This window comes from Triticum aestivum, chromosome 3A, assembly GCF_018294505.1.
Source record: "Triticum aestivum cultivar Chinese Spring chromosome 3A, IWGSC CS RefSeq v2.1, whole genome shotgun sequence".
In the NCBI taxonomy this organism is placed as follows: Eukaryota; Viridiplantae; Streptophyta; class Magnoliopsida; order Poales; family Poaceae; genus Triticum; species Triticum aestivum.
The window spans coordinates 60,593,987-60,666,075 of NC_057800.1; the positions used below are offsets into that span (position 1 = coordinate 60,593,987).

The window sequence follows — 72,089 nt, forward strand, 5'->3', positions numbered from 1 at the left end:
TAGCTCTCTAAACAATTAGGTAAATGACCGAAAACAACAAATGATGTCAGAACATGTTGGAAATTGATGACGTCACTTTGAATGCTGCATACTAAACACAAAAGAAGTCCGGAGTTAAAATAAGTTTAAAAAACATTGAAGTGCCCGTGTAACAGATGAGTTCTCGTCCGAAACCCTGATACTCCGAAAGAGTTTGTCTAGTTTGTACACGAAGTGCGTCCAGTTTTTGTCGTGACTCTCTACTTTTTCGCACATGCTATGCGGGTGAAATGATGATACCATGCCAAGTTTCAACATTTTCAGAATTCATTTTGTAGTGATTTTCAATTTCACGGTCATTTAGCTCTCTAAACAATTAGGTAAATAACCAAAAAACAACAAATGATGTCAGAACATGTTGAAAATTGATGACGTCGCTTTGAATGTTGCATACTGAACACAAAAGAAGTCCGGAGTTCAAATAAGTTATGAAAATAAAAAAGAGGTGCAATGCTGGTTAATTTGCTTCAAGCCTTTCGAAATAGTATAGATTGCAGTACACATAGCTCAGTGCAATCTATGCTATTCCGAAAGGCTTGAAGCTAATCAACATGCAGGTGAGCATTGCGCCTCTTCGTCATTGTCTCTGCACTCACGGCTTATAAACCGCTCATACTGCCTCTCTTTTGGCGAGGTGGGACTAAAAATCAGCTTACTAAGAAACTTTAGTACCGGTTCATGCCATGAACCGGTACTAAAGGTCTTCGTGGGGCCCCAGCCTAACCACAGCGCACTGGCCTCATTAGTACCGGCTCGTGGCATGAACCGGTACTAAAGGTTGCCCACGAACCGGTACTAATGATGCCCGCCCGCCTAGCCGTTGGAACCGGCACTAATGGTCACATTAGTGCCAGCTCAAATTCAAACCGGCACTAATGTGCTTCACATTTGAACCTTTTTCTACTAGTGATAGACCATACTAGCTTTCTTTTTTCTTGAACAATCATTTTACCTTTCTCAGCCATATCAACAGCTTAATGTCTGCATCAAACGTGAAGAAATGGACCTCAGTATAGGTTGCTGCAAGTAATAGTAATTATGGTCATATAAGTTGCACTAAGATTGAACCTTCCAAATGCCAAGTCAGATTCAATCCAGACAGCTGTCACATGACTTTGCAAAATTGCTTGACATGGAAGGTAATAGACAATGCTCAGTTTCAACAAACTTTTGACAATTGGTTTTAAAGAGATTGTGGAATAATAAATTCTCGAGAAATACAACTAAGTGGAACACCCTATATGATGCACTAACACAAGAAAGCTAGGCACACAAGGAAACAAGCTAGCAAACAGTAGCATAAATTTAAACTAACGTGTCAGTGTTTCGTAATAGGCAGTGTCGTCGAGCAACGATGAGTTTGTTCGAAGGGGTGTGCGAGCAATAGCTCGAGATGGTAAGGCATGAGGCAGGGAGATTAACCAAACTCCGGCCTATCCAGAGGAGGTTAGACCCTACTCCTACCTTTGGTTGTATTGCTCGAGTGCTCACCGGTGGTCGAGGGGATCGCCGGAGATATATCGTTATGATGTTACAAGCCCTCGGCCTAGCGGCGTCCAAGAGGACGAAGATGGGATATGTGAAAACCCTTGATCTAGATGGCCTAGAATGTGTCCTCGTCCCTAAGACGGCCCCTAGCTCGCCTTATATACATGGTCGAGCTAGGGTTACATCGCTCAAGTCGGTTCACCAGTGGGTTCATACTCCGCGTCCTGCCGGACCGCGTCGTGTGTTGCGTGCTATCTCTTTCCGTATCTTCCAAGCCAACCCTCTGCCGTGCAGCTGGGCCTGAGTGTCGTCTCGATGTTCTGCTAAGAATCCTCCAATCATGTGCTTAGTCGGTGCGTCCTTCCATGGAACCCTTGTCATAAGGAGTGAGATAACCAACGTGATGAAGAAGAAGGATTTATCGTCATGTTCACGTTCTTGTGAAAGAACTCCAATCCCCGTTGGAGAAGACCAACAAAACCCCTCAATGACAACATATATGTTACACCTGTTCCCCAAGGGCTTTGGCAACGAATACCTGAGCTCCCTCCACTAGTCGTAGTTCTTAGGCCGAATTTGAAAACCTCAAAAACTTTCCCGAATCACATATCTACAAACTGGAAGTTCACGGGAAACGCCAAACGGCCTAGGATTTCCACAAACCCAAGAGTAATAAGTAGCATGGAAAACTTGGGAAGATTCAAGATTGTCTTGGTGGAATCACAAATCTAGTGTGCCTCTTTATTTTTCTCTCAGAAAATCAAACTTTTGTCGGCTATAGAGGAAGGAACAAAATCTTGAAGGCGACAACAACGGTGGATATCTCAGATCTGGTCGACATATCCCACTTGGGCAAGAAGGGAGTTATTCCAGTATATATACATGTTTACAAGAATATACCATTACTCAGCTTTTCAGGCAAACACAGAGTTTTCGGGGTAGTCCAGAACTCAGGGATCAATCCGGGAAATACTCTAGGTTATCCAATGTCGTTCTAGACAACCCTGATGCCTAGCCTGAATCATGGCTGTAGAGTGTCTGGGCCAAAAATTCTAGTAACAAGCACATGCTAGTGAACAATTATTTTGGCTTTGGCACGGGTGCTTGGGTTGTTAATAGGATTTATTTTAAGCATGCATCCTCGCTCATTCCTCGTGCGACCCATCTTAATGTGCAGTGGCCATATTAACTCAATGATGGACATATAGAAGTATAAATCAAATTGACACCATCGCATTTATCCATTTTATTGTGGGTGATCTCCAAGCACCGTTGATTCCCTTTGAATGGAGCTAAACCTATTCATATTCTCAACTAAAACATTAGCCCATCATCTATCATTATCCCCAAAACCCACTTAGGGGCTAATATGTTCTTTCAACAGCAAAACAACCACACACAACTACACAAGCATAAGAAAGGAGAGAAGTTCGGTGTTGATTGGTGGCTCCTTGTTAGTCTTCACCAATCTTGTCCATTGGAGGGTCAAACATAGTTGGATTCTTCCACAACCAGAGCACTTTGTTTTGGTTAGTTGGTCTAGGGATTAGTTGATTCGAGATTCGGATTAGAGAGTGGTTTGGACACATCTGTTTGTTTGTTTTTTGCGGGCAAATTTTCGATTTATTCATTTTCAATCATGGCAGTACAAGGAATACCAGAAATAATAAAAATTACATCTAGATCCATAGACCACCTAGCGACGACTACAAGCAGAGACGGGCACAACTTATTGTAGTAGACAGTCAGGAAGTCGTCGTGCTAAGGATCGGTAGGACCAGCGCACCAGAACAGCAACCGTCGCAGATGAAGAATAACGTAGATCAGAAGGATCCAACTTGAAGACACGCGAACATAGACGAACAACGACGAGATCCGAGCTAATCCAGCAAAGATAGATCCGCCGGAGACACACCTCCACACGTCCACCAAAGGTGTTAGACGCACCGCCGGAACGGGTGCTAGGCAGAAAGACCTTTATTCCATCTTCAGGGAGCCAGATAACTCAAAGGTGCATTATACATTAGAGAGGTCAAATATGGTCAGATTGTAATGAAATTTGGATAGAATGTTGAAGGGCTCTCGATACTACAATCTACATGTTCCAAGTATTCTAGGCTAGCATTTTAGGGATAGTCATCTCAAAACTGAATAGGGCAAAACAGTGGTTCGTTTATTTAGCAGAGTTTACCTACTTCTTTGCTCATGTTAAGAGTTGTTGTTGACGGTGGTGTTATGACTTATGACCGACCCTCTAGAGGTTATAGTGAAGACTATTGTATTAGTTTTGTTAAAAGTGAAAGTTTGAGTTGACCGGGTGGTCTATGCTTTTTACTCCTCGCCTTCAGGTGGTTTTCAAAGCAAAATTGTTTTTTCTCTCTCTTGCGCATCTTATTTTTGCTGCTTAGATACTTATGGTTGAAGCTATTGCGAAAGTTAAGGATTGTGTTGCGGACGGAGTACACCTTAAGGCCTCCTTTAGTTTGTAGGAATGTCATAGGATTTCTATAGGATAGGATTTATATAGGAAAATTTCTTTTGAGGTATTTTGGTTTGTAGGAATGGATTCCTATTCCTATATAGGATACGAATCAATTCTTCACATTTTAGAGGAAAAAAAATTAGCTAAGACTCAATGGAAAAATTCCTATTCTACGCATTAAATGACATCTTTTTCTCTATAGAAATTGAGATGTATGTCATCTCATTTCCTATGATTTTCCTATTCCTAGAACATTTCTATCCTATGAACCAAAGGAGGCCTAAGGATTGTATTGAGCATATTTGCCGTCTAAGTAGATCGACTCTAAGTAATTTTTGAGCGACTTTCATTCAGTTTCATGAGATTTTTTCTTGCAAACTAAAGGCAAGATGTACACATAATTCAGACAGTCTAAAGCAAGCACAATAACTCCATTTCGGCGCTCAACGCATGGATGTGTACTACAAATTCAAATTTGGAGTACGTTCTACACGAGCTCCGGTTGCTTCGTTGACAAACATTAAATAAAAGATCCTCGGTTTTTATTCCAGATAATTCAAATTTGCAGCCCACATTACTGCACGACCCCACCAATCATGTCAGTGGCGGCGGCGAGAGGTTGTTTGGCTGAGGGCATTCCAGATAATTCAAACTTGATTGATCTTTGTCGATGCCTTGTGGAGTCAGGAAGACATGTTGTCTTCAATTTGATTGAAAGATTACTTCATTTGCTCATTACCCTTCCAGTTTCTACGGCGAGTGCTGAGCGTGCATTTTCCAGTATGAAGATCATTAAAACAAGGTTGCGCAATACAATGGAGGATGACTTTCTTGCCAATAACTTGTTAGTTAACATAGAGGGTGAACTTCTGGAGAAGTACAGCTATGAAGATATCATTGAAGATTTCAAATGCGCGAAGGAACGGAATGCTGATTTGTAGTATGTAACTCCACACAACTTTGCCTGATGGTCAAATGGTATGGCTTATTTTGGTTTGGAGTAGTATATATGGTCAAATGTTATGGCTTATTTTGGTCTCGGTAGTATATATGTATATATATGCATCTGCTCATCTTGTATTCAATGTGAACAGAAGGTGTACTGACTATATCTATTGAAAGTATATATGCTTTAGAATTTGAAGAATATTGTGCTCTCTGGCCCGCCCAACTTTTTTTTTCAAGCTCCGCCACTGTATGGGAGGCCCGGGTTTCGGAGCCGGAGGCGGCGGCACTGGGACCAGTAAGAGCTTCCTGCCGCCGGTGATCTGCAGCTGACTCCGACGAGCTGCGAGGCCATCAAGACGCGCCGCCGGCGGCTCGCGCGTTCCTAAGCAATACAAAACGCAAAGCAAAACAAATTAGCACCTAACCAACGTAGTCTTACGTAGTGCCGTTATCGATGCATAAACCAACGTACCATGTATGGCGCGGGCCTCCAGAGGATACGGCGAGGAGACGAGGAGGACGAAGACGAGGACGGTGGCGAGCAGAATGGACGGCGCCAGCCGACGGGCAAGGACCTCCATTAGGTGGCGGCACCTGAATCTCGCTGATAGATTCCTACAAGATAGGACGGCAGTAGGATCTACACGTTTGGCTCCCGGTGGTTTGGAGGACGTTCAGCACCTGCTCCTATTTATAGGGAGGAAGGCTGACCTAGTTTGAGTTGCTTGATCTAGACTTCTAGAGGTTGACGATGCTTCGTTAATTAGCATGGCCGAGGTTTCTCCAAGTTGTTTTTGAGATGGCCGAGGTTAACGCCGCGGAATCAAGCAAAGCAGGCATGCATGCACGTGCAGCCCGGTCTCAAGATCTGCGCTAGCTTGCTCGGGCTTCGGACATTGCTGTACAGGTGGCAACTGAATTTATGTGGCTAGATTCCAGTGGTTCCCACCTCACCGTACAGTTGCCACTTGGATCGAGCGTACGCGATCTATTTTTAATTCCCCTTGACAAGGTCAACCAGCCAATTCGTATAATTTCTCTAGCAATTTCAGTTCTACTATTCCGTAGTAAAACTTGGGTGTTTACCTCTTTGTCATGGGACAAACCAATATATGGTTCGATGGTTAGGATGACAGTGGTATCCTCAGCCTATCATGGTTCAAGTCATATACTTGATAGTAATGCATAGTATCTCGTAGGTGCTCATAGAATATGATGTACGTGCATGCGTGCATGCGTTTATAGAGGTGAATGTATGATCGTTTTTCTGAGCGTCTGTGATTGTTCCGTGTTAAAAAAAAGTTTCTTTGTCCTGTGAGGACATAGACTAGAGCACTATTTGAGCTGCACTGCTACATCTGCCTGGCAATACCAGTTTGACTATATGCTACCATTTTTTAAAACAGGGTAAAAGTTCCGAAGGACCCAGAATGCATTATATATTAAACAAAGAGATAGTCAACTCACATCAGCACTCGACTGGAAAGTAAAACTACAACATGGTCCAAAATTTTATAAGAAAAACCCTAGATGTAGAACTTAGATTGCAATTGGATCCCCCTCACACAACTGGGCTCCAGCTCCAATCTAACATCGCCATTCCTAGGGACGACATGCCACTTGGGGCAACGAGGTCTTCGCTTCTTCACTGTCAACTCTTGCCAGAAATGGTTGTAGAAGACGCGGAACTACAACTCACACGCCTCCTTTTTGACCTACATCTCAGGAGGAAGAAACGGAACTTGCACCGAACTTGGTGGCGACCACCCGATGCCATCGCTTGAAGCCGCTGCTATTTGTCTAGAAGAATCAACAGTGTTGTGGGGAAGATTGAAGCGCTTCCGAACAACAAACACCGCCAATGATAAGCACCATGATCGACCAAGGCCAGATCTCACACATCCCCACTCCACCACCCCACTCCTCCCACCTCGATGTTGCTTGAAGAGAGCCGGGAGGGGAAAGACACGTCTTCCAGAGATTCACCGTCCTCCACCACGGGAAAAAGATATGCAAGAGACCTCGCGACTGTTGGACATAACTTGGGTGCGCCAGGGGCAACCACGACAACATACACCACTAAGCTAGACCACAACGGCCTAAACTTGACACATTGTACATAGCGATGGACCGACCTCCCCTCCCCTCCCCTCCCCACTCTAGCCAACGGAACCGCCGGAGAAGGGCAGGGGTGTCGGGCTAGGGCTGGTAACTCTTACAGAGACAAGGAGAGAGAAAAATGTGTGAAAATCAGTTTTTGTGTAAAAGAGGTGTTAGGCAAGGAGATCCCATTTCACCCCTGCTTTTTGTGTTAGTTGCTGACATTTTGCAATCTATTATGAATGAGGCCATGCACACCAGCCTAATTAAAAAAAACCTTTGGAAGCTCACCCTTGCCCTAACTTTCCAGCGGTATAGTATGCAGATGACATTGTGCTTAACATGCCTGCCTGTGCCTCCCAACTAGAGCAACAAAAACAAGCTTCTCCTTCATTTTCACTGTTTTCACTAGCCCGAGAGTGAACTTTGAAAAATCTACTATGGTCCCAATTAATACCAACACTGATAAAATGAACATTTTGGCTGCAATTTTGGGTTGCACCATTGGAAGTTTTCCATTCACCTCCTGGTCTTCCACTCAGTCTTACCAAGCCAAAATTAGAAGACTTTGTGCCCATTATTAGAAGAATTGACAAAAGGCTTGATGGCTGCTCAACATTTTTATCTTATGGAGAAAAGCTCACTTTGATTAAATCAGTCTTCACTAGTCTTCCCACTTTCTTCATCTGCACTCTGAATCTACTTACTGGCATTGTAGAGCAAATCAACAAATACCTGAGACACTGCTTCTAGAGAAAATATGGCATTAGGACAGAGGTACAACTATTATCCCTTAGAACAAAGTCTGCATTCTCAAGGAGGTTCTACACATTCACACCCACAATAAATGCCTCCTTATGAAACATATCCACAAATTCTTGCATCATATGCAGATTTACCTTGGGTGAAACTTATCTGGGAGTCATACTATCTAGATGGTGTTATCACAAATAGACATGTGGGATCTTTATGGTGGAAGAGCATTCTTAAACTGCTCCCTCAATTCAAGCTTTTAACAAAAGGAGGAATTGGGCAGGGAAACACCATTGCATTTTAGCAAGACAAGTGGGTGCATGGCACAATTAAAGTCGGATTCGCAGAACTTTTCTCCTTTTACTCTAAGGAGAACATGACTATTCAAGAGTTCTTCCAACCAGCAGATCATGTGGAGAACTTCCATACCCCACTCTCAACCCAGGCACACCTTCAATTCCTAGAACTCCAGATCATTACCTAGGAAGTCCAGCCCTCAAATCATTCTGATAGATGGGTGTGTCCTCGACGCTCGAATTTCTCATCAATCAAGATGTATAAAGAACTGACAAAAGGAGACATTGCTCCCGCATCTCTTAAGAAGATCTGGAAAAATGTTGCTATGATCAGACACAAAATTTTCTTTTTGGTGATGATGCATGATACACTAGTAGAAAAAGGGTCAAACATGAAGCACATTAGTGCCGATTTGAATTTGAGCCAGCACTAATATGTACATTAGTACCGGTTCCAACGGCTAGCCGGGCCGCTCTCATTAGTACCGGTTCGTGGCGAACCTTTAGCACCGGTTCGTGCCACGAACCGGTACTAAAGTGAGTGGTGGCAGGATGTTGTCAGTCCGGGGCCCCTCCAGCACCTTTAGTACCGGGTCGTATCATGAACCGGTACTAAAGGTCGTCCTACATAGACCCTTCGTCCACCCAAGCTCGCTCTGTTCTTCCCCTTTCCCCTCTCCTCTCTGTTCTTTTCCCTCTTCCTCTCAAGCTCATCACACATTTTGCCCAAGATTTGAAGGCCCCCATCCATTCAAATGATCACAAAGGTTAGCAACTCTTTCCTTTCATCTCTCATTGCTAGATTAGCTCGTGCAATGCTTTATATAGTGATTGATTTTTGAGTTTAGTAATTTGGGAGGAATTATATATATGTGCTAGTATTTGATTTATATGCAATTTGAGGTCAAAAATAACACTTAGTTTTGCATATGTAGGTGTGGTTTACTTAGTACCTTCTAAATCTCCGTCGTAACCACCGTCGATCGCTCGCAACGTCCCGTCGCCGGCACCACCTTGTGATGAGCCTCTTGTTCATGAAGTTTTATATAAAAATGATGTTTGTGTGATTTGGATATATAGTTACTCGTATAATTATCTTACCCATACGTTGTTTGTTATGCATAGTGCCATGGTTTTGATATCCGTCCCCGTCGGCCCTCATCCGGGTTATGATTCGGATGTGGTATATTCTCTTTTAAAACTATTCATTGCATTTCGTGTTTATGAAAAATTATGCCCATCAAGTTGACATAGATATTTGTATGTAGGAGGTAGTTGAACCCGAAATTCCAACCAATCCTATTATCGAGAGGTTAAATTTAGTTGAAAGAGAAAATGAGGATTTGAAGGAAAAATTGAAAAGAATTGAGGGGGAGAAGATGGAATTGGAGTTGCATGTTGCCGATGTCGTCGATGATCACAAGATTAAGATGGATAAAATGCGCTTGAAGATTAGAAAGATTAGAAAATACGTCATTCATAGTGAGGCTTGGTATCATTATGCTGTTGGATCAATTGTTACCTTAGTTGTGATCTTGATCGCATTTGTTGTTGCATTTAAATTCTTTAGCTAGAGAGTTATTTGTTTGTTGCATTGAAGTGTTGTATGCTCTTTACGTATGAACTTTATGTATTGTATTAATTTGATGTTTTCGGTGCTGTGTATTGAAGATGAGTCGGCAATGGATGTACGATGACCGATGCTCTCCCGAGTTCATTAATGGCGTGCGTACTTTTCTGCTTGCGGCTGAGGCAAACAAGCGAGCGGATGGTTTTATGCATTGTCCATGTGCTGACTGTAAGAATGGTCGCAATTACTCTACGTCAAGAACCATTCATGTCCACCTGTTTGAGTCCGGTTTCATGCCCCACTATAATGTTTGGACCAAGCATGGAGAAAGAGGGGTTATGATGGAAGACAATGAAGAAGAAGAGGACGACGACAGCTATCCTGGCCATGGGTTCCCTGAATACGATGATACAACAATGAGGGAAGAAGCTGAGCCGGTAATGCGGGAAGAAGCTGAGCCGGCAATGCGGGAAGAAGCTGAAGAAGAGGCATCGGATGAGCCCGTTGATGATCTAGGTCGGGCCATTGCCGATGCAAAGAGAAACTGCGCAAGTGATTTGGAGAAGAAGAAGTTGCAGCGCATGTTAGAGGATCACAAAAAATTGTTGTACCCGAATTGCGAAAGTGACAAGAAAAAGCTGGGCACCACACTGGAATTGCTGCAATGGAAGGCAGAGAATGGTGTATCTGACAAGGGATTTGAAAAGTTGCTGGTAATGATAAAGGATATGCTTCCAAAGGACAACAAATTGCCCGAGAGTACGTACCAAGCAAAGAAGGCTATCTGCCCTCTAGGGTTAGAGGTGCAGAAGATACATGCATGCCCTAATGATTGCATCCTCTACCGCCGTGAGTACGAGGATTTGAACGCTTGCCCGGTATGCGGTGCATTGCGCTATAAGATCAGCCGCGATGACCCTGGTGATGTCGAGGGCGAGTGCCCCAGGAAGAAGATTCCTGCCAAGGTGATGTGGTATGCTCCTATAATACCACGGTTGAAACGTTTTTTCCAAAACAAAGAGCATGCCAAGGCGATGCGATGACACAGAGAAGGCCGTAAGAAAGACGGAAAGTTGAGAGTACCTGCTGATGGGTTGCAGTGGAGAAAAATCGAAAGAAAGTATGGGAAGGAGTTTGCAGATGACGCAAGGAATGTATGGTTTGGTCTAAGCGCAGATGGCATTAATCCTTTTGGGGAGGAGAGCAGCAACCATAGCACCTGGCCTGTGACTCTATGTTTGTATAACCTTCCTCCTTGGTTGTGCATGAAGCGAAAGTTCATTATGATGCCAGTGCTCATCCAAGGCCCTAAGCAACCTGGCAACGACATTGATGTGTACCTAAGGCCATTAGTTGAAGAACTCTTACAACTGTGGAATGGAACAGGTGTACGTGCGCGGGATGAGCACATGGGGGAAAAATTTGACCTAAAGGCGTTGCTGTTCGTGACCATCAATGATTGGCCTGCTGTCAGTAACCTTTCAGGACAGACAAACAAGGGATACCGCGCATGCACGCACTGTTTGGACGATACCGACAGTATATATTTGGCTAATTGTAAGAAGAATGTGCACCTGGGAAGACCCGCAGTACGGAAGACCCGCAGTACGGAATGACAACAGTGGATCTCAACAATCTTGCGTATGCAGACGAACCATTCGTCCTAGCCAATGATGTGGCACAGGTTTTCTGTATGAAGGACATGTCTACCAAGCCAAGAAAAAGAAAAGATAAGGAAGGGAATGCATCGTACGATGAGCCAAAGCGGCACATAGTTCTTTCTGGGAAGAGAAACATCATGGGAGTGGATGACAAGACAGACATGTCAGAAGATTATGAAAAGTTTGATGAAATTGCTCCATTCACAGTGAATATTGACCCGAGCATCCCGTTAAATGATGAAGATTTTCCATGGTTACGGCGCAAAGGGACACATGCGAAGAAAAAGTTTCACACCCAAAGATCTGGGATGTGATCGGCTTCACTATAATCACTTTCTTCTGTGTTTCACACCCAGGAGGGAATCTCTGTAATAGTTAGGGTAGTTATGTGTTTTGGCATTTGAAATGCGAAGAAATTTTATGTGCAAACAAATTCTTTCATGCCTTTACTGATTTTTTAAGCTAAATGACCCTGAAATTGAAAAGCATTTCAAATGAACTCAGAAAAGGTTGAAAGTTGGCATGGTATCATAATTTCACCCACATAGCATGTCAAAAAAGTAGAGAGGGTTACCGCAAAAACTGTATGCACTTCGTGTACTAAATGGACAATCTCTTTCGAAGTATCAGGGTTTCGGACGAAAACTCATCCGTTACAAAAGGCATTTCATTTTTTTAAATAACCTAAGCATTACCAAATTGAATATAATGATAAAACACACTAATATTAAACATAAGAAAAAAGAATCACTAAAAAATCTATTCTCAAAGTTAAGTTATTCATAAACTAGTGATTCACACAAATTTCAAATAAATCAAAATTTAAACTATTCAAATTTGTAAACTATGGGTACTAACAGAAAGTTTGTAATTTTTTGTACCTAAAGCAAAAATATTCACAAAGAAACTCTAAATACAGCAAAAAAACAACTCAAACAAAAATAAATAAAGCAAAAAAAGCTCACCTACTGCGCCACAGTGGCCTGCATACGACTAGAAACTCAACCTGTTGTTGGGCCAGGATGCAGGCCCGCAAAGGCCCAGTAGGCCCACAGGGCAGCACAAAACATTTAGGCCCAGTAGGCCTGCTTTGGAGAGGAGCTCGAGGGAGCTACCGCACTGGGCCTTATAAACCAGTGCGGACGCCCCTCGGCTAGCGAGGTGGGACTAAACATTTCGCACCGCACCTGCACCAGCGCACCCCCTTTAGTGCCGGGTGGTAGCACCAACCGGTACTAAAGGGGGGGGGGCCTTTAGTACCGGTTGGAGCCACCACCCGGCACTAAAGGGGGTGTGGTTCCCGCCGCTTGGCCTGGCCAAAACAGGCCTTTAGTACCGGTTGGTGGCTCCAACCGGTACTAAAGGTCCATCCTATATAACTAAACACTTCAAAAATTTCAGTTTCTCCTCTGCTTCTTCTCCTCTGCCCCGTCGCCCCCTGCCCCCCGTCTCCATAACCTTCATAGCCGCCCCCATCTCTGTCGTCGCCGCCCCGTCGTCCCCGTCCCCGTCGTCCCCGTCGTCACCGCCGCGCTGTCCCGGCCCGTCTCGCGTCGTCCCCGTCCCCGTCATCGCCGCCCCGTCCCCGTCGTCGCCGCCCCGGCCCATCCCCGTCGTCGCCGCCCCGTCCCTGTCCCCGTCGTCGCCATCCCCGTCGTCGCCGCGCCCGTCGCCGTCCCCGTCCCCCGTCGCCTCTCGCCTCGCTGATGAGCGCGCGCGCACACACACACACACATAGTTAGTTATAGAAATGTTACAGAAATGTTAGAATTGTTAGAAATTTTTCTGTTTTTTAGTTATAGAAATAGTTATAAAATAGTTAGAATTGTTAGAAATTTTTCTGATTTTTAGTTATAGAAATAGTTATAAAAAAGTTAGAAATTTTTCTGTTTTTTAGTTATGGAAATATTAGAAATGTTATACAAATGTTAGTTATATATATAGAAATGTTATAATTTTTTTGTCTGTTTTTTAGTTATAGAAATATTAGAAATGTTATAGAAATGTTAGTTATATAGCATTGTTAGAAATGTTATAGGAATGTTAGTTATATAGAAATGTTAGAAATTTTAGTTATCAAAATCCAATCATTAAAAAAATGTTACTTTTTGCGGGCATATAGCTAGTATTTGTTCTGGACGATGCCCGGCCCGCATCCTCGTCGTCGACCCGTCCGCGACGACGTCCGGCTGACCCATGTCCGGGACTGGGCTCCGCCGGGCTGGCACTGGGAGGTGCTGCCTGGAGGGGCGCGCCGCTTGATGAGGAACCCGGCCCCGGGTCCCGGCGTCGACCCTGATCTCGTTTGGTGGCGTTCGCGTGGGCCAGTTTCAGTGCGGAGGAGGTACCTCGCCATGTCAGGGAGGAGGACGAGCACGTTCATCGCTACATGGTTGCGTTAGAGGGCGGCAAGTTCTCCAATACCTGGCAGTTTCTTCAAGGATCTCACTTCAGCTATGATCCTGTGAGGGTTCCTTCTCTTTGGGTGTCCACTGCCCGCGCCGAAGGAACCGCGAGTGTCCTAGATTCTTCTGTAGTATTTGATCTTTATTAGCTACCTAGCCAGTGATGTACTCGATATATAATATTCGAGACGATGTATTCGAGATTATATATTATTCGAGACGATGTATTCGAGATTATATATATTATTCAAGACGATGTATTCGAGATTATATCTATTATTCGAGACGATGTATTCGAGATTATATCTATTATTCGAGACGACATATTCGAGATTATATTTGATGATGCTTATTATGTACTATGATTGATTCAGTTTTTCCTTATTAATTGATTGCATCCATGCATTGTAATTTGAATATATTTCTTTTGGATTAGTTAAACAAAACCTATGGCGGACAATACCGGCAGAGAGGGAGAAGAGGCCCTGTTCAATATCATACGCAATCCTCGCGGGCCAGATGATGATCAGAATGAAGAAGATTATGACGGCTCCGAATATCTAAACAACACCGGGGAGGGTGATATGATATTCAATCGCGACGACCGAATTGATGAAGTCGTGAACTATGAATATGACGAAGAAAATGTTGATCTTGAAACAACAAAGACCGGCGAGGTATATATATTTATATAAGCAGGCATCTGATGATCATCACATGTTTTAAATGACTTGAAGATATATTAACGAATCGATTTTCTTCTTTCAGCCATCCAGATCGAGCAAATCTTCAGACAACAAGACGAAACAAGGCCCAAACAAAAAGTTGAAGGAGGGCGTAAAGTACAATATCGAGGCAATCAAACCTAATGGCGAACCATTCGCGCCTAAGAAGATTGCGGACAAGTTCGTTCGTCAGTGCGGAGTTCTTGTGTAGGACCTACTCCTGATCTCCCTTCAACAATGGAGAGAGCCATCAAAGCCACGTCCAGGAGTCATTTGCTTTGGGAAACGCTCATGGAACATTTCACCCTACCAGATCATTTCACAAAAGCAGATGTGGACAAAGTCAAGGACCATGCTCTTAGGAAGATGGCGGTTGCATTCAAGAACCACAAGATTCGTGAATGGGCCAAGTACGTCAATGGAGGAAGGAAGACTCCAGTATTCGAGGGAGTACTAGAGAAGCAAAGTGCTCATTGGGACGATTTCGTGAAATTCAAGGATTCAGAATTATCTAAGGAACGGTCGAGAATAAACAAGGCCAATGCCGCAAAAAAGGATAAGTTCCATAAGCTGGGGCCAGGTGGCTATGCGGTGGGATTGCCTAAGTGGGATAAGTCTGAGAAAGAGATGATGGATGCAGGTGTCACTCCAGAAACATTGAGCTGGCCCCCCAGGTACAGGACTTGGTTCTATGCGCATGGGGGGAGTTGGACCCGAAGACAGGCAAAGTTTCCAAGAAGGCATGTCTGGATAGAGCCGAAGATAAGCTACTTGTTGCAATAGAAGAGGCTCGATCCGGGTTGTTTGAGCCCAACAGAGAGAACGACGAGCTTACACGTGCCCTGGGAAATCCTGAACACCCGGGAAGAACACGAGGCATAGGCGCTATTCCGTGGTATGAGGGGTTTTCGGACTGGAACGCCGACTACAGAACCCGTGCGAGAAAGAAGATTGCGGAGGAGAAGAAGAGGAAGATGGAGGAGGAGCAGAGTAAGCTAGACTATGAACGCCTTCAAGGCCTAGAATCAGCGCACGCGGACTTGGCAATCAAATTCCAGCGGCAGCAGGAGCAGATCGACTCACTTAGCCAGCAAAGGGGGTCTCAGCAGCTAGCGGATGATCCACCAATGGATAGCACCGTCCCATCCATGCCGAGAAGCAGCATGGGTTCCGCCCCGGACGACGCATTGCTGGATAGCTACCCAGTGGATGACATCATGGAGAACACTAACTGTGAGCTACACTTCAAAATGAAGAACATATCCATGAAAGTGGCGGACGCCCTTGCTTTTACAAATCCCCCCGAGGCAACCTTCCATTGCAACCCGATTCCAGCGGGCTATGCTCATGTCTTGGTTGATGAGGTGGTGGACCAATATTCGGGGCTAGAGCTTGACATTCCTGGAGGTGACGATGAGCACACACTAGGAGAGGCCAACCATCGTATCATCCTATGGAGAAAGAATTGCATCATCTTTCGAAGGCCACCGACACCGCCTCATCCGACTCCTCGTCGCAATCCGCCACCAAGTCAGCAGACTCCCGCTCCTCCAAGTCCACCAACGCGTCAGGCCACTCCTCCTCCAAGTCCGGCACAGCTTCAGGCCACTCCTCCTCCAAGTCCGACAAAGAGTCAGGCCACTCCTCCTCCAAGTCCGGCACAGCTTCAAGCCACTCCTCCTCCAAGTCCGGCACAGCTTCAGGCCACTCCTCCTCCTCCAACTCAGCCACGTCAGCCGTCTTCGCCGCCTCAGCAATCATGGAAGAGAGACGCCTCAGCTATGGTGCGTAGTGGTACAAGTCAAGGTAGTACTACAGGTACAGGTGGAGGCAAGCGATTTCAATATGGTCCAAGAAGCCTCGCGCCTCTTCCGCAGAGGCCTTACGACAAGTCTGAGGAGGAAAACGTAGCCATATCAAAGGCCGAGGTGGAAGCCCATTTAGCACCGAAACCGCCACTGCCACCAAGGGAGAAAGTGTCTGTGCAAAAGATTGACCACTTCATTCGTATGGCTAGACCACCAACTCCCAAACCTGTTGACTCAGACTATGAGCGCCACATCAAGAAGTTAAATCGAGCACGTCTACAGAAAGAGGCGAGCTCGAGCTCGAGCAAATCAGCTGGCAAAAGGAGCGGTAAAACCGTTCCCCAGCTGGGAGAACAGGCGGCGCAATCAATCCCCCCGCTTGTTGTGCCAACAACACATGAGAGTAGGCGCGCCCAATATTATTGTGGGCAAACCGTTAACATTCCCGGGCTGGGCGATGTCGTAATAATCGAGGAGCATATTGCGCAGGCTGAATCGATCGGAATCACTGTTGGACAACTCGTCGATATCGAGCCCATGTCTCCGACTAGAGAGGAGGAAATAAAACGGAAATATGCCCGGGACCAACCTTTGGTTGAGCCAGAGGAGGTCAATAAGCTCCCAACGAGAATGTATGCATTGCATCAATGGTACATGGACATTACCAAGATTTCCAATCGAGAGTCCCTCATGGTGAATGTCAACGAGGAGCATTACTACCATAAGAAAGCTGTGACCGTTGAGTATTCAAAACTTTTTCAGCTATACAATAAAGACGCACTCGACAAATCTATCGTCAGTTGCTATTGTCTGTAAGTGATTTCTTTCTGTAATTTAAGTCTCAAGCTAGCTGATCATTTTGATCAATCATTACCTGTAATTATCCTCACTATATTCTTTTCTGTGGTATTATGCAGGATGAAGATTTATGAAATGAAAAAAGGTGAACGCTATGGCATTGGGTTCGTTGACCCAAATACCATTAATGAATACACATGGAAAATAGATCCATATCACGCAAAATGTGTAGAGGAAAGCATGCTACAGTTCTTCAAGGAACTCAAATACAATGAAGATATACTACTTCCTTACAACTTCCAGTGAGTCACACTGTCTTGTAATACAAATTCTGTTTTTCCCTACTAGCTATAGCTAAATGTTTTTGCTTACATATGCCCGCTTAATTAAGACATGCAAACGTGTGTGCATGCAGATTTCACTGGATCTTGTTAATCATTAAAGTTGATCAAGAAACAGTTGAAGTACTAGACTCGCTACTTAAGAAAGCAAGTGACTACAACATCGTGAAGGGGATAGTCAACAGGTAATTTCAATCATTATTAACTATATCTCGGCCTATTTAATTAGTTCGTCATTTCCTGATAACAACTATTTAATAACCCATTTATTCATTTTCTTTGTCGGCGGGCAGGGCTTGGGCAAAGTTCATCAGGGTCACTCCAGGCCCATGGAAACAAAGTCTGAAATGGTATCGACCCAAGGTAAGTAATTAAGTAGTACTACCTAGCTGCCATCTCTTTAATACTCATGCTTGATTAATTATTATCTGATCAAAATTCCATTCTCGTAAAGGCCCTGAAGCAGGAGCCGGGGAATGATCTATGTGCATACTACGTTTGCGAGAACATTCGCATGATGGCGTCGGAAAGGAGCAAATCTCAAAGACAGGAGTGGGTACGATATCGATTGTCAGAACATTATTCACAATTTTTACACCATTATCGATATCTAATCACACAACTAATACACATGCATATTGATCTCCTTTTTAACAGTTCAAAGAGGTGCGGGACAAGCTCCTAGCACAGGACCACATAGAAGCAATTCAAGAGAAAATAGCGGGATTTTTGCTCGACCAGGTCATAGATCCCAAAGGAGAATACTATTACCCGCTACCGCCCCCATGAACCACTTCCAATTGTTATCGTGCTCCGAAGGCACCAATTAGCTAGGCTAATGCCACTGGCTCCGAAGGCACCAATTAGGAGAAATTGTATATATATATACATGTGTGTATATATGAGTGAATTAATTAATGGTGGTTGTGAGACATTCAATGATATATATATATATATATATATATATATATATTATGATCGGTTCTACTAGAAATTCTATTTATATATATGCATAATGTGTACAATATGTAGTATCGTAAAATACCAGCAAACGAAAAAGAATTAAATGGAAAACACAAAATTAAATGAAAAAGAAATCATAAACCCCAACCCCCCCCCCCAACATTTTAATACCGGTTGGTGACACCGGTACTAAAGGGCTTCCTGCCCCCGAAGCTGACTCGTGTCACGTGGTTGCCCTTTAGCACCGGTTCATGCTGAACCGGTACTAAGGGGGGGGGGGGGGCTTTAGTGCCTACATTTTAGCGCCGGTTACCAAACCGGCACTAAAGGGCCTTACGAACCGGTGCTATTGCTCGGTTCTGCACTAGTGATAGAGTAACTTTAAGGAACGTTTTGCGCACGAAATCTTTCCACCTACCATCGTATAACTGTAAACTTTGCCAAAAACAACACCGGGGAAACAACTATGCACCTTTTTTGGGACTGTGATTTTGCTCTTAGCTGTTGGGAATCCATTCTTTGACATAGAGAAAGAAGTATTTTGATCTATGATGAGATCATGCTCCTAACACAAGCCTTGCCTACCTCGATTTCTATGGAAATATCTATAATGTGTTGCTGGAATATTTGGATGCAAAGAAATGGTAAAATCTTTGAGGCACAACATACCCCCATCGGTGCACTCATGGAGAAGATTACTCAAGGCTGATCTAATTTTAATGTTCTCATACATAGAACCGGTTTTGAAGCTCAATTATCTAGTTGGATTGAACAGTTTTTGAACAAGTTTACCATGTTACCAATGGGTTTTACTAGAATTGGAGTTGGTTGAACTTTTTTTCTTTTTGTAGCTTAGCTTTGTAAATATTGAACTTTATTTTAATACATATACCGTAAAACGATTATTCTACGAGTTTGCTTAAAAAAAAGGAGAGAGAAAGAAAGCGAAGGAATGAGAGCTAAATGTGCACTACCATTATTGGCATGTTGTACATGATGGAAGCACACTTTTTAATAAGTACCCAACATCATTTATAGAAAAATAAACGTAAGCAGTTGTGTTCCCAACATCATTATGGTGCCTATGTTTGGCCTTGCCACAACCCGCGGGGATGGTGAGGAGGAGCTGACCTGTGTAGAATTGATGCCGATATTGGAGTAAAGGTGCACGGGGACAATGGGCAGCGGGTAACACAAACCCAATGTATGACCGGCGAACCAAAAAAGGAATTGAATGTCAAACAATTGACAGATATGATGCCTATACATATACAAATTATACCTAAAAGTAGTAAAATATAGTTATACGTACACGGTACACAAACTATCGAAGCTGTGATGTCAAAGCTAGAAATTTAGCTTATACGTGTGCACAACTATACCTAAAAGTACTAAAACATAGGCGGCAGACCTTAATTATATGATGTCGTTTGACATCATATATAGTCGCCTTGTAGCACCGGCATTGTCGGCGTCCATTGGGTGCATGGCATCCACACATAGTATTGTGGAGATATGAAGACATAAGTTGACGTTCCTCCGGTGTTTTCCTTTTTTTGTATTGCCGTTTCACTTTGTCGTGCAATGGCTCTTGCCTAATTTCTCATAGGTGGTAAATGTGTCCAGTCTCTACAAAGAGATTCTAAGGCACAACGTCCCGTTAGAAATCTTTTGAAAAGAAGATATTGTGTCCAACGCATTAGTTTGGACTGCTGACATGAAAGTTCATGTCCAACCAACTCGGTCTGGCCCCTTTCTCTCTCTCGCACACACACTCTTTTATCCCGTACTCCTTCTATTCGCTATTAATGTTCCATTTTTTCCGAGTCGAATGTATATAGAATTATTGATGCATTTTAGTGTGTGCCTTCACTCATTTCAATCTGCATGTAGTCCAGGTTAAAATATTCAAAAGTCTTACATTTGTGAACCGAGGGAGTATTGCTTAGTTATAGTACGTGAGACACTGCTTCTAGAGAAATGAGTGAAGGCACATACTTTCGACCACATACAAGTCATCCACATCATCAAACACGTGCAAGCCTTCCACGTCATTATTATTTTTCCCTAACAAATAATTGAACTTGAACGTCACAAGGCAATATAACATGCTTCCCGTCTCCATTTACCTCTAAGTTTTTTTGCCGTCATACGGTCAGAATGTGATGCGGTATTATTCTTATATATTCTAATTTTTTTTGATAAATTTTCTGCTATAAATTTCCGCAGCAACGGACGCGGTGTTGTCTATTTACATTTTTTAGAGTCTTTGAGGCGAATACTCTTCTGACTGGCCTGAACGCATGCTTCGATGAAACAACAAGGCCCGAACAGCCCTGTCCAGCCCAGTCCAACAAATCAACCAACGATAATGAACTGTGCTCGGCCCACTAGCCCAACGCGTTCACTCAATGTATTTGCTCCGCAAAGAAAATCTAACCATCGGAAACTTGGAACCCAAGTACCCGATCACAGACCCACCAACATGTTCGAGCAAACTCGGTAGCTCCCTGCAATGTTCGCGAACCATGGGTTCCGCCACCTACGGGATTCTCAAAGTTCAATGTCGACGCTGCCATTTCTACGCATAATGGAAGGGGCTCTGCCGCTGTTGTATGCAGGGACGAGCGAGGCATGTACCTTGGCAGTTCAGCAATGGTCTATGCGATCACAGACCCACCAACGCTCGAAACTTTGGCTTGTAGGGAGGCTTTGTCTTTGGCTCTTGACCTAGATGAACACCACCTACTGATTGCATCCGATTGCCAATCAGTGATAAAAGACATTGTAGAAAGAACGGGAGGAGCAAATGCAGCCATAGTGAAGGAGATAACAGCCAGAAGAGAAGAGTTTGGGGCATGCAGGTTTCGTTTTGAGAGTAGAAAGAGCAATTTTGAGGCTCATGCTTTAGCTAGATTTGCTATTTCTTTAGAGATTGGCCGTCATGTGTGGTTTGGCACCCCACATGATTCTGTAATTATCCCCATGAACATCATGAATTAATAAAGGTGGGGGTTTTTACCTCAAAAAAAAAAGTACCCGATCACGATACGAACCGACGAACACCAACCGCGGCCGCCGCGACGACCGGGACGGCCAGGATGGACGACGCAGGTGCACTGAAGCCGCCGACGCGCGCAAGATCGACTGGAAGCAGGTCCAACGCCTTTCTGACGGCACTGTCATCCCGGCTTCGGGCAGGCGTGCCCGTCATCGGGCTGACAACCGCGGCACGCGCTCGGCGCGCTCAGGTGGAGCGGCCAGCCCCATCTGCAAGGACAGTCGTGGTTGCTCACCTCCGCCCAAGCCTACGCCCACCTCCTACGACGTGGTGCAAGTGTCTTCATCGCCTGGCGACGCCTCCTGGTTGAGCTGGATCGCCCCTTGCTTTGGTGCCCAGATGAGGCCGGCCGTGGTGTGCCCTGCCGCGCCGTATCAGGAGGCCTCCCCTCGCACAACGATGCAGGACATAATCGAGCTGCTCCCATCGACTCCTCTTGTGCATCTTTGCAGCGCTGCTCCACCACCACTGATGCTGACTGCTTCAATCTCCCATGCCTCGCCTGCTGACCTGGAGGCGGAGCCGACAACTCCGATTTTCATTCCGATGTCAAGCCCACCAATTAGTCCTGCTGTGACTGGTTCTGATGAACCTCTCGTGCAGTCCCCGCTGTTTGTCACCCGTGCTCCACCCCTGCTGCCTGCACCGAACTCTACACCACCGAGGCTGCCCAGGACAAGGAGGAAGACACTCGCGGGTGTGTCGGGCTTCAACCTCAGCCGACGCAGCCCTCGGCTTCAAGCAAAGAAGAGAGCCTTGCCGGTGGCGCAGATGGCAGAGAGGCTTCTCTGTCAACGCATGGGCATCATCAATGAAGGACAAGAAGTTACTGAAGAAGCCATCAGGAAATTTGTTGCCATGTTCAATGGGCAACTTCCGGACATCACAGTGGCGGCCCTTCGAGCCCTCTTCAACCTTGATTGTGACCTTGCAAAGGCCGTCGAGGACGCACTGGTGGAGCATGGAGGCGAGGCTGGAGCAGAGCTGCAGTCTGCGAATGGAGAAGTGGCCGGTGAGGCCGCGTGACTGGACTGCTTTGGTCACTGATGATGTAGCTTAGTTCTATATGTTAACTAAGGCCTACTGTTGCTTTTTGTATGTGTGGGTGTATGCCTGTTTCCTGCTGTCGATGAAGATAGCTACCCCTTGTTGCCCTGGCAAGGCGAATATATGTGAGTCATGTAGTTGTTGTAGCTTCTGTTGTTACCTGATGATGCACTTTCATTATCACAACTTCTGCTACCTGAAGATGCTCAATGGAGTCTGTCCTAAATGTCCAAGGTAGTTCTTACTTGATGTGTCACTTCTTGTTACTCCACTGATGATGTATCCCAGGTTTCAATATGCATGATCAAGACCTGAGTATTCTGAACTGGAATGTTCGTGGCTTAAACTGTCCCAATCGCCGCGCAACTATACGAGAGACCGTCGCTGCTACGCCTTGCCATCTAGTATGTCTACAGGAGACCAAACTCGAGCACGTCGACCCCTTCATGGCTTCCTCTCTTGGAGGTCAGAGGCTCAAAGGCTTCGCACAACGACCTGCTACTAGTACTCGTGGTGGCATCCTGCTTTTGTGGGACGAAGACCTCGTCGAGGTTAAGGACATTAACACTGGAACTTTCTTCCTCTCTGCTACAATCACCATTATCCGTATCGACACTTCCTTCAAGTTCACAACCGTCTATGGACCAACTCACAGCAACCTCAAAGACATTTTCTTCCAAGAGTTGATCTCTAAGAAGCCTACTCCTGGTACTAGATGGCTGCTAGCCGGTGACTTTAATCAGATTTATCGCACAAAGAGACAAGAACCACGGTAACAGTAATCGGAGCCGCATGACACGCTTCCGTAACACCCTCAATACCTGTGAGCTGAAAGAAATACACCTACAAAACAGGAAGTACACTTGGAGTAATGAGCAAAGTGATCCAACCTTATGCAAACTCGATTCGTTTTTCTGCAATGAAGATTGGGACATCGACTTTGGCAGTCATCTACTTCATGCCCTCTCTTCATCCCTCTCTAACCATTGCCCTCTCCTCCTCGCAAATGTCCAAGGGCCACCTAAGTCAAAGTATTTCCGCTTTGAGAATTTCTGGACTAAAATGCCCATATTCAAGGAGATCGTTCAAGGCGCTTGGAACCAAAGGGTGAACCACTCTGACCCCTATCAGATCCTATTCCACAAGCACAAGAAAACCAGCCAAGCACTAAGGAAATGGAGCAAGACGATTTTTGCACACTCAAAGGTGCAGCTGTTCATGGCTCTGGAGGTCATTCTCCGCCTAGATGTGGCACAAGAGCTCAGGCCTCTCAGTGTGGAGGAGCGTGACATTCGTAGGAGGCTCAAAAGAAAGATTATTGCCCTGGCTGTGATGGAGCGTGCCCGAAAGAGACAGAATTCAAGAATCATCAGCCTCAAAGAGGGTGATGCCAACACTCGTTTCTTTCACCTGCAGGTCAATCACCGAAGAAGAAAGAACTTCATTCACCGTCTGAAGCACAACAATGGCTGGGTGGTGGACCATGATCACAAAAAGTCCGTCATCCAAAACCACTTTGCCGAGGTCTCCAAGCGTGGCCCGCCACGCCATCAAGACATCAACTGGGACAACATTCCGGTGCCTGCAAGTGACCTTTCAGATCTTGGGGCGGCCTTTACGGTGGAGGAGGTTAGGAAGGCAGTTTTGACCTTCCCCGTGACAAAGCGCCAGGGCCCGATGGCTTCTCTGGAGCTTTCTTCAAAGAGTGTTGGGAGATTATCAAGGATGACATTATGATTGCTGTGAACCACTTCTCAAGCTTGCACACATCCAATCTTCATTGGCTCAACTCGGCCAACATTGCTCTCATACCAAAGAAAGATGGAGCGGAATGCATCTCGGACTTTCGCCCCATTAGCCTCATTCACGCCATTGCGAAGATCCTAACAAAGGTGTTGGCTACGCGCCTAGCTCCCCATATGGACAACCTTGTCTCCAGTGCGCAAAGCGCCTTCATAAAGAAGAGAAGCATTCATGATAATTTCATGTATGTCAGAAACTTGGCGAGGAAACTCCACAGAAACCGTACACCCACCCTGTTGTTCAAGCTTGACATCAAGAAGGCTTTTGACTCAGTTAGATGGGACTTCCTTATGGACCTCTTGAGGCACTTGGGATTTCCGTCCAGATTTCGCGATTGGGTTTCGGCACTACTCTCCACTGCCACCTCGAGGGTTCTTATCAATGGAGTGGTGGGTGATCCGATGAAACACGGCTGTGGCCTCCGGCAGGGAGATCCACTATCTCCGCTGCTCTTTGTCCTGGCAATCGACCCCCTGCACCACCTCCTCAACAAGGCCACTGCACAAGGACATCTTCAACCCATCTGCGGAAGTGCTCCGACCATCAGGACGTCCTTGTACGCAGACGATGCTGCCATCTTCGTCAAACCCACCAGGGGTGACGTTCAATTTCTTGCTTCCTCCTTGGCTGCTTTTGGAGAGGTGACCGGCCTGCATACTAACTGTACCAAAAGTTTGGTGGCTCCTATTCGCTGCGACAACATAAATTTGGAAGACATTCTCGAGGCCTTCCCGGCGGTCCGCACGGCATTCCCGATGCGGTACCTTGGCCTTCCGTTATCGGTCAAGCGTCTCAAGAGCATTCATCTCCAGCACCTTGTGGACAAGGTCGCGTGCAAGCTCCCACCATGGCAGGGAAGACACGTCGCTACTGCTGGGCGTGTGGTGCTTGTAAAGGCGGTCCTCACGGCCATTGCAATTTATCACCTCACGTCTCTCGACGTCCCCGTGGAGATCCTTAAAGTAATTGACCGACTTCGGCGTGCTTACCTTTGGGAGGGGACCGACAAAGTCTCGGGAGGGTCATGCAAGATCAACTGGGACCTCGTCTGCAAGCCTAAACAGTTTGGTGGCTTGGGTGTGCTTGATTTGAGCAAATTCGCTAAGGCCCTTCGACTTCGATGGCTATGGTTCGAGTGGGTGGACAAAAGCAAGCCTTGGGTTGGCATGAGGTCTCCATGCACCGAGGACGACCGCAAATTTTTTGCGGCTGCTACAGTGGTGATTGTGGGAGATGGGCGCACGGCCAGATTCTGGCACTCCCCTTGGTTGCATGGTCTCTGCCCCTGTGACTTAGCGCCGAACATTTTTGCCATCTCCCGCAAGAAGAATTCCTCCGTCCAGCAAGCCCTCACCAACAACAGCTGGATCTCCCTCATTGACACCTCCAATGGCCTATCGTTTGCACACGTCCAACAGTTTGCCGACCTCTGGGAGAAGATATCCATGATCTCTCTGAATGATGACATAGAAGATTCCATCACCTGGAAGTTCACCAAGGACGGGGTGTACTCTACTTCGTCTGCTTACAAGGCACAATTTGAGGGTCTCACATCGTCCGATCTCGTTCACTCTGTGTGGAGGGTTTGGGCCACCCCTCGGTGCAAGTTCTTTGCTTGGTTAGTCCTTCAAAACAGGATTTGGACATCGAATCGTCTCATACGTCGCGGATGGCCAAACTGTGGCCTCTGCCCACTTTGTAAGCAATGCCAGGAGTCAGCGGCCCACCTCCTCTTCCAATGCCGCTTCACCATCCGCATTTGGAACCATATTCTTACGTGGCTTGGCATGCACCACATTTCTACGACGATATGGCAAACGAGGACTTCGGTGAAAGACTGGTGGAACGACAACCTTCAGATTCGCCTTGGCTCCCCTAAGGCGCTAGCCTCCTTGATGATGCTTATCTCATGGGAGATATGGACAGAGCGTAACGCTAGGGTCTTTCGAAACACAGCCATCCCTTCCATGGTCCTAATCTGTAAGATCAAAGAGGAGGTGTCTCTTTGGGCAGTGGCGGGTGCAAAGCACATGAGTGTTGTAATGCCGCGAGAGTAGACACTTTATTTTACCGCCTTGCGGCCCCTGTTCGATAACTCCTTTCTTAATCAATGAAATGGCAAATCTTTTGCCTTGTTTAAAAAAACGAACACCAACCCGTGGCCGCCAAGCAAGAAGGGAAGCCCGAAGCCAGCCGTGCTGTATGCATATATAAATGGCGAGTGATCTGCGCCGGTGCGCCGGCCCAAATTTGGGCCGGTCGCACCCTGCCCGTCAGATCTACCCACCCCTTAGCCGTTAGATCCTCTCTCATCCTCAACCTTCTACCATCGCACGCGAGACAACGTGCAGCGGCGCTTTCCCCCCACCCCGGCACCACGTCGAGCGGTTCTTCTCCCGTCGACGCCTCTCGCCGGCCGTCCTCGCTGCTGGTCGCGTTCCTCGCTGGCCGTCCTCGCCGCTGGTCGCGTTCCTCGCTGTCCGTCCTTGCCGTTGCCCGGCGTCGTCGCCGACTGTCCTTGTGGCGGGCTCAGTCCTTGCCGGCCGAACTCGTCGCCGGGCTTCACCCATGCTCTCGAGCATCCCCCACCTATGGGGCACACACGCCATGGCAAAAGCTTCAACCGGGGCTTCAAATAGCACGGCAAATCAGGTAGAGATACAACCGTATACACAGAATGCTTCAAACTTATATGAAAAAAGCTTCAACCAGATGATAGAGAGAGCTTTCCTTGTCGGTGCGCGACGACGTTTGAAACTTTTTTTTCACCGGTTGAAGCTTTTTTTGTCGCAGGTTGCAGCTTTCGCCGTTCATGGTTGTGGCCCTTTGCCGTTCATGGTTTGTAGCATTTGTTGCCGCCGGGCCGTCGTGGGTTTGAAGCTTCTTGTTAAATGGTTGTAGCAAATGAAGACACCGGTTGCATCAAAAAAAAGTCATCGCGGTCGCTGGTCGCATCTAAGTTGTAAAAGCATCATGGCATCGAGAATGGATGTAGCAAAAAAATTATTCGTTAGTAGCAAAGATTTGAGACGGTTGAAGCAAAAATGTCGTCCTCTCCATCGCTGGTCGCATCTAAGTCGTCAATGAATGTAGCAAAAAATTATTCGGTAGTAGCAAAAAATTGAGACGGTTGAAGCAAAAATGTCGTCCTCGCCATCGCGGGTCGCATCCAAGTCGTAAATAAATGTAGCAAAAAAATATTCGGTAGTAGCAAAAAATTGAGACGGTTGAAGCAAAAATGTCGTCCTCGCCAACGCTGGTCGCATCTAAGTCGTAAAATGGATGTAGCCAAATATTATTCGGTAGTAGCTTCTTCTATCGCCGGTTGCAGCAAAAAAGAAAAATGCGGCTCAGATTCATCATCTTCGTTGCTCCTACGCCCCCCGTCGCCAGTAGCAGCATCCTCTCCCTTTTTTGCGGCGCTGATCGCCGGCGACAGCGTCGGGTCACCTTCGTGCAAGCACAAACTTGTCGCCGCACCTGCGACAACCCCTGCATCCGCCACCGCCTCCGTCATCTCTCCTCTCCAGGACCGGCTCGAATCAACCCCCGTCTGTGTGTGCTTCATGTAGCTGGCAGCGCGTCCATGGCAGCGTGCAGCGCCAGGATCTGGGGGTGTGAGCGGTGGGTTAGCTGGAGTACGGAAGGACGGTTTGGGTGGTAGCCAGAGGAGGAAGAAAGTCTGTAGCATGTGAGTCCTTGTGTGGGTCCTATGATGTGCGAAGCGATCGATGTTGTTGGATTCGTTTTAAACGAAGGGCCAGCGTGCGTCCGGCGGAACAGTTCGGCCGGCGCACCGGACACAAACATTACCCTATATAAATATAGGCCATCGGCACCTCCGATCCTCACGCACAGAATCCACCGAGCAAACCAAGGAAACGAACGAAGATGCGTCGCGAGGGACGGCAGCGAGGGTGGGTGCGCGTGTACGACCGGTCACTGGTGGACCCGGAGGGCAAGCGCCGCGCCGTGCATGTCGTAGACGGCCCCGTGGTGGCCAACGGCGGCTACATCAGGGCGTCCCGGAGGCCGACCAACCAGTCCAAGTCCGGCGGCCTCCGCGCGCTCGGCAGGGACGCCCTCGTGCAAGACGACGAGGAGGAGGAGCCGCAACTGCATCCGCCGCTGGGCGCCGGACATTCTGGGTACTACTGCACAACCACGTGCCAGTCACCCTTCAGATTCGAGGCTGTGCCATATCAATGGAGGTACGATGCCTTCGCGCCCGAGGAAGTGCAAGCTCCTCGGCCGCCGCCGGCAGCAGCGCGTTCCGGGGGGAGATCGGCGTCGCACAAGGGGAGCCGCAAGTTCAAGCACAGCGAGATCAAGATGTACTACCTCGACGCGGCCGATGTCGTTGATGGGCGTCTCGATTATCTCTATTGACTTCGATTCATGATTACTTTTCTCCCTTTGTTTTCCTAAGTGAAGTTCAGCAAGAGGAGTTGTAAACTAGATCCGGTCGATGTGTGTATCTTTGTCCCTTTTGTTATAAGTGTATCCAATGCAGGTGCTTTCTCTATTGAAAATAAAGACTTCGTTACGAAAATACTCCATGACATTGTACTCCAACTCCATAGAATCTTTTAACGTGTTGATCTCAAATTAAAAGTTGAAATTTTGGTAGTGACAGCCTGAAGCATTATTTTAGTTTTTTTTCCTGGAAAAAGGCTTTTCGTTTTTTTTTTTCATACTTTTTGTGAGGAATCTTCTGTAATTAGAGGCACTGGACTTTTCGTGAGGAATGACAAAATTTTGAACAATTGGCATGAGGGAATATCAAATGTCCACCGTCAAATTATTCATGGGGTATGATTCAACTGATTGTTTTGCTTAAAAGGACAATGCAATACTCATCTCAATTCTCAAAGTAAATTTTTTGCACTTTTTTAGATAAAAGACGCCTGCCCGACTTTAGGAGGACGAAGCTAGAACCCAACTAGGGCGGACGAGCTCGGTCTCTACACTACATTCTCTGTTCCCCGAATAGTTTTTCTCTCACTGTTAGTGGTTTTAGCTCAGCAAAAATTATGCTCCCTCCGTACCACAATTCTTGTCGTAATTTGAAATAAAACTACGTCAAGAATTATGAAACAGAGGAGTGGCATAAACATCATATTGCACTTCCAGATCAACTCAAACTCCAAAAATTAGGTTGATTATTTCTGCACATATATTAAGACAAGTTACCACACAAGCGGAAGAAGAATTGACTAGATAATAAGAAAACCTGCCAAAACTAGCACATCTTCAACATGACGCACATCAACAAAACTGATGACTATCACATCCCAGATTTTTCCCAATATGGAATGATTAAAATTTCACAGGAAATTAATTTTTTTTCTAGAAATGCTTTTTTTTCCTTTAGTGATTTTTGAGGGATTTTTACTTTAACTATAATTTGACTAAGAGACTACTGTTTGTGTGAAAGTATGGCCCAACTGAACCTTGGGGATTAAAACCCAAAGTGGAGCCGGCAGCGTGTTCCCGGGGAAGAGCGTCGTGCAAGGCAGTGACGGAGAACTTTTTTAGCTTTTTGGCCCCCCAGACAATTGTATTCTATGTTTCGTCCCCAGCACATGCTGTCTAGCGCCGCCACTGGTGCAAGGTACCTCGACTACCGGAGCTGCATCTTCTCCTTCGCCGCCCGCAGGGTCATGTGAGCATCCGTCTGTGCGCTGTAATTAAGTTCTCGCCGGCATACCGTACATAGCTAGTAGAACTCAAAGTTCCTCTTCCCTGTCTTCATGGTCGCTGCGCAGTTGATCTTGGCACTGCAATTAGTAATTACCTCAAGCATGATGCGGCGATGAAACTGGTGAAGCTCGGGACAATCATAATGGCCATCAAGTATATATTCTTAGGCATCTTTTGTATATCACTTTGCTCTCTTCTATAAATATATGATACGTCTTTGAAAAAAAATATAACTACTCGTAAATGCATGTGTACGTGTTGAGGACCCATCGATTATCATCAGCTCAGCTCATGCTCGGACCTACAGTCTTTTCTTCTTGCACACGCCACGCTCAACTTGGACTCCTGGAACCCCATCTTCCGACACCACACGAGTGACACGACGCTGTGAGTTTTTGTGTCGTATATTACATACGAGCTGGATTATGTTCGGACTTGGTGTTTTAGTGTGGGGAGGATACGTGTAGCATCAGAGTCGGACACGGTGTAACTTTGGCCTCTTAGTTATGGCCTCGAGGAGTATGCGAGTTCGTCGAACCTTGGTAACAAACCTCGGTGCCGTTATCGTGTTGTGTTTGCTTGTTTCTCGATGGATCGACTACGTACCTCGGATCTGAGAGAGAGAAAGAGAGAGAGAGATCCCAAATTCTGGCTGTCAGGGCCATGCCGTCGCCTCCGCTCGCTCCCCGAATTCCAAATTTGGGAAGCGATCGACGGCCATTCCATCCATGCAACGTTCTCCTCTCCTTCTCATGGGATGGACACATGGGCGATTGAGGTCGGGCATGCATGCAATCCGCCAGACGGTCGACCGCCTTAAAAGAAACATGATTTTTCTTTTCTTTCTTTCATTCATTTTTGTTGGATTCGATCCATCGCAGGTCGTTTGGTTTCGTGCGAACCAACCTATGGTTGGATGATTAGAGGGACAGTGGTATCACCAACCCACCAGGGTTCAAGTTCTGATGCTCGCATTATTCTTGGATTTATTTCAGAATTTTCGGCGATGTGCTTTAAGTGGAAGGAGACGTTTCTGTCGACGACAAAGCGTCTATGGTGACTTCGTAAATCTCAAGATAATCTGAATATATGCACGTGTGTATGAGTGCTTGCATCTGTACTGATGTTAAAGAAAAGGTCGTTTGGTTTCGTTACAAGGCCAGACATACATACTCCCTCCGTTCCGTTCCATGTTAAAAACTCTCTCTTATATTCTTGCAAAAAAAACTCTCTTACATTATAGGACGAAGGGTGTAACGTATCTACCGAGCTTTCATTTTAATCCATGCTTTGTATTTCAGGTGAATCTTTATAATAGATTTAACCTGTTTCGCAAAAATAAAAGTTAGCTAGGCCAAAAAAAGGATAAGAGAAAAAATACTGCTATCCCACGAGGCACTTTCCTCGGTCGTGAGCACAAAGCTATGGTACACGTATATACTCCCTTCATTACATAATATAGTACGCCTGTGCTTCTCGAGATTCAAATTTGATCGTAAATTTAACCAACGAGATCGACTGCGGCGGGAGCAAAAATTATATTACTGAATTCATATCGAAAATACGAATTATGTGGTATATCTTTTGCTCCCGGATTAAGTGGTACAGTTTTTTCTTCCATCGCAGTCGCTCTCAGTGCTTAAATTTACGGTCGAAATTGAATCTCGGGAAGCGTGAGCGCACTACCTTGTGAAATGAAGGAAGTATTACTATCACACGCCGACTTGGAACGACTGCTTGTGTCCCGTCACTGATCGAGGTTGATGTTGCCTAGAATACAAATTGATTTTTTTAGACAGAATAGAAGGCCTGTTTCTCTACTCCTATATGTTCAAAGTCCATGGTGAAAGTATCCTTTGGTAGCAACTGCTTCGCGCTCATTGGTTCAGCGAGCTAGTGATCTCCATGGGGAGTACGTGCGTACTGATTTGACGCCGGCGAGCAGCGTGTGTGTCTAATAACTCGATGGGATGTAGGGTAGGGTGTACTTACAGCGTCGAGGTCGATCCATCTGACGCTGGCGAGCAGCGCCAGTAGCAGGAGGCCGCCGATCACCGGCCCCACGGCGCCCTTCGACGGCGACAGCAGCGGGGTCTTCCACCACGGCTTCGTCGTCGTTGTGGTCGACGATGACTGGCGTTCAACAGTCGTCGTATCAGCAGCGGCACCGTCGTTGTCTCGTCGACGACCATGCGTGGCGCCTCGTCAGCCTCCTGAGGCGGCACCAACGCCGCCCCCTCTTCCTCGTCGCCCGCAGGGATCAGGCCGCAGCTCTTCATCGGCAGGCGATCAAGCTTACGTTAGCGTTGTGGCAGGTTACTCTATCTCCCTCCCTCCCCCCCCCCCCCCCCCCTCTCTCTCTCTCTCTCTCTCGCTCGCTCTCTCTCTATATATATAAGTGTTACTATTCATACCCAGTGTGCATAATACATTATTCTTCACCCGAGCTAATATTACAATCGCTTCATAAATAAATTACGTTTGGAATACAAATAGTTATATTCATATTGATTCACTACGTAAAATTTTGTATAGGAAAATAAAAAAATAGGTTATAAAAACAGAAATATCGTATTTTATGTATGTTTTACACTATGTTTTTACGTTCGTAATTTTAGGTAACATAAAATATTTTTACGACGAATACATATTTTCTTATGTTCTCTTTTTATGTATGAAATAAGAAAAAAATTACGAAACGTAAAAATACAGTGCATTGACGTCAAAATAGAGAGGGGGTGAAGAATAATTATTCCTCACTCAGGATGACGAATATATATATATATATATATATATATATATATATATATATATATATATATATATATATGCTCGACCCGAAATGAACAAAAAATTACTGCAGTTCGTCGGAAAATTAATACTACTACCATCAGCGAGATTCACAGCACATATGCTTTTGCCATTTCGCCCACAACTTTGTTCCCAGATCCTACACGGCGGCATCCCCAGGTAATCTACCCTGTCACGCGATCTCCCCTCATAAAACCTGACTGGTTTGGCATTGGCATTGGCAATAAAGAAAGAGCGCTGATATGCACATGATGTTGTGGAGATGATTTGTGCACGACAACGTATATGAGTTCGTGATTACCATCAAAGTGCGAGCTGATTTGTGCACGACACGCATATCAGTTCGTGATTACGATCAAAGTGCAACAGAGGACTGGATTACCGATCGTGCCGCTGTCGTGCAGGCATGCATCATGCGCAGATCAGTTTCGATAAAGAAAAGGAATAATTGCTGGAGTACAACATTTGTTTTGATCAGGGTCATATGGGTGTAGCACGTGGCTGAGTCAACGGTCTGTTTGGCCATAGTGATGGAGGTCCACCAATACACGTATGTCTTTTTTTTACGAGGGTAATAGTGTTTTATTTCATAATTATAGAGTTACAGTCAAGAGGTAGAAATTTCTTAGTGCATGGGAGCTGCCTATGTAGCCACACAGTTGTGCTACACTCTATACGGTTATATCTCGTCAAGCAATTGGCTACTCTATTCTAATTATAATGAAACTTTTGTGGAATAAACATCCAGTTCTCTCTTAGGAACTTGATCTTCAAAGCTAGATGACCGTACAGAGAGCGAACAAGTGATTCATCTCTGAATATCGATAAAGCCATAAACGAATCGGACTGCACGGCAATTGGAAGCTCAGTGTATTGCATGGCCAAGACCATGCCCTGCATCAAAGCATGTATCTCTGCTTCTAGTGCATCATTACAATGGAAAAGATACCTATAAGCAGCAAAGATGACTATTCCATCATTACGTCGTAGTATCATACCAGCCGCCACCATACCATAACTCTCCGAAAACGCCCCATCTACTGATAGTGCCACCTGGTCCCTAGGTGGTGGAATCCAGGCCAAAGAACTAGTTGCTTTCGTTAATTTTGGCCTTTCAAGTTCCAACACAACAGGCATTTTACCCTTTAGAATGTCCTCCGTCGAGTATCTGTTGGCAGAATCAAGCAACTGCCAGTAGCTCCGAAGAAACTCTATGGAAATTTTAAGAGGAGGCATTTCCTTATCATGCGTAGCATCATTCCGTAACTGCCATATACGCCAAATTAACAAGATTATCCTGCTCCTTGTGTCCTGGTCACAGCCGTCGAGGATATAAAGCAACCAGTCCTGACAGGCCTCACACGGGAGCACCTTGGCCGGCATCGGCCATAGCTGGCGCATACGATCCCAGAGATTCACTGCATGATCACACGCTATTAGCGCATGAATTGATGATTCATCCTCCTTCCCACATAACAGACAAATCACACATATCTCCAAATGATGCACCATTTTATTTCTTGTTGTTGCTAACGCACCCAAGCATGCCTTCCAAGCATGAATTTTAATCAAGCAATGGACGGGAGAATCATATTAATTATGAAGAGTACCATTCTTTGAACAGAATGATAACATTAATTATGATGAGTATAATTATTTGGACGGAAGGATCATGTTAATTATAGAAAGTATTATCAAGTGTTTGAAAATAGGATCACTTCAGTTATTGGGAGTATTATTTTTTGTACAGGAGGATCATGTTAATTATAAAAAAGTATAATCAAGTGTTGAATGAAAGGATCACTACGAAGAGCATCATTCTTTGGATGTGAGTGTCACATTAATTATGCAAAGTGTTATCGAGCCTTAAACGGGAGGATCACGTTAACTACGGAAAGTTTTTCACCCAATCAATAATGCAACTAGCGACGTTTGGAGTCCTCGACCGCGTGCGCCACCAACGCATGTGCGGTCGCGACCACGTCCGGCTGCAACGGCGTCTTGAGCACGTGCGGCCTCATAGAGCGCCTGATGCTCCACAACGAAGTTCGGGTTCATCGCGGCCATGGCGGCCATGGCCGCCTCACTTGCGCGCGCGTCGTAGATTTGGCCCTCCACTAGTTGGTGCTGCTCGAGGAGGAAAATGTTGTACTTCTGCTCCTCCTACGCCTGCTGGAACACCAACATAGGAGCCGGCGCAGGCTGCTCCTCCTTCGCCATGACGACGTCATTGTGTGCACACGCCTGCTCCATGGTCAGGGCGGCATGCACCGGCACGGGGTCTAGCGTTGTGTCATCGTTGAAGCCCGTGGGGTCATCTCGGAGACATCAGGCAAGCTGGCTGGCATGCCATGCACGATCCGCCAGGCGGCTGTAAGGGCGGCCACTTCATGCTTCTGCTCCGATGATAAGCACTCGCACATCGCGCTAGAGCTTGCGGTCATGATGGATGTGGTGCAAGGGAGGACCATGCGGAGCGGATGTGTTGTGGTGTGGAGTCTAGCCCGATGTGGCCCCCTTTAAATAGAGGATTCCCGTGAAGCTAAGCGTCCGGATGCATCAATGCGCGGCGCCAAAGTTGGTTCCTCGGCTGATGAGCCTGCTTAATGGCGGCATATGAATGGACAAGCATTGAACGGGCTTCGTAGATATCTATACAACAAATGTCGCTTCATATAGAATAGGCGCGGACATCGAGACGCGACGCAGGCAACTATCTCAACCGGCGCGACGGTTCATTGCTAATACCAATGCGAGGTCGCGTCCGCTCTGACCGGTGTCATTGCGGAGCTGCCGCTCTATAGCGGTATGAATGCAGGAAGCTGGCGCCGGGCAGGAACACACACGGGCAAGGGAGAGGGTGCGGCCACCCGTGTGGTCCATGAAGCCAGAGGAAAGGTGGTGCCACGGATCGATAAGGTGACGCAAGCCACACCCTGCATCGCTAGCTGATGGGCATCCTAGACGCGCGTCCGTTTGATTATTTAAAAGGCAATTAAATTGCACATGTTTTCTCACGGAGGTACTACGTCGTTTCTCGCACGCCTTCTTACTGATTCTTTTTTGACATGCATGCCTTCTTAATTACCCAAGCATGGCACGGATGTCCTTCAAGTACAGGGCATGCAAGCAACTGTTCCACTGCTGCTTGCTCGCCGTGCCACAGCCATTCTGAGTAATAATATATTTTAAATATCAACGAAATTTTAAAATGTGCTGGAATATCAATAAACATTCTCCAATTCTGAAAAATGCACATGAAATTTTAAAATATGTTAATGAATTCAAAAATATTTGCTAATTTGAAAGATGTTCCAAAATTTCAAAAAAAAAGTGTTCACGAATTACAAAAAACATTCATGTTTTTTTTCAATTTCACTGATTTTAAAATACTCGTTAAGTTTATTCAAAATATGGAAAACCAACCGTGCATTTGAATGTTGTTCACAAATTTTAAAGAGACCTCAATCCTAAAAAATGTTCACCAATCAAAAAATTATTCATGAATTTCGAGAATATCTTGGATTTTAAAAAAGGAAAACGCATAATAAACAGGGAAAACTGAAATATTTTTAAAAAAAGGTTCAATAAAAGGAAATAAAAAGCAGGCGCCTCGTCCTGCAGCGGGCCGCTATACCTCGGTAGCATAGACGCACCCGGCTTGGTCCTCATGTTTCCGACGGCGACACGAACCCGTGTCCGCCAAGGAAGAAGCCAAGCCCGAAGCGGGTCGCGTGCTGTATATGCATATAAATCGTCCAGCGGCAGTCCCGGTCTCCACGCACAGAACCCACGAAGCGAACCAAGGAAACGCGAAGGATGCGGCGAGAGGGACGGCAGCGAGGGTGGGTGCGCGTGTACGACCGCGCCCTGGTGGACCCGGAGGGCAAGCGCCGCGCCGTGCACGTCGTCGACGGCCCCGTGGTGGCCAACGGCGGCTTCATCCGGGCGCCGCGGAAGCCGACCAACCAATCCAAGTCCGGCGGCCTCCGCGCGCTCGGCAGGGACGCCCTCATGGACGAGGAGGACGAGCCGCAGGCCCTTCCGCCGGAGAACAAGCGCTTCGGCTACTACTACTCCAAGGGGTGGCAGTCGCCGTTCAAGTATGAGGCCACGTCAGGGCAACGGCTGTCGTGGAAGTACGACGCCGCCGAGCACGAGGAGGTGCACGCTCGCCAGCCGCCGCCGGCAGCGCGTTCCGAGGGCAGATCGGCGTGCAAGGGGAGCCGCAAGTTCAGGCACGACGAGATCAAGACGTACTATCTCGACGCAGCCGACGTAGTCGATGAGCAGCTCGATTGTCTCTGTGATTTCGATTCATGAGCGCACGGAACCGGGCTGCATTGCCGCTATACAACAAGAGGATTTGTTTTCTTTCCTTTTTCCGTGTCCTTTTGCAGATTTCGGGAAAGAGTGGTTGCATACTGGATCCAATGGGTCGATGTGTATCTTTGTTCCTTTTATTATGAAGTATATCCTGTTAAACGGAGTCACCATACTGTACTCAGAATATGTTGATTCTCAAATTAAAAGTCCATATTTCAGTATACAAACGTATATTTTCAGATACATGCACCGGGGTTTGGCGCGCTCCGGCTGTTGTCGGCGACGAGGTCTCTCTCCTCACCAGCTAGGTGGGCGTCGGTGGTGGTCATGGCATACTTGCGCCGGGGGACAGATCCACGCCCATGACCACGAACGTAGCTTCGTGCGAGCTCCCCTTGGCCAATGCCAGAGGGCTATGACCGGGGCTTGCTCGGCGGTGGTCGTTGGCGGTGGCGGAGCTTGAGCCAAATCTTTGAAGGGGTAAAACTATGAGGTTTAGCCTGTGACGTAGTCAACGAGCAACTCCATTACCTCTGTGATTTTGATTCATGGTTTCCACCTTTGTTTTCCAAAGTTCAGCAAGAGGAGTTGTAAACTACTGTAGATCCGATGGATGTGTGTATCTTTGTCCCTTCCGTTGTCAATGTAGTTGCTTGCTCTAATGAAGATCATGTTGTTATTATACTCCGGGTCCATGAATCTTTAAACGTGTTTCTCAAACTAAAAGTTGAAATTCTGGCAGTGACAGCTTGAAGCACTATTTTAGTTTCTTTATGAAATTCTGAACAATTGGCATGAGTGAATATCAAATGTCCACCATCAAATTATTCATGGGGTATAATTAATGATATAACTGATTTTTTTTCTTAAAAGGACAATGCAATGCTCATCTCAATTCTCAAAGTAATTTTTTGGCATTTTTTTTAGATAAAAGACGCCTGCCCGACTTTAGGAGGACGAAGCTAGAACCCTACTAGGGCGGACGAGCTCGGTCTCTACACTACATTCTCCGTTCCCTGAATAGTTTTTCTCTCATTGTTAGTGTTTTTAGCTCGGCAAAAATTATACTCCCTTCGTTCCACAATTCTTGTCGTAATTTGAAATAAAACTACGTCAAGAATTATGAAACAGAGGAGTAGCATAAACATTATATTGCACTTCCAGATCAAAACTCCAAAAATTAGGTTGATTATTTCTGCACATATCTTTCCCTAATCTCTCCCTAATAATAAAGTACAGATTGACTTTGTCGGGTTCACCATCACAATACACTTTTTTCTCATGTCATAATACGTTTTTACAATTTGCATGGACAAAATCGTAATATAAACGAGGTGGTACTAATGAACGGCTGGCGTCTAATTAAAATTCTGTCGGCAGCAGCCCACTTGGGCGTCACAGTCAATGGGCCAGAAGTTTTGTTACAGGCCGGTACCTCACGAACTGCCCTGCCTTCCATTACGACTGCAGCAAAGGAAAAAATTTGAGATTCTAATTAATAGTCCCACCTTGCCCGCTCATACTAAATCCTAGCAACTTATATACATTTGATGTTTCCGGAATCAACAAGCCAACAAAAGCAGCGAGGGGTCAGATATGATAAGGAAAATGCCATGCATCACATTCGGTACCCGGGAGGATCTATCTATTTTACGCTCAAGTTTGAATTTGCTTTTCAAATATTGTGTGTGGAATAGTATGATGCATGATCATAAATATTTGAATCATTATTTGATGAAACATGGAGATTTGCTGGAGCTCATGAGCAATATAGAAGATTTAGGTAGTCTAGTGGAGAAGACCCACAAAATTTTGCCTGATGAAGTTAATGTATCACATGTATTGGAGACGCTATTACGTCCTTGATTTTTTCCCCTGGTGTGTCCTTAAATTTGTGTTTCTTTTCTGGGTCGTCCTGAAATATTATTGGGTGGTTTTTTTGGCTTGTCCCCTATGGCACATGTGGCAAATTTAAAAGGCAATGGCTACGCATTTGATGCCAAAATGCGGCGATTCCTATTCGTTTTTCAAACAATATTATCAATATATTTTAAATGTTCACTTTTTCTATTAATATTAATATTCTTAAAAATGTTCCCTTCATATACATAATAAATATCACGTATTTTCTAGAAAACCAAGAAAATAAACAGTGTGAGCGCTCGCTACATGAGCGGGCCTAGTCTGGGGGACTCCATGTGCACATGGGCGACAGAATGTGGCAGCGAGCAACAACTAAGAGGTCTGTCCAAATTTTATATTCTGCTTCTCCTAGGAATTGGCTATAGGAAGCCGAGGTGGGTTGGTACGTTTTCCAAGATTGTATTTTATCGGTCTGGTTTTTGGGAATCCGGTTTCTTTGATTGTATTCTTTTCTGGCTTTGTTTTTGTTCTTTCCTAGTTTATCTATTTTATTATTAATTTTAATTTATAACCTTTCAAATTTTGTTTTATTTTTCCCTTTCTAATGAAATTCTATTTAATATGACATAAATAATTCTGGAAAATAATTTTCTAAGTGACGCAAATAATTTTTAAATACATAGGTATTTTTTATGGTGTGAATGTTGTTAAAATTACATCAATAATTTTGTGAATAGATAAATATATTTTTAATTAAATGACCATTTTTAAATACACAAACACATTTCTAATAACATGATTTTTTATAAAATATGTAAAAACTTTATATTTTACATTAATTTTTTCCTAAATTGTGCCAAAAATAATAATTATACCAATAAAATAAAATAAATGAACGTTTTTATCTATAGTTTTTTTCCACATATAATTAGTTTTTATGAACGTGCAATGTTTTTGCAAATACGCTACTCCCTTTTGTCCCATAATATAAGAGTGTTCTTAACACTAGCGTAGTGTCAAAAATACTCTTATATTATGAGACGGTGGGAGTAGCATTTTTATTTGTTATTTTTTTCAAAACACCCGCTTATTTGTATTGAATTAGTGAAACCGTTTTTTCTTTAGGTTCACTAGTTAAATGACCATGCATTGCAATGGGTGGTAAACAACACTTGTGTTAAACACATATAAGATCCATGTTCACAATTTTTACAAGGTCACAATAAGTAGAATAAATGATTCGCATAGTAAATAATTCACATGTGGCCAACCACAGCCAATCATATATCATGCGTCTAAAATCCGGCGAAGTCAAGACCCGTTGCACTAGGGCAAGTCTGACGCGGATCACCTAATATTAGTCATCAAATGTCCATAGACAGCCCAACCATCCAATCGTATTCATCAAATGTCGGTCTCTTGTCCAATGGGTAGAGGAGAAAGAAGGAGGGAAAAAACCTCACAGTACCTGTTTAAGGGGCCGCACTAAGCTGGCCCATATGTATTCTGCGACAAGTTGTTGGCGTATCACGCACCTTCGGTGATACATGGGCCGGCCCAGTTAGCTTTTTTTTCGTGCGACCATTTTCAGTTTTGGAACCAGTTCCCGAACAGGTTTTTCTGTTTTTTTTTTCGTTTTTTCCTTCTTCTGCACTTTCTTAGTTTTTTCTGTTTCTTTTTTTCCTTTTCTTCTTTTCTCTATTTATTTTTTATGTTCTTCTCTTTTTATTTCCAAATTTCAGAAAAACCTTCAAATTATTCGAAATTTGTTTCTGTTTCCAAAAATATTCAGTTTTTTCAAAAATTGTTTAAAGTTTCAAAATTTGTTCAAATTTTTAAAAAAGTGTTTCAGTTTCAAAAACATTCACATATTCAAAAAAATGTTTGTGTTTCCAATTTTTTTTGGAATTTCAAAATTTTTCTATATTTCAAAATTTGTTCACAAAATTCAAAAAATGTGCTTTTAATAGTTGTTTCTAATAAAATACGTACCTGTTTTCAAATTTTGTTCACAAATTCAAAAAAATCAATATTTTGGGATTTTTAAAATTTGTTCATGATTTCAGGAAATGTTCAAAACATTTAGATTTTTTTTTTGAAAGTTACAAAAATTGCTCAAATTTTGGGAAATAGTTCGTGATATTTTCAGAAAGTGGTGAGTCAGATACTGCCTTTAGTTTTTTAATGTTGTGCTGCATATCTATCGCACGAGCTCTTGTGTCGGGCTAGCAGCCAGCACGCATCAATTGGAGTCACGGTTCAAAGCGTGTTTGGATCAAATCCTCGCTGAAAAATGCCTGGCTTGGAGCCTCCCTGGAACCTGCCTGGACTGTGTTTGGTTGATGCTCTAAAGAAATGTTTGCTGGCCTGGATCGGTTCCGTAGATCTTGCTTAGCCCGAGTTATAAATCCAGGCATCTTACTTAGTCTGGGCCAGACGTTCGAGTTGGGTAGCCTGGCGCACAAGTGAGCGGCCTGGGCACAAATTCCAAGGCTAAACTGTTGTTGCGTACTAGATTTGCTGACCTTATGGTCCATTTAATAGTATACCAGGCCAGGCTATGATCCAAACACCTCTAGTCTAGGCATGCCTCACCAGGCATGAATACACTAACGTATCAGGCAACTTCCAGGCATCAACTTTTTCCAGGCACGGTGCACAAGCCACAATCCAAACTGACTGTCAATTCCCAGCGATTGCGCGCCCCCCGTTTGATATGGCCCGTGTGATCATGCTGCCACACAGGGCTCTATTTAAGGACTGTTTTATGGTTTTCTTGTGAAGGTGGTAGTTCATGGCCGACTTCTTGCCGAGAGTGTCGACGGTAGCTCTTGTTGCACTTCCCATCAGTTATTCACTAGCTAGCTCGATCCATAGGGCAACTTTAGCATCTGTTGATCTATTAATTTTTTTTTCGGAAATGGAGGTGCACCTCCGGCCTTTGTATCATAATGATGCATGATTGATCTATTAAATTATATGAGTCTTACTAACTACTCTTTCTATCAGAAATTACTTGTCATAGAAATGAATGTATCTAAATGTATTTTAGTTTTAGCTACATGCATTTTTATCGATTTCTATGAAAATTCAGAATGGAGGGAGTACAATATTATAATAGTTGGTAAATGATGTACACATGCGCAGTGGGCGTATTTAGCGGGTGAGCCAGGTGTGCCATGGCCCATGGCACACCCAAATTTTTGGGAAATATTTTCTTTATGATTAGCTGATTTTCAAGGCCCGTCTAACCCAGTTAAAATAGATTATTTTTTTAAATATGCACACCCTTCATTTTATTTCTGGATGCGCCATTGCATATTATACAATAGTAGATGTAAACACTAGTAGAAAACAGGGCTTTGGTCCAGGCCGGGTCAGCCCATTAGTCCCGGTTCAGTCCAGAACCGGGACCAATGTGGGCATTGGTCCTGGTTCGTGAGCCCAGGGGGCCGGCCGGGCCACTTGGGTCATTGGTCCCAGTTCATCTGGACCTTTTGGTCCCGGTTGGTGGGATGAACCGGGACCAATGGGCCTCGCTCCTGGCCCACCACCATTGGTCCCGGTTGGTGGCTTGAACCGGGACCAAAGGCTCCCCTTTAGTCCCGGCTCATGTCACCAACCGGGACCAATGAGGTGCCTATATATACCCCTCGCTCGCGAGCGGAGCACCCCAGTGCTCTGTTTTTCTCTGGCCGAGGGGGAGAGGGCTTTGTGGTGCTCTAGCTCACCTCCTATGCACATGAGGTGTTTGATGGAATGCCCGAGCCACACTACTTAAGCTTTCTCCTCTCGAAGCTCGACCTCCAAGCTCCATTTTCCTCGAGATTTGTCTAGATTTAGCGGTCCGTCACGCCCCGTCCCCGTCTTCACCGCCGTCGATCACCCGCGCCGATCTCATCACCGACACCACCGTGGTGAGCCTCTTGTTCTTATCTTCTTTCTGAAAGGAAAAATATTCTTACTTGTATGTTTAGATAGATACTTGTATCATTTTCTTACATTTATTATTGCATCTTATATAGTGCGATGGTTTTGGTATCCGCCCCCGTCGGCCCTCGTCCTGTCTATGATTCGGATGTGGTATGTATATTATCTTTATAACTATTGGTTCATTTATTGTTTATGAAAATTATGCCGACCAACGTGACATAGATTTTATTTATCTAGGATGTATGTGAATCGGAAATGCCAACCGACCCTATTGTCGAGAGGTTAAATTTAGTTGAAGAAGAAAACAATTTGTTGAAGGAAAAAATAAAAAAAATTGAGGAGGAGAAGATGATATTGGAGTTGCATGTTGCGGATGTCGTCGATGATCACAAGATCAAGATGGATGCAATGCGCTTGAAGATTAGAAAGATTAGAAAATATGCCATTCATACCGAGGCTTGGTATCATTATGCCGTTGGATCAATTGTTACCTTGGTTGCGATTATGATCGCATTTGTTTTCGCATTGAAATGTTTTACATAGTTTCAATGTATGGTTTAATTAATTAGATGCTCTGGAGAGCTATATGTTGTTAGATGAGAACTATGTATGCACTTTGGTTTTAATGTGATGATGAACTTCTATTAATTTGGACACTTAATTATATATAATGCACGCAGATGAACCGGCAATGGATGTACGGTGACAGACACACCCGCGAGTACATTAAGGGCGTGCATGAGTTTCTCGATGCGGCTGAGGCAAACAAGCAGAATGGTTTTATGTGTTGTCCATGCACTGAATGTGGGAATACGAGGTCTTACTCTAACCGGAAAATCCTTCACTCCCACCTGCTTTACAAGGGTTTCATGCCACACTATAATGTTTGGACGAGGCACGGAGAAATAGGGGTTATGATGGAAGACGGCGAAGAAGAAGACTACGATGACAACTATGTGCCCCCTGAATACGGTGATGCTGCAACGGGGGGAGCTGGTGAAGATCAAGAGGAACCAGACGATGTGCCCAATGATGCTGCAACGGGTGAAGCTGCTGAAGATCAAGAGGAACCAGACGATGTGCCCGATGATGATGATCTCCGCCGGGTCATTGTCGATGCAAGGACGCAATGCATTAGTCAAAAGGAGAAGCTGAAGTTCGATCGCATGTTAGAGGATCACAAAAAAGGGTTATACCCCAATTGCGAAGATGGCAACACAAAGCTCGGTACCGTACTGGAATTGCTGCAGTGGAAGGCAGAGAATGCTGTGGCTGACAAAGGATTTGAGAAGCTACTGAAAATATTGAAGAAGAAGCTTCCAAAGGATAACGAATTGCCCGACAGTACATACGCAGCAAAGAAGGTCGTATGCCCTCTAGGATTGGAGGTGGAGAAGATACATGCATGCCCTAATGACTGCATCCTCTACCGCGGTGCATACAAGGATCTGAACGCATGCCCGGTATGCGGTGCATTGCGGTATAAGATCAGACGAGATGACCCTGGTGATGTTGACGGCGAGCCCCCCAGGAAGAGGGTTCCTGCGAAGGTGATGTGGTATGCTCCTATAATACCACGGTTGAAACGTCTGTTCAAAAACGAAGAGCATGCCAAGTTGATGCGATGGCACAGTGAGAACCGAAAGAAAGATGGGAAGTTGAGAGCACCCGCTGACGGGTCGCAGTGGAGAAAAATCGAGAGAAAGTACTGGGATGAGTTTGCAAAGGACCCAAGGAATGTATGGTTTGCTTTAAGCGCGGATGGCATTAATCCTTTCGGGGAGCAGAGCAGCAATCACAGCACCTGGCCCGTGACTCTATGTATGTATAACCTTCCTCCTTGGATGTGCATGAAGCGGAAGTTCATTATGATGCCAGTTCTCATCCAAGGCCCTAAGCAACCCGGCAACGAAATTGATGTGTACCTAAGGCCATTAGTTGAAGAACTTTTACAGCTGTGGAATGAAAACGGTGTACGTACGTGGGATGAGCACAGACAGGAGGAATTTAACCTTAAGGCGTTGCTGTTCGTGACCATCAACGATTGGCCCGCTCTCAGTAACCTTTCAGGACAGACAAACAAAGGATACCACGCATGCACGCACTGTTTAGATGACACTGAAAGTATATACCTGGACAAATGCAGGAAGAATGTGTACCTGGGCCATCGTCGATTTCTTCCGACCAACCATCAATGTCGAAAGAAAGGCAAGCATTTCAAAGGCGAGGCAGATCACCGGAAGAAGCCCGCCATGCGCACCGGTGATCACGTGCTTGCTATGGTCAATGATTTACACTACGTAATCTTTGGAAAGGGTCCCGGTGGACTAGCTGTTCCGAATGACGCTGAGGGACACGCACCCATGTGGAAGAAGAAATCTATATTTTGGGACCTACCCTACTGGAAAGACCTAGAGGTCCGCTCCTCAATCGACGTGATGCACGTGACGAAGAACCTTTGCGTGAACCTGCTAGGCTTCTTGGGCGTGTATGGGAAGACAAAAGATACACCTGAGGCACGGGAGGACCTGCAACGTTTGCACGAAAAAGACGGCATGCCTCCGAAGCAGTATAAAGGTCCTGCCAGCTACGCTCTTACGAAAGAAGAGAAAGAAATCTTCTTTGAATGCCTGCTCAGTATGAAGGTCACGACTGGCTTCTCGTCGAATATAAAGGGAATAATAAATATGCCAGAGAAAAAGTTTCAGAACCTAAAGTCTCATGACTGCCACGTGATTATGACGCAACTGCTTCCGGTTGCATTGAGGGGGCTTCTACCGGAAAACGTCCGATTAGCCATTGTGAAGCTATGTGCATTCCTCAATGCAATCTCTCAGAAGGTGATCGATCCAGAAATCGTACCAAGGCTAAGGAGTGATGTGGCGCAATGTCTTGTCAGTTTCGAGCTGGTGTTCCCACCATCCTTCTTCAATATCATGACGCACGTCCTAGTTCATCTAGTCGACGAGATTGTCATCCTGGGGCCCGTATTTCTACACAATATGTTCCCCTTTGAGAGGTTCATGGGAGTCCTAAAGAAATATGTCCGTAATCGCGCTAGGCCAGAAGGAAGCATCTCCATGGGCCATCAAACAGAGGATGTTATCGGGTTTTGTGTTGACTTCATTCCTGGCCTTAACAAGATAGGTCTCCCTAAATCGCGGTATGAGGGGAGACTGACTGGAAAAGGCACTCTTGGAAGAGACTCAATAATATGCAGGGACGGATATTCTTGGTCTCAAGCACACTACACAGTTCTACAGAACTCTACCTTGGTGACCCCGTATGTCGATGAACACAAGAACAGTCTGCGCTCCAAACACCCGGAGCAGTGCGACGACTGGATTACATGTGAACACATCAGGACTTTCAGCAGTTGGTTGGAAACACGTCTCAGAGGTGACAACACTGTTTGTGATGAGTTGTACTTGTTGTCCAGGGGACCATCTTTGACTGTATTGACTTACAAAGGATACGAGATAAATGGGAATACATTTTACACGATCGCCCAAGATCAAAAGAGCACCAACCAAAACAGCGGTGTCCGCTTTGATGCAGCAACCGAGAGCGGAAAGGATACATATTATGGTTACATAGTGGACATATGGGAACTTGACTACGGACCTGATTTTAAGGTCCCTTTGTTTAAGTGCAAATGGGTCAATCTGTTAGGCGGCGGGGTACAGGTAGACCCACAGTACGGAATGACAACAGTGGATCTGAAAAATCTTGGGTACACTGACGAACCGTTCGTCCTAGCCAATGATGTGGCACAGGTTATCTATGTGAAGGACATGTCTACCAAACCGAGAAAAAGAAAAGATAAGGAAGCGAATACATCATACGATGAGCCAAAGCGCCACATAGTTCTTTCAGGAAAAAGGGACATCCTGGGAGTGGACGGCAAGACAGACATGTCTGAAGATTATGAAAAGTTTCATGAAATTCCTCCCTTCAATGTCAAGGCTGACCCAAGCATCCTGATAAACAATGAAGATTATCCATGGTTACGGCGCAATAAGCAAATGACACAAGCGAAGAAAAAGTGAAGACTTTCTCCCGCAACTTTGTAACACACGAACATGCTACCATTGTCCGTTTTGTACATGCACATGCTATGTGGGTGAAATTATGATACCATCCCAACTTTTAACCTCAGAGTTTATTTGAAATGCTTTCATGTCTTATGGTTCGGCCCTCGTAATACCATGACCATTAGTCCCTGGCCCATGCCAACTTTCAACTTTCAACTTTCTAAAACTAATGGCACTAACAGAAAGTTTATAATTTTGCTCCTCGCCCCTGGCCCATGACCATTAGTCCCGGTTTGTGCCACAAACCGGGACTAAAGGGTTGGTCCTCGTTGCGGGCCGAGTTTAGTCCCACCTCGCCAACCGAAGGGGGCTCACACCGGTTTATAAGCCCTTCCCTCTCTTCCTTGTTGAGCTCCTCTCAAAGTGAAAATAGATGCCCTAATAGAGAAAAGTTTAACCTAAATTCATAGTGAATTTCTCTGAAATTCATAGAAATTTACTATGAATTTAGGTTGAATTTTCTCTATAAGCGCATCTATTCTCATTTTTTAGTAAGTTAATCACAAACTTGTGATTCAAACAATTTTCAAAGAATTCAAATTTTAACTATTCAAATTTGAAAACTAATGGCACTAACAGAAATTTTATAATTTTTCTAAAACTAATGGCACTAACAGAAAGTTTATAATTTTGCTAACCTAAAAGCAAACAGAATTAAAAATTAAAGCAAAAGACAAAATAAAATAAATAATGCAAAAAACAAATCAAAAAAACAGGAAAAAACTATTTTATAGTAAAGTTAATCACAAAATAAAATAAATAAAGCAACAAAGAAAACAAAAAAACTAAAAAAGTGTTTTCAAATTTGAAAACTAATGGCACTAACAGAAAGTTTATAATTTTTCTAAAACTAATGGTACTAACAGAAAGTTTATAATTTTGCTAACCTAAAAGCAAACAGAATTAAAAATTAAAGCAAAAAACAAAAGAAAATAAATAATGCAAAAAACAAATAAAAAAACAGGAAAAAACTATTTTTATAGTAAAGTTAATCACAAAATAAAATAAATAAAGCAACAAAGAAAACAAAAAAACTAAAAAAGTGTTTTCAAATTTGAAAACTAATGGCACTAACAGAAAGTTTATAATTTTTCTAAAACTAATGGCACTAACAGAAAGTTTTTAATTTTGCTAACCTAAAAGGAAACAGAATTAAAAATTAAAGCAAAAACAAAAGAAAATAAATAATGCAAAAAACAAATCAAAAAAACAGGAAAAAACTATTTTTATAGTAAAGTTAATCACAAAATAAAAATAAATAAAGCAACAAAGAAAACAAAAAAACTAAAAAATTATTTTCAAATTTGAAAACTAATGGCATTAACAAAAAGTTTATAATTTTTCTAAAACTAAAAGCATAAAGAATTAAAAAATAAAGCAAAAAACAAAAGAAAATAAATAAAGCAACAAAAAAACAAAAAAAATGCCACCTACTGGGCCACCACAGCCTGAATACGACTAGAAACCCTACCATGGGCCAGGATTCAGGCCCGCAGCAGGCCCAGTAGGCCCACAGGCATTGCAGTGACAGATTAGGCCCGAAAGCCTGCAGTTGAGAGGAGCTCGGGAGGGTGGGCGCAGCAGCGCTTATAAACCACTCCCGAGCCCTCTCAACTAGCGAGGTGGGACTAAACTTTTGGGCGCGGGGCAGCACAAGGCCATTGATCCCGGTTGGTGGCACCAACCGGGACTAAAGGGGGCATTGGTCACAGTTCGTGGCACCAACCGTGACTAATGCCCCCCTTTAGTCCTGGTTGGTGCCAACAACCGGGACCAAAGGCCGCCGCTTCCCGCCCTTTGGGCTGCTGAAAAGAGGCCTTTGGTCCCGGTTGCTGGCACCAACCGGGACTAAAAGGGGAATTAGTCCCGGTTTATGCCACCAACCGGGACTAAAGCTTGGACTATATAACAAACACTTGTGAAAATTTTCAGTTTGCATCGCCGGTTCCCCCCTCCCCCGCCGACGACGCCGTCAGGCTGCTCCACCTCACCATCTACGCCGCCGCCGCCAACGTCGTCGCCTCCACGAGCCCGCGTCGTCCTCATCACCGGCATCCCCGAGCCCGCCGTCCTCGTCGTCCTCGTCGCTGCGTGCCTCCCCGAGCCCACCCCTCCTCGTCCCTGTTGCCGGCCGCGTGCCGTCCCCGTCACCGCGTGCCACCCCGAGCCCGCCGTCCTCGTCGCCGGACTCCTGCCATCGTCGCCCCCCTCGAAGTGAGCCCCCACCTTTCCCATGGTCCTGATCGAGTGCGGCCCCATCGCCCTCTGCCCCTGCTCCATGGTCGCCGCCGGCCCCGACGCATTGAAGAGCAGAAGGAGAGGAGAAGGAGAGGAGAGGAGAAGGAATGGAGCAGCAGCAAACTTTTCTGAAATTTCTGATTTTTTTTACAGATATGAACAGTGCATATAGAGGGTGTTTGATCAAATGCTAGATGGCTTTGGGCATTTTTAGGATTTACGATATTTTTTGTGGTGAGGTACTGATGCAAGACAAAGGTGATGGCAAAATTTCAGAATTTTTTGATTGGTTTAGAATAGGTTTTCAGCAAGGAATTTGAATCTGGTTCAAATTTCATTTGAATGAAATTTAAAAAATTTAAACTATGGATCAGAAGGTTTTTGGTGAAATGGAGTGTGGGTACTATCATGAAGTTGGAGTAATTTTTGTGGTTGTAAAAGAGTTAGGAAAATTTAGAATGTCCTAAATATGTCAAAAATGTCAAAAATTTATGTGAAAAAGAATGAGAGGAAAAAGGAAAATAAGAAGAGGAAGAAAGGAGAAGAAGAGGAGAGGAAGAAGAGGAGAAATAAATAAGAAGAAGAAAAAAATAAAAAGAAGAGGAAAAGAAGAAAGGAATAGAGGAGAAGAAGAGAAAATAGAAGAGAAAATAGAATATTCTATTTTCTCTTCTTCTCCACTATTCCTTTCTTCTTCTCCTCTTTTTTTTCTTCTTTTTTCTTCGATCTTATCCTCTAGCTATTCCTTTCTTCTTCTCCTCTTTCTTCTTCTTCTTCTTCTTCTTCTTCTTCTTCTTCTTCTTCTTCTTCTTCTTCTTCTTCTTCTTCTTCTTCTTCTTCTTCTTCTTCTTCTTCTTCTTCTTCTTCTTCTTCTTCTTAATTTTTATCGGGAACGAGGGTGTCGAGGATCGCCGAGGGGTCGAGGGTCGGGAACTAGGGTAGAGGGTCGAGGGTCGTTAAGGGGTCAAGGGTCGAGGGTTTCAGGGTCGAGGGTTCGAGGGTTCTATAGGGTCGAGGGATCGAGGGTCGAGGGTTCCAGGGTCGTCTAGGGGTCGAGGGTTCCAGGGTCGTCGAGGATAGGAAAGAAGAAAATAAGAAGAGGAAAGAAAGAAGAAGAGGAGAGGAAAAGAAGAGGAGAAATAAATAAGAAGAAGAAAAAAGAAGGAAAAGAAGAGGAGAAGAAGAAAGGAATAGTGGAGAAGAAGAGAAAATAGAATATTCTATTTTCTCTTCTTCTCCACTATTCCTTTCTTCTTCTCCTCTTTTTTTTCTTTGATCTTCTCCTCTAGCTATTCCTTTCTTCGAGGGTTCTATAGGGTCGAGGGATCGAGGGTCGAGGGTTCCAGGGTCGTCTAGGGGTCGATGGTTCCAGGTTCGTCGAGGGTTCGAGGGGTCGAGGATCGCCGAGGGGTCGAGAGAGGTTTCCTAGTGTCAAAGTATTGAAGAAATCCATGGCTTCATCATTAGCCGGAAGTAACCAGGGCATGACGAAGTCCTCCAAAGTTATTTTGGAATGGTGTCCCGGATAGGATAATTTGCCTTTTTGTATGAATTTCAGCAAAAGCCTTCCAAATAATGATATTTGGAAGGTGTTGCAGAACTTTGTACCAAAAAGCGAATTATCTTATCTGGGACTCCGTTCCAAAATAACTTTGGAGAGCTTCGTACCATCATGCACATGTTACTTTCGCCTAATGATGAAGACATGGTTTTGTTGAATCCTTTGACACTAGGCAACCTTCCGACCCCTCGGTGATCCTCTCAAACATGAGAGGAAGAAGAGGATAAAAAAAGAAGAGGAAGAAGAAAAAAAAGAGGAGAAGAAAGAATAGAGGAGTTCTTCTCCTCTATTCTTTCTTCTCCTCTTTTTTTTCTTCTTCTTCCTCTTTTTTTATCGGGAACGAGGGTCGTCGAGGGACATATAGATGTAGTGTCGTCATTGTCGATATATACCCCCTCCCGATAGCTTCAACACGTGGGGGGGCGGGGTCGAGGCCACTAATTAATATATATGATTCCTTACTATGATTAGGTAGCTAGTTCTATGTTTGGCACTAATATATCCATCTGTCATGTTTGAATAATAATTGCCATGTTGTAAATATTTGTAGAAACTATGGACACCGCCCTAGACGAAGCAAAAGAAGCGTTGTTGAGGGACATAATCGCAGAAGGAAGTGATGCCGTCTCGTTGTTTCTCAACGACACCGATGGTCTGGAAAGAGAGGGTGAAGAAGCTGGCTACGGTGACCTAATGCCGGTGCAAGAACAAGAACATGAGGACGGCTCCGGTGACCCAATGCCGGTGCAAGAAGGAGACCATGATGACGGCTCCGGTGACCGAACCAAGTCCGGCCAGGTATATATATTAGTTAAGCCTGTGCTTACTAGCTGATTGATGCATTCATTGTTTTGGTATGTACACATATTAATTAAGTCTTTGTTCTTTTTTCTAGCCCTCCGGATCGAGCACAACTTCGGTAAAGAGACGAGGCCCGAAGAAAAAGTTGAGCTCGGATGAAAAGTTTGAGATTATAGCAATCGCGCCCGACGGCCAACCGATTGAACCCCTCTGGACAAAGAGCGCATTTGTTGCTCAGTGCGGGGTTCTAGTTAGGGACAAGATCCCGATAAGCATCCAGCAATGGTTTAAGCCGACTACAGAAGACCCTGAGGTGTCTTATATCAATGATATGCAGAAAAATGATCTTTGGACTGAGGTGAAGTTAAATTTCACCCTACCGCCAGAGGATAATCCATAGAACCCAGTTAAAGAGCAATTAATCAAGTCTTTTGCTCTTAAGAGGATGGCAGAACTATTCAGGAGGTGGAAGAAAGAGCTGAATAAGTTTGTCGAAAATAATGAGACACCAGAATTCAAGGGCAGATATGAGAAGATCAGAGATCACTGGCCCGCATTTGTGGCCCACAAGACATCGGAAAAGAGTAAGAAGATGTCGGCGACAAACAAGCAAAATGCTGCGAAGAAGATGCTTCACCATCGCACGGGTTCAGGTGGCTACCTCGTAGCCCGGCCTAAGTGGGCCAAGACTGAGAATGATCTGGTTGATAAAGGGATCGAACCAGAGACAATTAGCTGGCCAGACCGTTGCCAGACTTGGTTCTTCGGGGCTGGCGGAACCTTGGACCCTGTAACAGGGAAGTGCATTTGGACGAACGATCAAATGGACATACCAGTCAGGAAGCTTAAGCAGTATATCGAAGCAGCGCAGCAAGGGAAGTTCTTTCCAGACAGAGAGAACGACGAGCTCACAATGGCCCTCGAGAATCCTGAGCACCCTGGACGGACACGAGGCACGCCAGGCTCCATTCCGTGGAAGGTTGGGTTTCCGGACGCAGGCGGTTACAAATCCCATGAGAGGAGGAAAAAAGTGCAGCAGACCAAAATGTAGGCGCTGTCGTGGTTCTAAGCCTGACAGTAGAGTGGGGGGTAGGTGTGGAGAGGCAAGGTCCTAGCTATGGAGAGGTTGTAAACACAAGGGATGTACGAGTTCAGGCCCTTCTCGGAAGAAGTAATAGCCCTACGTCTCGGAGCCCGGAGGCGGTCGAGTGGATTATGAGTATGTGAGTTACAAGATGCCGAACCCCTCTACCTGTGGAGGGGGGTGGCTTATATAGAGTGCGCCAGGACCCCAGCCAGCCCACGTAGGAGAGGGTTTAAGGTGAGTTAAGTCTGGGGCGTTACTGGTAACGCCCCACATAATGTGTCTTTACTATCATAAAGCATACTTAATTACAGGCCGTTGCAGTGCAGAGTGCCTCTTGACCTCCTGGTGGTCGAGTGAGTCTTCATGGTCGAGTCCTTCAAGTCAGTCGAGTGAGTCCCTCGTTGGTCGACTGGAAGGCGACCTCTTCTAAGGGTGTCCTTGGGCAAGGCACTTAGACCAGGTTCATGACCCTACCCTAGGTACATGACCCCATCATTAGCCCCCGAATGGATTGAGGCTTCGAGTGAGGAAGGAGTTGATGTTGTTTCCGATTAACCTTTGCACACTGGTCGTGCGTTGTTCTGGACCAAAGAATCTCTTCGTCGATAGCGAGCAACTTGTCTTCAGTCGACTCGATCCATTCTCTTCTTTCGTCGAGTGATCTTTCGGGCTTCGACGATCTCCGAGCGACGGATCGCGGGAAACCCCGCGTCTGACAGACCGATCTGCCGTTCGCGGATTCAGCGGGATGCAAAATTTGGGGACGCGCGCGAAGCGGAGCGGACCGCGGCGTTCGGATGGGACGGGACATAGACGCCTCGATCTCCGCGCCGCTTTCTTCGCCACGTATCCCGTCTGCATAACTGTTCCTGGATATGATTAGATCGACCGGGCCCACCTGTCATCCACTCGGAAGGGACCTTATAAATGCGCCCGACGAGGATTTCTGTACTGTGCCTCAGCATTCTCTCTCTCTCTGCTCCCTTCGTCCCCGTCCAGCGCGCTCGCTCTCGCCCCCGCACAACTTCCCTTCGCGCATCTCGCCGGCAACCATGGCCAAGGAGAAGACGGCGGCGCTGGAACGTGCGAAGAAGGCGTCGACGTCGGAGAAGGAAAAGGGGAGATCTACCAGCCGCGGCGGGTCCTCGTCCAGATCCCGCCTGCCGAAGGGCTGGGTCCAAGGAGACTGGATCCAGTCGACCATCACTGAGAAAGACCTCCACGACATGGCCAACGAGGGCTTGATCCCTCATGGAGCTGCGAGGCTTCCGGGGAAGGAGTGGCAGCCCCAGCCAGAAGAGGGTGAGTGTGTGCTCTTGGCCACCCATGTTGATCGTGGATTTTCTTTGCCGCCGAGTATTTTCTTCCGTGGCTTCTTGAACTTCTTTGGAGCGCAGCTCCACCACTTTACCCCAAATTCTATTGCCTATCTTGCCGCGTTCGTGTCCATGTGTGAGGGTTTCCTGGGCTGTCGACCGCACTGGGGTTTGTTCAAGCATATATTCACGTGTCGCTCTCAGACCGTGAAGAAGGCGAGCCCAGGTGATGAGAGAACCCGAGTCGTCCAAATGTGTGGGGGTCTGGGGATCCAGGTGAGGAATAAGAGCACCTTACCGCCCATGACCTTTCCCGAGTCAGTCAGAGGCTGGCAGTCGACTTGGTTCTACTGCCAGGACCAGTCGACGTCGGGGCAGTCGAGTGGACTCCCTCAGTTTACCATGGACCGAGTGAACAAGCCCTCCTCTCTGAAGTTGATTCCGGAGGAGAAAGCTGACGTGAAGATGTTGATGGAGCGCGTGGTGCAGTTGGTTCGGGAAGGAGTGACGGGCATGGATCTCCTGGAGGTCTTCCTTAGGTGTCGCATCCAGCCCCTTCAGTTCCGGAGCCACTGCATGTGGTTGTACTGTGGGACTGAAGACGAGACTAGAGTCCATCCAGAAGCAGTCGACGACGTCACTCTGGAAAGATGGATGGTAGCCGTTACCGGAAACAAGGATAACCCACGCGGAGCCAGAAGGATTCTTCCACTCGACCACAACAGCGATCCAAACAAGGTACGTTTGCTCTGCTCTCCACTGTGTTCTTGTTCACATTCATTTCTGTTTATCCTGTCGACTGGTCGATCGATTCTTGTCTTGATATCTGCTAGGCCCTCACCGAGCTGTACTCGATGCCCAATGGGGCACAAGCTCCGACTGAGGAGGGTGAGGCGAGCGGGGGCGAGAGCCAGGAAGAGGAGGAATGGGACTCGGACGTTGTAGAGGATGATGACGACGATGATGATGATGACGGTGATGAAGATGACGTTGAGGACGAGGAAGAAGAGGAGGAGGAGGTCGTACCACCGCGCTCAGAGAGGCGGTCGAAGCTTGTCCACGACCCTTCGACTGAACGTGGCAAGGGGGTTGCGACCGTTGTTCAGTCGACCAAGCGCCCTCGGACCACCTCTCCGGTGCCGACTGAAAAGGCGCCGAAGCAGCCCAGGGCGGCCTCGTCGAAGCCGATCAAGCTCCTGCCGAAGATGAAGGTGTCCATCCCCACCATATCAGGGTAATCGTGCTGCTTAAGTCTTCTTATTTTGTGTGAACTTTGTCTCTGGTCGACGCTGAAGTTAGTCGACTGATCCTTTGGAGTTGCAGTGCTGCTACTTCTGAAACCTCAGCCCGGGCTGATGACCACGAGATGGAGGACGCAACAACTTCGAAACCAGGTACTGTATTCTTAACGCCGTTCTTAGTCGACTGACTCGCGATCTCTGATCCTGATTCTTCTCCGTAGCTCCACCCAATACTGTTATCAATCTCCCTAATGATGATGAGGATGAAGAACCACTGAAGCGCAGGAGGAGTAGGAAAGCGTCCGCCAGTAAGGTGCCCCAGGATGTGACGGCGCCTGAGATTCTGATTGCGGAGGAAGAGAACACCACTCGACACACGGTGTCTTTCGCAGATCCATTGACGAGTGCTCAGCAGCCCTCCCTCTTCACGACGCACCACGTCCCAGAGGACCAAGCTGGCGCGGCGAAGGAAGCGATACGCCAGGCGGGAATCATGATGGAGCAGTTGAAGACCATCCGGGATGCGAGCCATGCAGCTTATGACGCCAGTTCTGCCCTTCAAAGCAATGTTCAGGTCAGTCGACCACTGTTTGTTCCTGAGTGGTCTTGCCAAGAAGCTGTTTCTTATGCTTGAAGGTAAACCTCTATGCTCGGCAAACATTTCCAATTGTGGTTTTTCCATTCGACCATCCCCTTGACTTAGTGATCATCCTTGCAGAATTTTGTCAAAACTTTGAAGAAGAAACTAGCCGGCTGGAGCCAAACCTCGACCCCGTCAATTCTCCGGTGAACGACGAAGTTGCCATGGATGTTTTCCGATTGGAGTCTCGTGTTGCAGCTGTCGTGGACTATCTCGCAAGGCTGAAGGCCGCCACATCTCGCATCGACTCGACGCTCTGGCCTGAGGAGACACTTCAGAATGACCTTAAGTCGCTGATGGCCCGCTTGAACACGATCCCTGGTCGAGTGCAGGAATGGAAGAAGTCCTCGGCTCGGTGTGGTGCAGATGTTGCTCTGTGTCTGGCCCGAGTCCACTATAAAGACGCGCGAGAAGAGAAGCTGGCGGCCCTTCGGGTGGCCAACACCAAGAAACACGACTTCAGGTCCTTTATGGAAACTTTCCTTGCGGCTGCCACTCGGATCGCCGACGGAATTGACCTTGATGAGTTCGTTGCACCTTCCAGCCCTCCACAGGAGGGGTAAAAAACTTCTTCTGGCTCGACGCTTTAAATTTGCCTCGGTATGCCGAGTGGAATTGTAACCGATAAACCTTAACAGGCTTAACGCCTGAGCACTTTCGGTTCCTTTAGATATCGATTCAAACTTGAATTTGGTGCTTGAGTATGATTGCCTTTGGCTCGAAATGTCTTTTGCAGGTTCAAAGCAAGGCGCCTTTACTGCAATCGACTTATTCTTTAGTCCACTTAGGCGAGCACTGGGCTGCGGCTAAGCCTCCGAGTGGAAGCCCGGCTTACCACTCGGTAGGATTTCTATAACTTAGGCGAGCACTGGGCTGCAGCTAGCCCCCGAGTGAGAGGTTTACTCTTCACTCGGTAGGATTTTGATAACTTAGGCTAGCAACTGGCTGCAGCTAAGCCTCCGAGTGAGAGGTTTGCTCTTCACTCGGTAGGATTTTTATAACTTAGCGAGTGCTTGGACTTCAGCTAAGCCTCCGAGTGAGAGGGTCGCTCTTCACTCGGTAGGATTTTGTAACTTAGGCGAGCACAGGGGCTGCAGCTAAGCTCCGAGTGAGAGGTTTGCTCTTCACTCGGTAGGATTTTTGTAACTTAGGCGAGCACAGGGCTGCCAGCTAAGCCTCCGAGTGAGAGGTTTGCTCTTCACTCGTAGAATTTTTATAACTTAGGCGAGCACAGGCTGCAGCTAAGCCCCGAGCGAAAGTCTGGCTTGCCACTCGGTAGATTTTGACAACTTAGGCGAGCACAGGGCTGCAGCTAAGCCCCCGAGTGAGAGGTTGCTCTCCACTTGGTAGGATTTTTAAAACTTAGGCGAGTGCTTGGACTGCAGCTAAGCCCCCGAGCGAAAGTCTGGCTTGCCACTCGGTAGGATTTTGACAACTTAGGCGAGCACAGGGCTGCAGCTAAGCCCCCGAGTGAGAGGTTTGCTCTTCACTCGGTAGGATTTTTAAAACTTAGGCGAGTGCTTGGACTGCAGCTAAGCCCCCGAGTGAGAGGGTTGCTCTCCACTCGGAAGGATTTTGACAAACTTAGGCGAGTCCTTGGACTGCAGCTAAGCCTCCGAGTGGAAGTCTGGCTTACCACTCGGTAGGATTTTGATAACTTAGGAGAAACGGATTCGCAGCTAAGCCTCCGAGTGGGAGTCTGGCTCACCACTCGGTAGGATTTTGATAACTTAGGCGAAACGGATTCGCAGCTAAGCCTCCGAGTGGGAGTCTGGCTCACCACTCGGTAGGATTTTTACAAACTTAGGCGAAACGGATTCGCGGCTAAGTCACCCACTGAGGGGGAATTTTATTGGACAAAAATAAAAAGTGACAGAAATTATGGAGGAACTATGACACTATTATTTTGAGGTCCATGAACTACAGAAGTACTTTATTGCAACTCATCCGAGTGATAAAACTTAAGTATAAAATGGGCGGAGTAGCTCCGCGTTCCAAGCTCGGGGCTCGTCGATATTATGCTCGACGTTGTAAAGACGGTACGCCCCGTTGTGGAGAACCTTGGTGACGATGAAGGGACCTTCCCAAGAAGGAGCAAGCTTGTGTGGTTTGTGCTGATCCACTCGGAGAACTAAATCTCCTTCCTGGAAGGCTCGACCTCTCACATTTCTGGCGTGGAAACGACGCAAATCTTGTTGGTAGATGGTCGACCGGATCAGAGCCATCTCCCTTTCTTCCTCTAAAAGGTCGACTGCGTCCTGCCGCGCTTGTTCAGCCTCTGCTTCGTTGTAGATTTCAACTCGAGGAGCATTGTGGAGAAGATCACTCGGCAAGACTGCTTCAGCTCCGTAGACCAAGAAGAATGGAGTTCTTCCGGTCGACCGATTAGGTGTGGTCCGCAGCCCCCAAAGCACTGAGGGAAGTTCGTCGACCCAAGCTCCAGCCGCGTGTTTGAGATCACGCATCAGTCGGGGCTTCAATCCCTTAAGAATCAGTCCATTAGCTCGCTCCGCTTGTCCATTCGACTGCGGATGGGCGACTGAAGCGTAGTCGACCCGTGTGCCTTGGGAGTTGCAGAAATCTCTGAATTCCTCCGAGTCAAAGTTCGACCCATTATCCGTAATGATGCTGTGCGGGACTCCATATCTGAATATTAGTTCCCTGATGAAGCTAACAGCAGTACCGGTGTCAAGGTTCTTGATTGGTTTAGCCTCGATCCACTTGGTGAACTTGTCGACTGCCACCAGTACATGCGTGAAGCCACTTCGTCCTGTTCTCAAAGGACCGACCATGTCCAGTCCCCATACTGCGAAAGGCCAGACGAGTGGGATGGTCTTCAGAGCTGACGCAGGCTTGTGCGACATATTCGAGTAGAACTGACATCCCTCGCACTTATCCACTATCTCTTTTGCCATCTCATTCGCCTTTGGCCAGTAAAATCCGGCTCGGTATGCTTTGGCCACAATGGTCCGAGAGGACGCATGATGACCACAGGTCCCCGAGTGGATATCATTGAGGATGAGTCGACCTTCTTCTGGTGTTATGCACTTCTGACCAACTCCAGTCGCGCTTTCTCTGTATAATTGTCCTTTGATTACGGTAAAGGCCTTAGATCGACGGACGATCTGTCGAGCCTCTTCCTCATCCTCCGGAAGCTCTTTTCTCAGGATATACGCGACATATGGAACTGTCCAGTCGGGAATGACCACCAAGACCTCCATGATCAAGTCGACCACCGCTGGGACTTCGACCTCAGTCGGATCTGTGGCACTCTTGGGCTGTGGAGTTTCTTCGGTGAAAGGATCTTCTTTGACTGACGGAGTGTGTATATGCTCCAAGAACACACCACTCGGAATGGCTTCTCTCTTGGAACCTATCTTTGCTAGATCATCAGCTGCTTGATTTTTCAGTCGGGGTATATGATGGAGCTCCAACCCCTCGAACTTCTTTTCCAGCTTCCTCACTGCACTGCAGTATCCAGTCATGGCTGGGCTTCTCACGTCCCACTCTTTCATCACCTGGTTGACCACTAAATCCGAGTCGCCATAGACCATCAGGCGACGGACGCCGAGTGAAATGGCCATGCGCAACCCATATAAGAGGGCCTCATATTCTGCCTCATTGTTGGAGGAATCAAAGTGAATCTGGAGCACATATCTGAGCTTATCTCCTCTGGGGGAAACCAGGACAACCCCAGCACCGGAACCATTCAACATCTTAGAGCCATCAAAGAACATGGTCCAATGCTCCGAGTGAACTTCAGTCGGCTGCTGTTGTTCAATCCACTCGGCGAGGAAATCTGCTATTGCCTGGGACTTAATGGCTTTCTTTGCCTCAAACTTGATATCAAGGGGAAGAAGTTCAATCGCCCATTTGGCCACTCGACCAGTTGCATCTCTGTTGTGCAAAATCTCTGATAGTGGAGCGTCGCTGACGACTGTGATGGAATGATCAGAAAAATAATGAGCAACCTTCTTTGTGGTCATGTATATTCCATACACAAGCTTCTGATAATGAGGATATCTCTGCTTGGATGGAGTCAAGACTTCAGACAAATAATACACTGGGCGCTGAACTTTGAGAGCTTTTCCTTCTTCTTCCCGCTCGACCGTAAGCACAGTACTGACGACTTGTCCTGTGGCTGCGATATAGAGCAACAGAGGCTCTTTGCTGATTGGAGCAGCAAGCACCGGCTGGGTGGAGAGCAGAGCTTTTAGCTCGGCAAACGCTGCATCAGCTTCTGGAGTCCACTCGAACTTGTCTGTCTTCTTCATCAGTCGGTAAAGAGGCAATGCCTTTTCACCGAGTCGTGAGATGAATCGACTTAATGCGGCCAAGCATCCAGTAAGCTTCTGGACATCGTGCACTCGCACAGGGCGTTTCATTCGGAGAATAGTGCCAATCTTCTCTGGGTTAGCGTCGATTCCCCGTTCGGAAACGAGAAAACCGAGTAACTTGCCACCAGGAACTCCAAATGTGCACTTTGATGGATTGAGCTTGATATCATATCTTCTGAGGTTGGCAAATGTTTCGGCGAGATCAGCGAGCAGGTCGGAACCTTTTCGTGACTTGACAACGATATCATCCATATATGCTTCCACATTCCGACTGATTTGAGTGAGTAGACACTTCTGAATCATTCGCATAAATGTGGCTCCGGCATTCTTGAGGCCGAATGGCATGGTGATATAGCAGAAGCACCCGAATGGAGTGATGAAAGCTGTTTTTACCTCGTCGGGTCCGTACAGACGGATCTGGTGGTACCCGGAGTAGGCATCTAAAAAAGATAGCCTCTCGCATCCCGCGGTCGAGTCAACAATTTGATCTATGCGAGGGAGAGGAAAATGATCTTTCGGGCAGGCCCGGTTGATGTGCTTGAAATCAATGCACATTCGGAGCGACTTGTCCTTCTTAGGAACCATGACGACATTAGCGAGCCACTCGGAGTGGTATATCTCTCGGATAAATCCTGCCGCCAACAGTCGAGCCACTTCCTCACCAATGGCTTTTCTCTTCTGGACGGCGGACCGCCGAAGATGCTCTTTGACTGGTTTTGCAGACGAGTCGACTCTTAGGCGATGCTCAGCCAGTCCCCTGGGAACACCTGGCATGTCAGCGGGCTTCCATGCAAAAATGTCCCAGTTCTCACGGAGGAACTGGATGAGCGCTTCTTCCTATTTTGGGTCGAGTGTTGTGGAGATGCGGGTCGGAGCTGCATCGGGGTCGGTCGGGTGAATGTGAACAGGCTTCGTCTCACCGGACGACTGGAATGCAGACTCTGTGGCGGGTTTCTTTGATCGCAGCAAGTCACTCGGATCTGCATTTTGCTTGTATTCTTCGAACTCGACCGCTGTCACCTGGGAATCGGCAATCTTTGAGCCCTTCTGAAAGCACTCTTCTGCCTTTTTCCGATCACCGGTGACAGTGATCACTCCTTTGGGGCCGGGCATCTTCAATTTGAGGTACACGTAACATGGTCGAGCCATGAACCGTGCGTAAGCTGGTCTCCCCAAAATGGCATGATATGCACTCTGAAAATCCACGACCTCAAACGTCAACTTTTCTTTGCGAAAATGTTTCGAATCACCAAACACCACGTCCAAAGCTATTTGGCCGAGTGACTCGGCCTTCTTCCCTGGTATAACTCCATGAAAGCTCATGTTACTAGTGCTCAGTCGGGACATCGGAATGCCCATTCCTTTCAGTGTGTCTGCATACAACAAATTCAGCCCGCTTCCACCGTCCATCAGCACTTTTGTCAGTCGAGTGCCTTCGACAACTGGATCGACCACCAAAGCTTGCCTCCCAGGGGTGGCAATATGAGTCGGGTGATCAGATTGGTCGAATGTGATGGGTATTTGAGACCATTTCAGATAATTTGCTTTTGCTGGGGCAACCATGTTCACCTCTCGGTTAATGACTTTCAGTCGACTCCTGCTTTCCACATCTGCAAAGATCATCAGAGTGGAGTTGATATGCGGATATCCTTCCTCACTGTCCTCCTTGTCTTCGGCCTTGTCCGACTCCTTCTCCTTGTCCTTAGACTGTTTTCCCTGAAACTGCTGGATCAGGAGTCGACATTGGCGAGTGGTGTGCTTTGGGTAGATGATATTCCCCTCTTCGTCTTTCTTCGTGTGGATGTGACATGGCATATCCATTACGTCGTTCCCTTCTTTATCCTTTACCTTCTTGGGGTTCCAGGATCCTTTTGGTTTCCCCTTAAACTTTCCTTGAGTCACGGCCAGAGCCTCTCCAGGAGCTGCCGGTTCAGCCTTCCGCTTCTGTTTCCGACTGGTGTTTCCTTTTTCCGACTGACTCGGCTTGTGTTTGCCGCTTCGGAGTCGGTCTTCTTCTTCGCCGTTGGCGTACTTGGTAGCAATCTCCATCATCCGACTCAAGGTCATGTCACCGGTTCGACCAAACTTCAAACTCAGTTCTCTGTTCTTGACGCCATCTTTGAAGGCGCAGACTGCCTGATGATCGGACACATTCTCCACAGTGTGGTGCAAAGTGATCCACCTCTGAATATACTCTCTGAGAGTCTCATTAGCCTTCTGCACGCAGACTTGCAACTCTGTCAATCCAGCTGGTCGCTTGCAAGTTCCTTCAAACGTTCTGATGAACACTCGGGACAGATCTTCCCAAGTGTAAATGCTGCTAGGAGGTAATTGAGTCAACCACGCCCTGGCAGAACCTTCCAGCATGAGGGGCAAATGCTTCATGGCCACCTCGTCGTTCCCACCACCAATCTGAACTGCCACTCGGTAGTCTTCAAGCCAAGTTTCAGGCTTAGACTCACCAGTGAACTTGCTGACTCCTGTTGCCAACCTGAAATTGGGAGGGATAACTGCGGCTCTGATAGCTCTGCTGAAACATTCAGGACCAGAAACATACACTCGACTGCTCGTGGGCGCATCTCTGTCGAGTCCACCTCGATGGGCTCTGTTCCGATCGACCATACCTTGCACGATAATGGATCGCGCGTCGAAGCCTGGTTCTCTGGGGTCGACTGGAACCCTTCGCCCTGTACTGTACTGACGCCTGTCATCTTTCTGTCGAGGAGCGTAAGACCCACCCCTCGGAGGGGAATTGGGCACTCGACGCCTATCATCTCGGTCGAGTCGGTCGCCATATTGATCTTGCCGATTCTCGCGCCCTTCATGCCGCGGAGGCGATCTGGGGCTGTGAGCCGACTGAACCGTATTCGCAGTGACGGATCGACTGTGAATTCTGTTGCGCGACTGAGACACGGCTGAATTCTGATCTCCCGCTGCCCGGAGCAGATCTCTGATCTGCAGCAAACCTCTGCCAGCTTCCGACTGCGAAGGCTGGATGGACTCTGCTATACGGGTCGCAGCTGCTAAATTCTGGATTGGGGTTCGATATACTTGAGTCGGCGGGAAGAGTTGACGTCGACTGGTGTCGGGAACTCGTTGCCGCGCGCGCTCGTCGAGTGCTCGCTGAAGATTCTCCAGTCGAGTGCGCTCGGCCAAATTGGCCAGGCGTGCCTCCTCCAAGGCACGAGCCTCGGGGGTTTCTCCTGCGATGGGAGTACGCAGAGCATCCACGTTCCTGCGGCGAAGTTCCTCTCTTTGCAGAGAGTCGAGTGGCTCGGGCTGGTACTCTTCGTGGCCTCGTGCGGGGTCGCCTCCGTCACCTACTCCACCATCACGGGCAAAGCCAGGGGGACTGCAGGGCCCGTCGACCATCAAGATTTCCGCCGCTGGATCACTGCTACCGCACTCGGATGCAGTCTCTACGGAGCCAGTCGACAGATCAAACAAGCCGTAGAGAGATTCGTCGGGCTCGATTGCCGCAACTTGGGTAGTGGCCGATTGGCGAGCCACCGCGTGCCTCACCCATCGCTGAAGCCTCGACCGGCCCGAGCGCTTGCGTTGACGGGAGACCGGGAGGGTGGACGATGGAGGAGTCGTCCGATACGGGGTCGAAGGTTGCCGCAGCAGAACGCCGCGGAAACATGCGCGAAAATGCGTCGCACCGCGGACGGGGAGCGCATCAACGTCGAGTGGAGCCTCCTGGAGCCAGGCGGAGTCGTCGGCGATGAAGGTGAGAGTGCCGAGACAGATCTCTCGACCTTCGACCAAAACTCCAGCAGACACCATGATGAAAGTACTCGGAAGAAACGCAACTTCTCCACAAAATCGCTAAAACACCTGCCCCACGGTGGGCGCCAACTGTCGTGGTTCTAAGCCTGACAGTAGAGTGGGGGGTAGGTGTGGAGAGGCAAGGTCCTAGCTATGGAGAGGTTGTAAACACAAGGGATGTACGAGTTCAGGCCCTTCTCGGAAGAAGTAATAGCCCTACGTCTCGGAGCCCGGAGGCGGTCGAGTGGATTATGAGTATGTGAGTTACAAGATGCCGAACCCCTCTACCTGTGGAGGGGGGTGGCTTATATAGAGTGCGCCAGGACCCCAGCCAGCCCACGTAGGAGAGGGTTTAAGGTGAGTTAAGTCTGGGGCGTTACTGGTAACGCCCCACATAAAGTGTCTTTACTATCATAAAGCCTACTTAATTACAGGCCGTTGCAGTGCAGAGTGCCTCTTGACCTCCTGGTGGTCGAGTGAGTCTTCATGGTCGAGTCCTTCAAGTCAGTCGAGTGAGTCCCTCGTTGGTCGACTGGAAGGCGACCTCTTCTAAGGGTGTCCTTGGGCAAGGCACTTAGACCAGGTTCATGACCCTACCCTAGGTACATGACCCCATCAGGCGCTGCAAGCAAGGGTAGACGCGATAGAGGAACGAGAAGCAAATCGCGGCAAACATACCGCCGAAGCTTCCCCCGAAGCTACCCCGCCATCTCAGCGCAGAAGCAGCGTGGCTTCCACCGAGCTGCTTCAGCCGGAGCATGCCTTGATGGCTCCTGCCAGCTATCCCATGGATGCTATTACGGAGTCTCAAAATTGCCACCTTATGACGCAATGGATGAATTTGAAGGTCAAGGCGGCTGTTGGCTCTGTTTATCCTACTGAACCCGGCGCAACTTTTCACTGCCGGCCGATTCCAGAAGGATATGCTAGGGTGATGGTGGATGAAATAACGGAGGGATTTGAGGACCTCCAGCTTGACCACCCTACCGATGAAGGGGAGACTCGGCTGGGGTCTGCTCTGAAGACTCCATGCCTATGGCGGAAGGAGCTCATCAACCTTCCGAACTGGACGCCTCCGCCTCCTCCTCCTCCTCCGGCGAGTCAGGGCACTCCGCCTCCTCCACCGCCTCCTCCTCCGGCGAGTGACGATCAGGGCCCTCGGCCGGCTCCTTCTCCGGCGCGTGGCGGCACTCCGCCTCCTTCTCCGCCTGCGCCAACGCACCCGAGCAGCCAACCTCCTCCTTCTCCGCCTCGTCAGCAAGGGCGGAAGAGACCTGCCGCCGCTCCAGCTGCTCCGGTGCGTCGTAGTCCTTCTCCTCCGCCTCGTAAGCAAGTAATGAAGACAACCGCTCCATCTGCTCGGTCGGCGTCTAGCAGTACAACCAGAGGCGGGAGGACATACAGTTTCGGTCCTTCTCTGAAGACTCCAGAGAAGTTACCATATGAGAGGACCTCGGAGGAGAACGCCGAGATCGCGTGAACCGAAGTGGATGACTGGTTTCAAGGGTTGAGAGCAAAGAGACATCCACCTCCGGAGGAGAAGGTAGATCCGGTGAAAGTGAAGCGCACTCTGGCTGCCCTGGCAAAACCACCCAAGTCTCCGCCGAAAGGCAACTATGAGCGCATTATTGCAAAGACATCGGCCGAAGCGGAGCGGTCGGGAAGTACAGTCAGTGATCAAAGGCTGAAAGAACGACGAGCATCTGGGAAACAAATTGCCCAACTCGGCGAACAAGCGAAGCAATCGTGCCCCCCCCTTAAGGTGCCTAGCGACATCGTCGATCCGAGGATGGTGCCCGGTTATGGCAATGTTGATGATTACCTGCCCGACGATGTACATTATGATCCCATGGAGGTGCAGATACACAGATACGAGTACGGGAAGCCTCTCGTCAAAGATGAAAAATCTTTAACTACAATGATGCAAAAATTACATGATTGGCACTTGAAAATCTGCAGAGAGTCTGGGGGGAGGAGTACTTTGTATGCGAGAGTTAAACCGGAGCATGACCTCGTTGGAATTGAACTGTTGCCTATTCCATTTGAGGAGTTCTATCAGTTTTTCAATCAATTGGCCCTCGATAAAACAACGATCACCTGCTACTGTCTGTAAGTACTACTACTTCTGTCATTAAGTCTCTCTATATAGCTCATCTCTTTCATTGCATGTATTTATAATTATCCTCACTATATTATGCAAAATGAAGATCGCCGAATTGAAGAAAAGACAAATTAGTGATATTGGGTTTGTTAACACATATCTCATAGATGCAACTGAGGTTGAACATCGTCCCGGAGATACCGAGGCCAACTTGCTACGATCATTCAAAAAAAATGAAAACAAATATATAATACTCTTTCCTTACAACTTCAAGTGAGTGGTACTGTCTTGTGCATATTCGGTTTCCCTTATATATTAGTCCAGGTTATAGTAATGTAATTGATGAGTTATGCATGCGTGTGCAGTTTCCATATTCTCCTAGAGATTAGGCTTGAACAGGGAGTAGTAACCGTCTTGGACTCTAAACGAAAAGATCCCCAGGAGTATGCGGACATGACTGAAATCCTCAAGAAGTAAGTTAAATCAATCATTATCCACCATATCAGCAACTTTGTTCATTTCCTGATATCAAGTAATTGTTTTCTTTGTCCCACAGGGTTTGGAGAAAATTCACCAGAAAAGTTCCGGGACTGCCGAAGGAGCTGGAATTTAGACACCCGAAAGTAAGTACTATAGTAGCATGTTCCGCGCATCTCCTAGTGATTCAAGCGCTAGTTTCATCAATACCATTTAGCATTCTTGCTTATCAGTTTGATTGACCTCTATTTCTTGTAAAGTGGTTGTGGCAGGAAAAAGGGAATGATTTCTGTGGATACTACGTCTGCGAGTCCATCCGCCACACGACCTGTGAGCGGGGCGGGTACTCTGACGAACAATATGAAGTACGTAAATAACAACATTCACAATTTTATTTTGTTACCATCATTTGTATTGAGTTTCATTCATTCATATATATATGTATTGACCCCCTTCTTCAAATTAGATGTTTCAGAAGCGGGATAAACTCCTAGCACCAGCTCGCATGCGAGCAATTCAAGAGGAATTGGTAGCATTCTTTCTTGACCACATGATCGCTGAAGACGGAGAATACTATGTGGACCATGAGTCCGTATGATTATATTTGTAAGAGATAATTATTGTATATATGTAGCCGGTAGTGTCGGATAGATATACGAGAACTTGTTGTTCGACCAATCTCTCGGAGAAGGAGAGGTGGTCGATACCACTTCTCTCTGTATGCATATATGTTCATGACGATCTTCTGTTTCCTTCGTTTTCTTACTAGCTAACTAGCGTGTCTAGTCCTTTCTATACGTATGTATAGTACGTAGCGTCGACCAAGCACGGACATAAGAGAGGACACTTCTCTCTATTAATTATAGCTAGCTAACACAATATATGAAACACCTAAATTAACACCCCAAAACCCCCAACCCCCCCCCCCCTTTCAAAAAAACAAAAACCCCATCCACAGAAATGCTGACGCGTGGATACCTATTGGTTCCGGTTGATGCCACCAACCGGGACCAAAGGATCTCCTGCCTGGGCTCCGCGCACAGGCCACGTGGAGGCCCATCAATCCCGGTTCTGAATTAAACCGGGACTAAAGGTACAGGGCATTAGTACCGACACTTTAGTCCCGGTTCAGAAACCGGAACTAAAGACCCTTACAAACCGGGACAACAGGCTCTTTTTTCTACCAGTGAAAGCATCCATGGGATGCATGAAGGGATCAGACCAGGCGAACCTACACGCAACAGTGGCTAGCTGTTGCCATCGAAAAGCTTCGGCGCTCAACAACTGTTGGCATCTCTAGCTGCCTCCATTATAATGGTATGAGATTATCAGATTATGCCGCTCGCTATGGAGTATGTTGTAAGGAGTTTATTAGTGCGTGTGTACTGCTTTATATGCATTTCCCCTCTACTCTTTCGCATACATATACATATATTACATATATGGCACACTTCAGTTGGCTACATGTGAGATTAATAATATACATATGTACATGTGGATGACAGATCTACATATGCATGCGTAGGTGCAAAAATGTTTTGTCTCACGATTGGTTAGGTAACATGACGACCCTGAACTAAACACATGCACATATAATAGAACTAGTAGTACTACTACATATTCCAGCAGCTTAGTTTGCACACTGACAAAGATGGCTGATGCAATTGCACAAAAGACAACTTTTTCCAGTAATTCATATATTCCGGCCGCCTGCATGCACAGGCATATGCGGACGTCTTAAACTAACTAACTAATCCTCATCGAGGAATTATTATAGTGCTGATTGTCAGAACAATGAAAAGGCATCCACACAAACCATGCATGCGTACCGACTTGGCCTTGGCCATATTCGTTTCATATGCATCCACTTGTTTTAAGGGACACAAATGTCGTATAGGCGGTGATTAATCCCTGTACGCATCCACTTGTTTTATGGGACACAAATGTCCACATTTGATGCGGATCGATAGTTTTGTTTTACAGCGAGCAGCTGGCCAGGGACTTCTTTCACTTTCCATGCATGGTTGCTGTTGTAGGATTTGGCCCTAAGTATCAAATAGCCACACTTCTAGCTAAAGGAAATTATTACTAGGAGTACTTCTTTTTTCAAGGCAAAACATGCATGTCGCTGAACTTCTATACGAGTGCACATGCAAATAGTACATGGGATGGAACTGAAGTCCAGCTAGCACACCATTTTGGATCTCAGATGGTACATGGATCGGACATGGAAACATGCAGCAGTTTCGTTCGCATAAACTCTAATAGATCAGTACGTCACTTTGCCTGATACAAAAATACCCCGTAGACGCAGACTAGTCGTGGACCGGCCAATACATGTGGAGAAAAACAACTACTACGTATTTAAGTATAGTAGCTCAAGATCCAGACAAGAGGATGGCGGCGTCGACAGCCAGCCATGCATGCATGATGAGCGAAGCCGACCGGCCCGGAAAATGTGTACAAGAAGCAAGCTAGCTAGGGTCGGTCTGTCTAGTCGTCGTCGGATTGCGAGAGCTTGCATATAAAACCGCATTGTTTGATCACTGGTTTGATGGATACCCGCGCTCTACCGTATTACCATGCACGTACCAGTGCACCATGTGGGACTTGAATACATTCAGATCCTGGCCTTGTTAAATTGCTCCAACCACGCGCGTACGCATGCATGAATGAGTCCATTTTAGTTTGTCACAATAGTTACATGTAAATTGGCCGTATTTGTAATTGGGTCTGTCTAGGTCATCTAGATGTGCTTTACTTATTGCACGTATAAGTGACTCAATCAAACTAGAAAGAAAAGGAGAAAAGACACAAGAAAATGTGTGCACGAATCTTATCGTAAAATAAATGACATATCACTTATATATAGGGTCGCGTTATTCGTCACCCTGGGTGAGTAATAGTTATTCTTCACCCCCCCCTCTATTTTACCATCAATGCATCGTAATTTTACGTTCCATAAGTTTTGTCTTATTTCCGACGGAAAATGGGATCGTAAAAAATATATAATCGCTGTAAAAAATATTTTATGTTATGTAAAATTTCAAACGTAAAAACATATTCTAAAATACACATAAACTGCAAATTTTCTTGTCTTATAACCTATATTTTTATTTTTATGTCAAATTTTACGTAGTGAATCAATAGAAATGTAACTATTTAAATTTGAAACGTAATTCCATTATGAAATGATCGTAAGATTACCTCGGATGAAGAATAATTTATTCTGCACCTTGGGTGATGAATAGTAACACTATATATATATATATATATATATATATATATATATATATGCAATACTTGAAGCACATCTAGATGTGTTTTAGTGAAACTGTTTGTAATTTTTGTGGAGAAGGAAGAAGAAAGAAAGGCAGTTGCTGGATCTTAATCTAATAACCCAGAAAATCGCCTTAGCCAAAACAACTTTTTAGAAGAGTTACATGTAGCCGGTCCCTAAACTTGTGTCATATCTACTAGAGTCGGCACAAGACAAATTAATAAGAGGCATTGGTGTTATATTTAGAGTTAGTACATATATGTTTTAGGATGCGTGTAAGATCGTGGTTTGGTTTTACTAGCATGTCAATTTTACTGATAATTAAGGCAGGGGATTTATCTCCTTTTCAAACAAGCTTAAAGACAGCCTAAGAGCATCTCTAGCCGCGTCCCCAACACGTCCTTTTTAGGTGATTTTTCACACCGGCGCACAAAAATCGGCCCAACCACGTCCCAGAAACCCAATTTTCGTCGGCTCGGGCCGAATTTGACGCCAGCGCACCCAAGCCAAACCCGGCGCGCTGGGGGGCGCTCATGGGCGCCAGGCGAAACAGTTTTGGCGCGAAAGAGCCGCGGGCCCGCCGAGTCAGCGACACCCGCCTTGGCGTTCTCAAAACGCCTCGGTTTCCCGTGGGGAATCAATGCCAAGGCTGTCGCCGGCCAGCCTTCCATTGATTCCTCACCACGAGACAACTCTTCACGGGCGACGCGGCGACGCCTCACTACCCGCCACGCGTACACACGTCTCCTCGACAGCTATAAAAAGCGTCGCCCCCCCTCGCCGCTGGCCACAGACGGCGTGCTCTCTGCCTCTCTCTCCGCCGCCGACGAACCTCTCCTCTCTCCCCAGCCTAGCCGCGATGATGTGTGAGCGGTTCCCCGGCGACGGAGCGGCGGCCAACAGCTTCGGCCGCCGCTCGCTGCACGCGGGGGAGGCGCACCTGCTTTTCGAAGCCAACATCCCGGCGCCTCCAGACATGCGCGTTGGGCCGACAGGATGGAGGCTTAGCGCCGGAGGCGTCCCCGTTCCCCCACTGCCGGACGTCGACGCGCGCCCCGACTACTTCGCCGGCGAGGTCGACCGCGTTCGGTCGTCGCTGACCGAGGAGCAGCGCGCCTCCCCGTAGTACACCGCCGACAACCACGAGGCATGGGCGGCGTACTTCCAGCGCCGTCAGGAGCGGCGCCTCGCCTTCACCAACGGGGCGCCGATGGTGGGGGGCCGGGGGAACAGCAAGGGACGACGCCTGTGGTGGGCCGCCCCTGGCCGGATGCTCCACGAGGTTCTCGTGTACCTTAAAGGCGGCAACAACCCGCCGCTCACATACTCGGCCGCCGCCCCGGCGCCGGGCAATGGATGCCCAGGAGGTTTGTCTCCGGCTCGTCGTCCTCGTCCCGCTCCTCTCCCCACTCCTCCGGCTCTCTGGCGGTGTTCGGCATCAAGGCCGAGCCAACAGCGGAGACCCCGCTCGGCCGACATCGTCATCAACGAAGGCGGCGGGCGCGCCTCCTCCTCGGCTCCTCCCCGCTTCATCAAGCCGAAGACGGAGCCGGGTCTCACCGCCGTGAAGAAGGAGCCTGGGCTCGCTTCTGTGAAGACGGAGCCCGGGATCGCTGGCGGCGAGAAGGAGGCGCTCGACGACGCGGCGGCCTTGAAGTCGGCGTGCGACGAGTGGGCGCGGACGGAGATGGAGCGCCAGCGCTGCGCCTATGAAGAGCTCGCCGCACGGCATCGGCGAGGCCGCGATGAAGAAGGCGTCATCGTCCTCGACGACGACAGCAACGATGGCGCACCACCGGCACCGGTTCGCCAGGGCGACGCCGGCCAGGGATCCAGTAGGGGCGGCGTCCGCGTCAAGGAGGAGAAGGCCGGCGACGACGACTTCGCCATGCTCACCGTGTTCTTCGCACCGTAGAATAATTAAATTTGTTTATGTAATAAAAACTATGTTATAAAATGTCATTTTCGCCGAACTTTAGCCGAACTCCTATTTTGTATATAAAAATATGTCATCTTCTTGGGGCGACCCTGGGATCGGCGGCTGGGGGCCTAAAAGCACCCGCGCCGATTTTAGCGCCGGTACACCCCCTGGCTGCGATTTTAAACGCCTCGTGAGGGCCAAGAGCTGGAGATGCTCTAACTCATCCACATTTTTTTTTACCAGAGGTTGCAACGGTTGGTCCTGTGGCAGCAAACAGTAGCCGCCAGGAATGACCAGCCGGAG

The 72,089-nt window shown here is 46.8% G+C and overlaps 2 protein-coding genes and 1 long non-coding RNA gene across 3 annotated transcripts; all 3 read left to right on the forward strand.

Annotated features, from left to right (window-relative positions):
* Nucleotides 1–26,742: 26,742 nt before the first annotated feature.
* LOC123057898 (uncharacterized) lies at nucleotides 26,743–27,240 on the forward strand. Its single transcript, XR_006426997.1, has 2 exons — nucleotides 26,743–26,940; nucleotides 27,082–27,240. It is a non-coding gene; the product is annotated as an uncharacterized lncRNA (long non-coding RNA).
* Nucleotides 27,241–28,160: 920 nt separating this feature from the next.
* Nucleotides 28,161–28,795, forward strand: LOC123057899 (uncharacterized). Its single transcript, XM_044480770.1, has one exon. It carries the CDS (start codon nucleotides 28,180–28,182, stop codon nucleotides 28,675–28,677), a length of 498 nt encoding a protein of 165 aa, XP_044336705.1. The 5' UTR covers nucleotides 28,161–28,179; the 3' UTR covers nucleotides 28,678–28,795.
* Nucleotides 28,796–36,578: 7,783 nt separating this feature from the next.
* On the forward strand, nucleotides 36,579–37,295 carry LOC123057900 (uncharacterized). Its single transcript, XM_044480771.1, has one exon. It carries the CDS (start codon nucleotides 36,622–36,624, stop codon nucleotides 37,123–37,125), a length of 504 nt encoding a protein of 167 aa, XP_044336706.1. The 5' UTR covers nucleotides 36,579–36,621; the 3' UTR covers nucleotides 37,126–37,295.
* Nucleotides 37,296–72,089: the final 34,794 nt, after the last annotated feature.

What these genes read in the sequence shown, in the direction of transcription:
- LOC123057899 (XM_044480770.1), top strand. Translation starts at nt 28,180, where the DNA reads ATGCGTCGCGAGGGACGGCAGCGAGGGTGGGTGCGCGTGTACGACCGG.
- LOC123057900 (XM_044480771.1), top strand. Translation starts at nt 36,622, where the DNA reads ATGCGGCGAGAGGGACGGCAGCGAGGGTGGGTGCGCGTGTACGACCGC.